The 71,439-nt window shown below is 39.5% G+C and overlaps 4 protein-coding genes and 1 long non-coding RNA gene across 8 annotated transcripts; all 5 read left to right on the forward strand.

Moving 5' to 3' along the window:
- Nucleotides 1-3,503: 3,503 nt before the first annotated feature.
- LOC104445899 (U-box domain-containing protein 33) lies at nt 3,504-8,176 on the forward strand. The gene is made up of 9 exons (XM_039300408.1): nt 3,504-4,032; nt 4,342-4,469; nt 4,810-4,931; nt 5,333-5,437; nt 5,882-6,254; nt 6,404-6,508; nt 6,794-6,820; nt 6,852-7,130; nt 7,247-8,176. Exons 1-9 carry the CDS (start codon nt 3,792-3,794, stop codon nt 7,934-7,936), a joined length of 2,070 nt encoding a protein of 689 aa, XP_039156342.1. The 5' UTR covers nt 3,504-3,791; the 3' UTR covers nt 7,937-8,176.
- Nucleotides 8,177-10,224: 2,048 nt separating this feature from the next.
- LOC120291730 lies at nt 10,225-11,932 on the forward strand. Its single transcript, XR_005549721.1, has 2 exons — nt 10,225-10,794; nt 11,542-11,932. It is a non-coding gene; the product is annotated as an uncharacterized LOC120291730 (long non-coding RNA).
- Nucleotides 11,933-24,654: 12,722 nt separating this feature from the next.
- On the forward strand, nt 24,655-29,055 carry LOC104445903 (U-box domain-containing protein 33). Of its 4 annotated transcripts, none has more exons than XM_039309214.1 (6): nt 24,655-25,525; nt 25,675-25,796; nt 26,188-26,366; nt 26,627-26,872; nt 27,555-27,932; nt 28,149-29,055. In XM_039309214.1, exons 4-6 carry the CDS (start codon nt 26,822-26,824, stop codon nt 28,836-28,838), a joined length of 1,119 nt encoding a protein of 372 aa, XP_039165148.1. In that variant the 5' UTR covers nt 24,655-25,525; nt 25,675-25,796; nt 26,188-26,366; nt 26,627-26,821; the 3' UTR covers nt 28,839-29,055. The 4 variants fall into 4 exon arrangements, with proteins under 4 accessions (XP_039165148.1, XP_039165153.1, XP_039165143.1 ...); XM_039309219.1 differs by having other exon boundaries at nt 26,188-26,307; nt 27,454-27,932; XM_039309209.1 differs by having other exon boundaries at nt 26,188-26,307.
- Nucleotides 29,056-35,867: 6,812 nt separating this feature from the next.
- Nucleotides 35,868-51,091, forward strand: LOC120287564 (U-box domain-containing protein 33-like). Its single transcript, XM_039300409.1, has 8 exons — nt 35,868-36,036; nt 48,027-48,278; nt 48,589-48,634; nt 48,709-48,778; nt 49,046-49,167; nt 49,611-49,715; nt 50,164-50,533; nt 50,666-51,091. Exons 1-8 carry the CDS (start codon nt 35,868-35,870, stop codon nt 50,774-50,776), a joined length of 1,245 nt encoding a protein of 414 aa, XP_039156343.1. The 3' UTR covers nt 50,777-51,091.
- Nucleotides 51,092-51,191: 100 nt separating this feature from the next.
- LOC104445902 (U-box domain-containing protein 33) lies at nt 51,192-52,664 on the forward strand. Its single transcript, XM_018874146.2, has 2 exons — nt 51,192-51,660; nt 51,877-52,664. The coding sequence occupies exons 1-2, from the start codon at nt 51,259-51,261 to the stop codon at nt 52,564-52,566; spliced, it is 1,092 nt and encodes a 363-aa protein (XP_018729691.2). The 5' UTR covers nt 51,192-51,258; the 3' UTR covers nt 52,567-52,664.
- Nucleotides 52,665-71,439: the final 18,775 nt, after the last annotated feature.

A 71,439-nucleotide genomic window follows, 5' to 3' on the forward strand; every position in this document is an offset into this window, starting at 1 on the left:
ATTCCCACATCATTATTCCTATATACCTCTCCGAATTTCCTTGCTTAGGAATGCCAGAGACATACAATACATTTTCGCTTAGTAACGATTGCCTCATGATGTCCGCCAAGGCGAGCAAAGGATAAGTTATACGTATATACGAACCTTTTTTGCCTCTTTTTTATTTTAACAGGACTAGAAATATGTCTTAGGATGACGTTGGTGTCGATTTTTTATGACATAAAATCAGGAAATGGTCTATGCTTCTTAGGGATTGATCTCTGATCTTTTTTCTTTTTTTTTTTTTGGTTTCTTTTAGCCTAAACAAAATTTTAAAATAATTTGGTGGCCCAATAATGGCGGTGCCACGCCTTGCGATATAGAATAGTTCGATGCGGCAAGGTCCCTTTCGTGTAACAGCCCCAACCAAGGAAGGTTCATAGAAATTAAAATCTCAAATGCACATAAAGAAGAGTAAATGCTCTTCATACCAAACGAGTTTGCACTAGGCTCGACAATCTGCCGACACTTTGCTCACTGACAGATGAAGTCAAAGTCGTCGTTCTTTAATTCCAAGTAGAGAAGTCGTCCTAGCATTTGATGCGGTCGTGTTTTTATTAGGAAAAGACCAACCTCGGAAGAGAGGTTCACCAGGAAACTCTAGGATGGAATCCGTTGCTTTTTTTAGCAAGAAATGGAGGTTTCCACAAAGTTATCAGTCAAACATTCTTTGCCGTGGTACATGAAATTATATCTGGCTGCCAATGAAACAACCGATAAAATTAATTTCCACGTGATAGCTAGTGAATTGTGTTTCTGGTATTTATTAGAATCATGTTCATCTATGTCATGCCATAAATACTCGATCAACTATATCTAGATTTATTGATCGGCTTTCATTTTTTGTCCAACTAAAGAGTACAACCATAAATAAGGTGTCTTTCATTGTTTTTAAACTTGTCGATTATCCGCGTAGCCTCGTTACTCATATTCCATTGGATGAACCATCCTCTATATAACGGTTTGGTCTGATCAGCGGTCCTATTCCCTGGAGAACGGAATCACACACGAGATCAAACATGGGTGCCCAAATAGGGAGCTCTGAAGGTATTAGTAATTGTAGAGAGGTCAAATAATATAACACAAAAAGGGCATCTCTTCTAGCTAGATGGAAGTGAATAAATCTTTCTTAATTAGCATCACCAATAATAATATAGTCCTAAGTGAAGCATCAGCCGCAAATCTTTCCATCGTTCGAACTTCCCTCATCTTTCACTTTAAGGATATGTCTGCTAAAAGAAGGATATGTCGAGTGAATCAATCATGATCGCAGAAGGCGTTAAACATGTTGCTTTTTAGTATGGAAATCATGGGAAAGCCTTTATTTCTGTCATGATTAGTTGGATTTACGTTTTTACATAACCAAGTCTTCCGAAACAGGCTGGATCTTTTCATCCAATGCCAACGAGGAAAATCAGCATGAGGTGTCAATAGACGGGTTCCTAACTTTCCTCTTTTTTAGGCAAATAAAATATATACTTCATAGTACCGTCGTCAAAAGTCAAGATAGAAACTTGGGCTCCAAGGTTGTCCTTCGATCCAAATCAAGCTTCGAGGAAGGAGGGAGGGAGGGAGAGAGGGAGGGAGAGAGAGAGAGAGAGAGAGCTCTCTTGCCACACGATATGATGCTTCTGCATTAAGGAAGAAAACAATCCCACTCGCATCACGCATGTGCACTTGACTTATGGACCTCAAGGGATAGAACCTTCCCTGCCAAAGATGGCAGTGAATGGTAGATAAAATGAGGGGAAGTCTCCTATGAAATGGTATTCTGGGGAGAAAACTACCAGAAAATGACCGCGAAATACTATATATGTTGTATATGTGATTCATAGATAAATGATATGATGATCCATGATTTTATTATATATATATTTTTATTTTATTTTTAGCAGCTCACAAAATAGGTAAAGCCATTTAAGATGCAATTATTCAAGATTAGATTTGGGTATAATTTTCCATTATTATTTAAAAATTACAAAATTTTAAGTAATTAGAAAATTTAATCATGATTCTGACTTTTTGTCGACTTCTTTCTTGTTGATTGTTACGCAGATAAGGAAAGCCGTAATCAGCCGCCTTCATTTCCCTGTACCGGGTCCAAGACCCTGCGTCTTGTTGACCGTATGCTTGGCGCCGGCATCGCGGAGATCAGGCCCGGGGGGACCACCCAAGCCTCCGCCAGTTTATCATTACCCTCTTTTTACGTTAGAGGGTTGACTCCGAGAGAAATGACTCGATTTAAGGTCTCCAGCTCGACCTAACTAGCTGCCTTCATTTCCCTGTATCGGGTCCAAGACCCTGCGTTTTGTTGACCGCATGCTTGGCGCCGGCATCGCGGGGATCAGGCCCGGGGGGACCACCCAAGTTGGTTACAAGCCCCCGGCGGTTTATCATTACTCTCTTTTACGTTACGAGAGAAATAGCTCAATTTAAGGTCTCTAGCTCGACCGAAAGCCAAGAAGACGATGCCAACTTCTTGATTTTTAGCAGACGTTTGCTAGGGAAATGGATGATAACATAAGATGGGGCCAATTTCTTTGGCTGGATTCAGGAAATTGAGATTTTTAGCAGCCGTTTGCTAGAGGAATAGATGATAACATAAGATGGGGCCAATTTCTCTGGCTGGATTCAGGAAATTGATACTGAAAGCTGGATGAGACATTGAACAAATAATCAAATGCCACGTGACAGTAATATTTTTCTCTTATCCCGTCAATCGATTTCAATGAGGGCCGTACCTACGTAGAATTTTCTCTTCTGAAATATTTTATAATTGCTATCTTTCCTTCGGGAAATATAAATGAATCTATCCCCCAAGATTAATTAATTGATCGATGATAGGACAGACGGACAGAGACAGAGTTCTCTGGTTAGCTGTGTCTAGAATCTGTGAGTTTGTTTCAAAGGGTAGCAGTTGTCAAGAAGCTCCTGACTCGTTAGAATTCGGGTAAACGAATGTGCTCAAGTTAACCACTAAAAGCTTTGGAAAAGCTAAAAACTTGCGTCATCGTTGATGGACACTCCCTCGGTTGTGAACCCTAAAAGCAGTACAAGGAAGGCACAAGCTCATCCGGAGGAAAATCGACATGAATAATAAAGTATTACAATAAATAAGAAAATCGATATTTGGATTTTCAAAGCATCGAAACTCTTCTTAATGATGACACGCAAAGGCAACTATTTTTGATAAAATGTTTTTGGTCATGTCTGTCAATAATTTTCTTATTAATGATTCATCTAATTCACTAATATCGTGCTTTTTCATGAACACAATGGTTTTCTTTTAATCCAAATAATTACTAAAAAAATCGTATGTAATACGGCACCAAACTTGATGGTTCCCAACGGGAAATTGCTCACTTATTGCCCGTGGAAAGAGATTCTTCGTCGGTTTCTAGGTAGGTTCTGTACGGTCTACGTAAGCTTTAGAACAAGCTATCTCTTTATAACCCAACCATATTCCCCTAAAAAAATCTCAGTTGAGACGCTCTCTCGTTTACTCAGAGAATTCTCATGTCTCGCTTTCTGTTTCTCTCTCTTTCTATCTCTTTATAACCAACCATATTCCCCTAAAAAAATCTCAATGGAGACGCTCTCTGGTTTACTCAGAGAATTCTCATGTCTCGCTTTCTGTTTCTCTCTCTTTTCTGCTCTTACTAGCTATCTATCTCCATTATAGAAACTCCAGAGTCTGTTCAGTTTCATTTTTGATAAGATCGTCTTCACCATCCTACCCAGCACGTCTCAATATGGCTGTGGTTGACCGTATAGTTACACTTCCCGAGTTCAGAGTCCCGGCGGTCATGCCGAGCTTTCACAGGGTTGCACCTGAACTGGTGACGCCGGATTTCGAAGATGTGATTTATGTTGCAGCTGGGAAGGATGTGAAAGAGGGCAAAGCGAAGCTTGTTTGGACGGTGCATCAATCCAGAGGCAACGTCAAGATCTGTATCATTCATGTTCTAGTTCCTTCGAAGACGATCCCCATGGGTAAGTGAACGTTTTTGCTTTTTCTTCTTTGCATCATTGTTCAGTATCTTCTTTTGTTGAACGAGCTTTCGTTAATAGTAAAAATGAGAGCTTACCAAGCTCTCATGGATATAACACGGGGATCTTCCATGATGGACAATCGACATGTGAAAAAATTGATCTCCCTTCGAGGGTTTCGCGAAGTTGGACCATATTGGATATCCTATTGCTTTTACTTGTTCCTTTTATTGTCGGTATTCATTCTTTCGGCAGCGTCGTTTTTGCAACGGATTGAAATTTCTGGGCTGTTAATTTGCCTTTGGTTTGCAGGCGGCCTGGGTGCTGAGATCCCCGCGAACTTGGCGAACGAGATCTTGTTGAGGGAACACAGAGAAAACGAGAGGATAAACATGCATAAGATCTTGGATACCTACCTGCACGTTTGTACAGAAATGGGGGTATATTTAATTTCTTCTTCTTCTTCTTGGATACTTACCTGCACGTTTGTACAGAAATGGGGGTATATTTAATTTCTTCTTCTTCGATTCCTACCTGCACGTTTGCACAGAAATAGGTGTATATTAAATTTCTCATTCTACCTGCACGTTTGTACAGAAAGGGGGTACCTACGTTTTAATTTCTTCTTGCACTTCTTCTTCTTCTTCTTTTGTACAGAAAGTATTAATCATTTTTACCCTTGATAAAGACAGTGCTCGTGAGGCACAAGTTTACATGTCTATATTTATATACTTCTTCATTTAGAGAAGAAAGCAAATTAATTTTTTTAACGGTTAATAGGTACCAGCAGAGAAAAAGTACATAGAATCGGACAGCGTTCAAAAGGGAATTGTGGAGCTCATACGTTTACATGGGATCAGAAAGCTTGTAATGGGTGCAGCAGCAGACGGACGCTGTTTCAAGTACGTACAGGAACAAGAAAACACGCCCACATGGGTCGTGGACTTATTCATTCCAAATCTGTCCTACTCGTAACTAAAAGGACATGTTTGTTTGGATCCATAATTACAGCATTAAACCAGATACTTATTTCTATGTCAATCCTTAGATGTGTTGTGCAAATTCCGGTCTTTGAGGAATACTTGGTGGCACTTCTCAAAACGATGTCTAGACCAAGACCATCATATACATAATGTGCTATGAATCATCTTACATTCCTATTGAGTGACATAAAAAAAAAAACCGGCAACATGTTGTTCTGTGAATCTAAAAGTCTCTTTTGTTGTGTCTACAACCTTTTGTTTGGTGTTATCTGAATTTACATCAAATTAATTCGCTATCTTCTCTGGGTTTGATTTGGCAGGAAGATGACAGAAATCAAGTCCAGGAAAGCCATCTTCGTTCACGATAAAGCTCATATCTCTTGTCAAATTCGGTTTATCTGCAACGGGCACCTCATTCACACTAGGTAGTGACTACTTCACTTGTAAATTTGTCTTCTTTGAAATTATCGTATATACATGTGAGGGTGTTTTGAACATAAGTTCTACAACAAATAATCAGCTGAAAATCTTGTTGCAATAGTTGAATGCCATAGGAGACCTAGAAGTTCAGGTAGGGATGAGGCTGGGACAGACAATTGTATTCATGTTTTCCATTATTTCTTCTTTCTTTGAATAATATGGCCAAACACTTGGGAAATTTTGCGCTGAAGCGCCATGGCAACTACTAGTGTCCTAGATCCGCTAACGTCTAATTCTCTCATAACACAATAAATGAAATTTCCAAATGAAATTGAGTGCAAGTAGGGATGCTTCCGGTGGGGAGTCAGCGGACAATCAATTTATAAAGAGATGCACCAATTTTGGCTTCACCTCAACGTTGTTTCGATTCCTTGTCAATGTCAAAATAGGGAAGCTCGAACAGCTGAAGCCATTGGAGAAGTTCCTACTGATGCAACATCACCAACGAGTCCAGCTCTTGGAGCTGGAAAGTCAGTTTTCTTGAAATCACGATCCGCCACAGTGCAGAGAAGTGGTACGGCGAAGTTGAGCAATCCATTTCAAGACCTTATGAGAAGAACTTTCTCCTTGAACGCTGATCGACATGCAGTGAGGCCAATGGCTTCCCCTTCCCCACATAGCACTCCTTCCGATCAGCCTAATGTGGAGTGCATGCTGGAGAGGCAAGACACTTCCCAAGAACTCGCAACAAGCCCTTCCCATCATCTGCAGTTGATTCGGTCGGTCTATCATACTGGCCACTCATCACTTTCCAACACTCTGGTATGCACAAAACAACACAACCATTGCTGTCTTCATGTTCTCTTACCAGGAGGCCAGGGCTCTAGCTTAAGTTGTCCTATTTTGGAGCTAAGAATATCTCATTCTTAGTCCTTTAAAGGAATATTGCAAAGTTTAGCTAATTGTAACAGGATATGGATGAAAACGGCATGCGAGAAGTGTTTGAGGAAGGAGTGACCACTCATGCTGAAGGAGAAGTAGGTATCACTGAGGGCGGGCGAAAGGATCCCAGGAAGGTATGATGTCGATATAATAGCTGGACCGCTTTTCTATACACCGACCTGGACCCCCCAAATTATTTTAATTTCTGGTATTAAAAATGGAATATTTCGACTGATTTTGCTGAAGTCTGTTTGTTGAGGACCATCTCGAACTCCATGGAAACAATTCATCCTAAATTCTAACAGATAAATAAATTCATGACATGACTAACATGAGGAAGAAAAGATGATTTATTGATTTGTGGCCAAAAAAGAAAAAGAGATGATCTATTGAGTACAGTATTATGGGTAAATTTTCAGTTGTTGGAAGAACTAGAGAAGGTGCAGGATCACCTAAACAAAGTGAGTGGAAGAACTTCGCAGTGCCCTGGAAGAAAAATTGCAGCTCGAACTCAACAACGCACTCCAAAAGGCCGAGGAGATGAGCAGAAGAAAAGGAGATTCCTCGGGCACAATGTACTTCTCTGAGTTCTCCATGACCGAAATCAAGGAAGCTGTGCAGAACTTTAACCCAGCCTTGAATATTGGAGAAGGCAGTTGCGGAACCGTGTATAGAGGTTTCCTTCGACATACACCGGTGGCCATAAAGATCATTAAATCTCATAGCATGCATCGTTCACAAGAATTTCAACAGGAGGTAAGATTCGGTTCATTGATCACTATGGCATCGTGATTACCCAGTAAGAGTACATTAGTCACAGTAATCAAGATTATCAATTGCGCTCATCGAACTCTTGATTGAATGTCTCCCAGGTGGATGTGTTGAGCAAGGTGAGGCATCCCAATCTCATCACGCTCATCGGTGCTTGTCCAGAACCCTGCACTCTTGTTTATGAATATATTCCGAACGGTAGCCTTGAAGACTGGCTCCGCAGCAGCAACAGGGCAAAGCAGTTGCCGTGGCAAGCTCGGGTACGTATCGCCACAGAGCTCTGCTCCGTCCTGGCCTTCCTCCACTCTTGGAAGCCTAGCATCGTCCACGGGGATGTCAAACCGGGGAACATCCTACTGGACGCACACCTCATGAGCAAGCTCAGTGATTTTGGCATCTGCCGACTGCTGTCCAGTGGCGAGCGGTCAAGCAACAATACCACAGTTGTGCACCTGACCAACCCGAAAGGAACATTTGGGTACATGGACCCCGTGTTCCTCGTCGAGGGAAAGCTCACGATAAAGTCCGACGTATATTCTTTTGGGATTATACTGCTTGAGTTATTGACGAGGAGGCCCGCCTTAGGAATAGCAAACGCAGTGAGAAAGGCAGTTAGCGCAGGGACTTTGGAGACAATCTTGGATCCATCGGCTGGAGAGTGGCCCTATATGCTGGCCAAGGAGTTGGTTCATTTGGCTTTGAGGTGCTGCGAGATGAGCAGAAGGAATAGGCCGGATCTCCGCTCAGATGTGTGGACGGTGCTCCAATCCATCAGTGCTTCCTGTCAATAAACCCGGACTTCTGTATACTGAAGAATTTACCGATATACATGTTCAAGTGTGTGCTTTGAACTTCAGGTAAATTGACTTTCTGGGTAATGTGTGGCTGTCGTCGGTGAGTACGGACTGGTTTTTGTAAATATATGCATAGATGTTTTGCTACGTCATGTATTGAGTTGTCATGTTGAAAGTTGTTCCTGCATGTACCCACCATTGTTCTTATGAATAGAGTTTCTTCTGCATTAAGTACATGGAAAGGGAGATCGGACTGGTTAATGACATGCGAAATCAGATCCACATTTATAGCAGCAAGCAAATCCAATGCCTTGTTATGCTGTTCAGTCCCATTAAACTCACTTCACTTCCACAAACAATTCTCAAGAAGAAATTCAATTTTCCGAATCTTTCCTAACGTGCTGGAGTTGCTCTTTCTTATTTCCGCTCGAATTTTTATCTCTATGTTCTCGACTTTAGGTATTATTAGGGCCAGTATTCTTCACCCATTTTCGGCTCCACCATATTTAACCTTAAGAGTGTTGTCTAGTTACATGTTACTATTTTATTGGAGCGGGCAAGTAGATTTGGCCTACCTCACCTTATGTTAAAGACGAAAAGATGATTAAATGCTCTTATCATATTTTGCTTAATGCTCATAAGTAGTCAATTCAAACATGGAAAAAAAAATCATAAACCTATTGCAATTATGTCAATTTAATCATAAATCTTTCAATTGTACCAATGTAATCCTAAACATTTTCACATTTTGTCAATTAAGTCAATCTAACTTATTTTGGTCGAAAATCGTTGATGTGGTCGTCAATTATCTTACATTGCACAATCAGTGCTGATGTAGACATTTGTAAATAATTTTTATAATTTTTTTTTCTTTCATTTTGACCAGCAACCTCACTCAACCACTAGATGAGGACTAGCAAGCCTAAGATTTGCTCCCCTCGTCCAAATCTGGCAAGGGTTGCAATCCTTGCCAACAAGCTCTTGTTGGCCAAAATGACAAGAAAAAAAGTAATTTTTCATTAAAAAAAATTATAAAGTCTATGTTAACACTAGTTGTCATATAGAATGATCAACGTTTATATCAATTTCCAACCAAATTTGATTGGAATGACTCAATTAATGACTAAAATGACATATTAAAAGGTTTATGACCGAATTAACACAAAAGCAATTGGGGGAAAATTACCAAAAAAGTCTTGAAACAATTGCATTGATATAAATTTAGTCTTCAATTTTTTATTTGGACCAATAATCCTAAACGTTATCACATACGTACCAATTTAGTGTTCCAACCAATTTCGGCTAGACATCATTGATGTGGAGAGCCATCTTATGCAATATGGTTGGTGTCAACTTGGACATTTTTTTTAATAATATTGTGGAATATTTTTAGTTCATTTTTTTATTCTATGAGTTTTCTTTCTCTTTCTTTTGTTTTTCCTTCTTTTTGGCCAGAGAGGGTCACCGCCCACCCCTAAGCCCTCACCAAATTTGGGCTACGGCCACATCGCCTAAAGCTAGCAAGGTTGAGAAAGCCCTAGGGGGTCTCCCCAACCAAAATGAAAAAAAAATTAAAAAGTGCAATAAAACATTAAAATTTTATAATAAAAAAAATGTTCACATCAGTTCTGCTTTTACCATGTAAGATGGTTAGTATCGACGTAAGCAATTTCCTACTTAAATTGGTGCCGACGAAATTTAGAATTAACTTGATCTAATTAAAAGGTTTTTAACTAAATTAGTACAAATGTAATAAATTTATATATTATTTGGTACTTTTTTTTTATATAATAGGTTTAAGATTTTTTTGGTGCTTTATCCATTAAAACATAGATCATGATGAAATTCTAGTGTCCATGCAGCCCATGAGTTTCTTCATAAACACATGCAAACAGTAATTCACTTTCCTCTATAAAATAAAAAATAAAAAAAAAAAAAAAAACCACTTTTTAAAAGGTAAGAGTCAATCGGGCGAAGTGTTGAAGATGTCATCTGTTTCTCGTTACTTCATCAATTATATGAGAATTGATGCCGTATAGGTACTTGTGGAGAGTCATAGTTAAAAGCTCATGGAATCAGAAAACCATGATGAAGGATCCAGTATAACTCTATAGGATACAGTGCTTTGCCGATATTTGATATTAGGGGTGAGCACGGGTAGCGGGTAGAACCGGGAACCGGAGAACCGGAACCGGAACCTCGGTCCGGTTCCCGGTTCTTAAAGGACCGGTTCCGGTTCCCGGTGCCATTTTTCCGGGAACCGGCGTGGAACCGGAACCGGAACCGGCCGCGGAACCGGAACCGGAACCGGTCGCGGAACCGGTTTCGGAACCGGTTAGGGTTCCAAAAGGAACCCCCCCGCTCGGCGCTCCAAGCCTCCAGCCTCCTGTCCTCTGTATCTTCCTCAGTCCTCCGATTTCAGCTGGACGCCGCTCGCCCTCAAGGCCACCGCCGCCGGACGCCGCTCGCCCTCAAGGCCACCGCCGTCGGACGCCACTGGTCTGGACTGGACGCCAGTCCCCGACGTCGCTCGACGCCCGCATTCGCGACACTTGAGTCGTCGTTGCCCTGAAGACCCTGACTGACGTCCCTGCTCACTCCTCAGCGCCGGCCACCGTCGCCGAACGCCGCTGGACGCCAGTCCCCGACGTCGCTCGAGCCTCGACGCCCGCATTCGCGAATCGCCAGAAGCTGACCGACCTTGACCGACGTCCCTGCTCGTGACCGGCCGTTGCCCCGAAGACCCTGACCGACGTCCCTGCTCGTGACCCACGCCGCTCGCGCCAGAAGCCCCGACGCCCCTGCTGCTGCAACGAACCAGAAGCCACTGCTTCGCCATTCCCGTTCGGCACCAGGTTCCCTCTCTCTCTCTCTCTCTCTCTCTCTCTCTGTGCAACTGAGCATGCGTTCGTGATTGCGCTTCAGTTCCGGCTCGCGCGCACTGCTTGGTGGGACCGATTGTTTCGTAATCGATTGCAAGTGGGTGTTTATCTGATTGCCGAAACGCTTCGGGTGCTTGCGGAATTTCTGGGTTCTACCTCCGCGGGGCTGGGTTTGCGCTTTGTAATGGAACTTGTTGCATGACTCATTTTGGGCTTTTTTCCTTATTGGAAGCTGAAACTCCGTTTTTGCGTTGTGGGTTCTTCTGGAAAAGAGAAATTGGTTTAGTTGGTGAAGTGTTGACGCTTTCTCTGTGAGAGTCTCGCGCGTCCGGGTTGACTGCTTGGTGGGACCGATTATTTTGTAATTGATTTCAACTGGGGTGTTTATCTGATTACTGAAACGCTTCGGATAGTTGCAGAAATTTCGAGGGTCTGCCTCCGCGGGGCTCGTTCGTGCTTCCCGTTCTGTGTGTAATGGAGCTTGTTGCATGACCCCTTTTGGGCTTTTTTCCTTACTTGAAGCTGAAACTTCGTTTTGGGTTGTGGGTTCTTCGGGAAAAGAGAAATTGGTTTAGTCGGTGAAGTGTTGAAGCTTTCTCTTTCTCTGCAAGAGTCGTGCGCTTCTGGGTTGAGATTAATGATGCTTCCCTTATTGAACTTTGAAATCCGAGTCTCGCATTCCATTGTTGTATTGTTTATCTGATTACCGAAATGCTTCAGGTACTTGCAGAAATTTGAGGGTCTGCCTCTGCCAGGCTGGTTTTGCGCTTCCTTTTCCGCATGTAATGGAACTTGCTGAATGACCCCTTTTGGGCTTTCCTTATTCGAAGCTGAAACTTTTTTTGCTTTGTGGGTTCTTTGGGAAAAGTAAAGTTGGTTTGGTTGGTGGAGTGTTGACGCTTCCCAGTTGAGATTAGTGTTGTTTTCGCTTATTGGACTTTGAAACCCGTGTCTTGCATTCTGTTGTCGTTGTCTTGTTTTTCTGTATCCTTTGTTGCGATTTGGATCTGAATTTCTTCCGATTGTAGTTTTTAAAACACATGCTGGGACAACTGTATGGCCACAAATAAGGGCATATTTGAATAAATATTTTGCATTTGTATTGATAATATGATATAGTCCTAAAGTTGTGTATTGATTTGATTTTTAGCAATTGCTTGCATATTCTATAACTCAATTCACATTATGTTTTGAATTTTCTAATTATATTATATTATTGTTATATTATTATAACGTGACGTTATATTTTTTTTGATAACGTGCGCGTACGTTATAATTTTTTTTGATAATGTGCGTGTACGTTATATATTTTTTTTTGTAACGTGCGCGTACGTTATAATTTTTTTTTTTGGTAATGTGCGCATACGTTATAGTTCAAATCTATAAATAAAAATAAAAACAAAAAAAGGAACGCGGAACTGTTGGAACTCCTGGGAACCGACCCCTGGAACCCGTGTGGGGGTAGGTTCCTGTGTTCTCTGCTTCTAACTGGTAGGTTCGGGTTCCTCATTTTGAGGAACCCGTACTGAGGCAGAGTTAGGGTTCCAGACGGAACCGAACCGGAACCTGGAACCGCTCACCCCTATTTGATATGGCATAAACAGTTTTTTTTTTTTTTTTTTTTTTCAAAAGAAGTAAGTTGGGAAGATTCTTTCTTGCATTGTTTGACTTTTTGTCTCGAATATTCCCAGATGATTATTCGTATATACCTCTCGGAATTTCCTTGCTTAAGAAATCTCTAGACATACAATACATTTTAGCTTATTGATAATTTTCTCATGAAGTCTGCCAAGGCCTGCAAAAGGATAAGGTACCCATATAAACAAACCTTTTCTTCCACTTAATTTAACAGGACTACAACTATACATTTCAATGACGTTTGTCGATTTTCTTTTAATGACATAAAACAAGGAAAAGGTCAATGCTTTTTGGGGGTCGCTATGTTGATTCTAGTTGTTTCTTTTAGCCTAATTAAAAAAAAAGAAAAATGAGATAAAGATCTTTCTGGGGGTCTTCTAATTCCATCCGCCAACAATCGAATTTGGTGAAAATAAAATTTCCCGAATTAATTGTAAGTTCATTTAGTGGCCCAAGCATAGCAGTGCTTGGTTAGGTAATCACTCTCTGAACTCGTCACCTCTTGTAGCCTAAATAGGTAGAGAATGAAATGAAGACTTCTTTGTAACTTTTGAAATTCCATCCATTAACGATTGATTTAGGTGATAATAACATTTCAAGAATTTAGATTTGAAATAATTTGGTGGCCCAAGAATAACGGTGCCACGCCTTTGCTTATAGAAAATAGTTCAACGTAGCTTTCTCCTTTGGATACCTGCGAACAATGCCCCTTCATGATGTAACCCCACCAAGGAAGTTTCATAGAAATTAAAATCCTAATTAGCTGGGTTGGAAATTCTAAGCCCCAAACAGATGAAGAGTAAACGCTATTCGCACCAAACTAATGTCGACTGACCTCGATCATCTGCCGACACATTGCTAAACGACAAGTGAAGTCAGGGTCGTCGTAGTCGGGTTCCGAATTGGAATCTAAAGAGATCGTGATGGGCTCCACTTTGCGAGTAGAGAAGTCGTCGTAGCATTTGGTACGTTCATTTCACGGAAAATGACTTTTAAGAAAATATTTTTCGGATTTTCCGGTATTCGTTCAACGGAAAATGAACTAGTCAAAAAAATATTTTTCATTGAAAAAAACAACCTTTAAAGTAGAAAATGCTTTCCATGACTTTTTCTCTCTTACTTTTTTTATCAATACATTTTCATTTTATTTTTTTGCTTTTTTTTTTTTTTTTTTTTTTTTTTTAAATCGAGTTTTTAATTTATTTTCTTTTCTTTTTTTCTTTTCTTTCTTTCCTTTTCATCTTATTCTTTGGTAGTGGTCGCGTGGCCACGGCGGCGTCCGACGACCGGCCACAAGCCCGGCGGTGAGGAGGAGCTCTCGCCGGCCTAGGTGGAGCTCGCGGCTCGCCAGATCCGACGAGCTGGGCGGGGCTCGAGCCTCGCCCGAGCTTGCCGCGAGCTTCGCGGGCTCTGGCGAGCCACGAGCTCACCGAATCTGGTGGCGGAGCTCGCGAATCACGTGATCCGGTGAGCGGGCGGGCTCGGCCCTCGCTCGAGCTTGCCGGACCGGCGCGGCGGAGCTCGGGCTCCCGATCCAGAGAGCCCGAGCTTCATCGCAGATCCGGCGAGCTCACGGCGAGCTAGAGCCCGACGAAGCTCGTGGTGAGCTTAGGCGAGATTGGCCAAGCCTCAAGTTTGCCGATTTGGCCACGGGGTCTTAGCGGCCGTCGGGCAACCCGGACATCGTCGCAGAAGGAGGCGGCGGCGGCGAAGGAGGAGGAAGAAGGAGGAGGGAGGAAGGAAAAGAAAAATAAAAAATAATAAAATTTCGATTTTTTAAAAATATAAATAATTAAAAATTCATTTTTTTAAAAATATATAAAAATATATAATTAATTTTTTGTTCAATTAAAAATATTAAAATTCAATTTTTGATAATTTTTCCCAAACAATTAAATGAGCTAACGAATGGTGGCAAATATTTTCCACTCAAATTTTAGATTTTGGCCAAACACTGAAAAATAGTATCACTTCCAGAAAATATTTTCCGGAAAATGATATATTTTTCGCGAATCGAACGGACCCAATGCGCTCCTATTTTCATTAGGACAAAACCAACCAGAAAAGAGGGAGAAAAATCCAATTATCTTTCATTCACTAGGAAACTGCAGGATGAAACCTGTCGAATTTCTTAGCTGGAAATGGACTTTTCCGCGGAGTACATTCCTTTCCATGGTACAGGAGATAATACCAAGATTGACAAATTATTAAATCGCAATATTTAAGGAGTTAGGTGCCAATGAAACAATGGACGAATTTAATTTATTATGTGATAGCTTGTGGATCGTGTTTGAACCATTATTTCTAGATCTATCTATCGGCTTTCATTTTTGGTCCAAGAACCATAAATCAGGTGTCTTACTTGCTCCTAAACTTGTCAATTATCAATAAAGCCTTGTTTCATTAGAATACGATTCTACAACGGAAATTTTTTTACCGGAAGTCGTTCTTTGATTTTTAATTTTTTTAATGAAATGAGACATGTCATGTGACAAATCCATATAGGAAATAGCACAAATAAAAAAAAGAATCGATAATTCATTTCAAATGAAATTGAATGTACACAAATTATGTCGAAATTTAATCGACGTGGTAACGACCCAATTTTCTATAAAATTTGAATCTTGAATAAGTATATAAATTAACTCCATTGCAATTTTCCAATAAATAACTAACTTATCCTCAATTGTACAAGTAATTTAAGCATAGCTAATCAAAAAATTATATACAAAAAACCATCTCCACTTTTGCTGCACACTCTGATCCGATCCTTATTAATGATCTTCAAAAGCATTAACCTAATGCCCTTGAACTCCTAACCTGACAAATCTGTAAAATATATTGGGATGACCCTAAACTGAATAAATGAATTCTTTAGGTCTAAGGTGGAAGATCATCCTACCACTTGATCCGGGAGCACCACAACATTATAACAACCGATATTTCATCATGAAACATTTATAGGAAGCCTCCTAGGGGTATTAATGGATTAGGATTGACCCATAATACATAACCTATAGGTGCAACCTCTCACTTAATACTAGAATAGACAATTAAAGCATCTAAGGCTACATTAATCGGGGATACACGTCATAATGAATTTTTTTCTTTTACAAACTTTACCTTCAAAAAGCATAGATTTTTTTGCAATAAGTTTTTTTCTTTCTATTTTTTCTTTCTATCCCAAACCATGTGTCTTTCTTCTAAGACTGAAAGAAAAGCGTTAAATAAAACAGAAAAAATACTTTAAAAAAAAGGATAATCAAATCACACCATCCCAATAATAGGTAAATGCCTTTTTTTTTCTCTTGAAGTTGTTGAAATTATTCATAATAAGATATTGGCTACAACTGAAAAGGTCTTATCAATAAAAATTTCCATTTCTACTTGATCTAGGCATAGATAGCATCACTATAATTCAAGAGATATCTTTCATCTTTTATGTAAATATGACCGATTTCTTAATTTATTGTCGCGACCAATTTTTCGAATGTGAACTACATAGGGTTTTGCTAATGGATTATTAAGCCTAGACTTAACTCGGGCTCTCCCAAGCTCATACCAATTCACGACTTAGGTTCAAGTTCTTAACATGCAATTGATTTTCAATTAGGAATCGCCACTAATTTGTTTATGGTGGATTGATTAGAAACTCAAGTAAAGTAACATGAGATTTACTTTACTCTTGCAAACTGGAGATTTATGAGTTCGGGGACTTGGTTATGCTAGATTTCTTTAACCCCCTTTCGGTACCTTTCTCTTTTATTTTGAAAAATGTTTGGCAAGCAGCTTGAATTAATTCTAAGCTATTTCCCTAACATGTGAGGCAAACATGCGAGTGTGCAAACGACCAATTTAACACCCTAGTTACCTCATAGCAAGGAAAGCATCTACGTTGTTAAATCAGAATTCACATCAACAATCCTAGATATGATTTCTAATTAACACACGATTTAATTTTTTTCGTTTTCACTTAATTAATGACAGTCATACAATGCAATGCAATTTAACCTAATGACATGCAATTTATAGCTAAATGGATCTAACCAATTACTAAGTAACATGCATTTCATGAACCTAATTCACTAAGTAACATGCATTTTATGAACCTAATTCTATATGACATGCACGTGACATTTTCTATTTTCTTAAAAAGCATTCAACCTATCCTAGAGATTGAAATTAATTTATCCTAAGACATTTTTTTGTATTTTTTATAAAATTCGAAATTAGAAAAATGTGAAAATTATCTAGCTAGATTAAGATTCTATCCAATTTATATTAAGAATTAGGTCAAACTAAACCCTAATTTAAACCAAGATATTTATCTTAACTTAGCAATCTTTAACCTAAGGTGCAATCTATCTAAATCAATCTAAACTTAAAATGAAATATGTAATTTTATTCTAATGTGTAATGACGTGCAAAGGATGCCATAATTCTACATGACATATGCATGATGATTTTTATTTTTGTTTTTTTAATTAATTTAAAATGTCAAATAATTAAACATTCAATTAAGCTAATGAAACAAAAATCTAACATCCTAAATTTATGTATTTTTGGTATTTTTTCATTTCGACAATTCAGAATAAATAAAAACCCTTAGTCTAAACATGCAGGTTACCCTAAAGCATGCGATATTCTAATATGAAGCTAAACTAACTCAAACATATTTCAAGATAAATAAATCAATCAAGATGAGACAAGCACCAAGCCATTCAGAATCATCAAAGCTACCATATCCATTATTCAAATTTGGAAACAATATCTACTCAACTTGCTTATTTCGCTAGTAAAATCGATAAATTGATCTTAAGCATTAAAGATCAAAATATCAATTTTATTCCCACGTGATTAATTATTCCATCTAAAACCATATAGATGGAATAAAAAAATTATATGCAGTTGCAAATTAAGAAATAAATCTTAATTGAAAGTTATGTTTATCATCCATGGATATGAACATTAGATATTAATAGACATATATTAGGCAATAAAATACCGAAATCAAGTTTGGATAAAATAATTACCTAGTGTTGCAAGAGTTATTGCCACATTTGAGCTCGACGGAATCGGCTTGATAGATGACCAGGAATAGCTCATGGGTGAGGCTCGGCACAGCAGATGGGTCTCGGGTTGGCACACGACATGGCAAGGATGGCTGCTGTTGCTCAACTCGGTGTAGTCTCAGCAAAGGTAGCAGTAACTCGGTGACAGCAAGAAACGTTACGGCGGTGCAGTGATTATGGAAAACACTGGGCACGGCTCCGCGAGACCTACAAGAATACTAAAAGACGCTGGACTAACAAGGAAATTTATTAGCGACGCCTTCGTGAAGCAAAGAGAAGACGAGATCCGGCACCAGGAAAAGGGCGTCTGGCCATGTCGTGCGCGATGAGAATCGGAGCAGACACGTGGCCCGTAGCACGCTCGGCAAGTAATTCGGCAGTAACCGTTAATGATGGCCTTTCTCTCGAAAATTCAGCAAAAGAGAATCCTCCTTTCCTTGACCGAAACTCGGGGCTTTTGATTTTCACTGCTTGGACTCTCGTTGTTGACTTTTCTTCTCAAGATAGTGTATTGCCCCCGTGAAGAAACCTGGACTTGGGTGTGACGCGTGGATGCCCATGTGCTCCTTCACGGACGTCCTTTGCTTCGTATTTTGTAGTGGGAGTTGGGCTGGAACTCTCGATCAGCAAACGACGTTCGGCAGCTTCATCATCAGAGGGCTAGTGCAGCGTCATTGTACTGGACTTCTTAACGGTGCACTGAGCTCGTTGGGCCCGGATGGCGATGACTTGATGGCAGGTCACGAACAGCAGCGGCTTGGCGTGGGCAGCTCCGTCATCATTGGAGTGGTTGGCTCGTGGCTGAAGGAGGGGCGATGCAGTAGTGTTGTCGATGATGAGGGCACAGCGGTGGCGTCGTGGCACGCCAAGACGAGCGTCTCCGCCAAGGGTTGGCCGAGAGAGCTTCTTCTCTCCCTCTTTTCTCTTTATTGTGGCCGTATGTTTTCAATTGTGTGGCCCCTTTTTTTTTAAATCCTACGCGAAAAACTTTTTTATAGACCAAAGATTAGGGTTTTAATTTCCTTTTCAAATCAACAGCCGCGAAGATTTCTTTTTCCGCACGCAATATCACTTTTTTTTTTTCCACATCTCTTGATTTTATTGCCTAAGGATAAGATTGTAACCCGATTTTCTTAAATTCCAAAAATTCACCATAATATCATTTCAAATATCCATTTAGGTAATTTTTGTCATTAAAAGAAAACGGGTTTGGGCCAATTTACTTGCTTCGCGGGCTTAATCCGGCCTGCCAAATTAAAGCTCATAACCACTAATTCAAACCCACCCGTCACCAGTTTAATAAATAAATGCAAAATATGCAAATTAAAATAAATGCACTTAAATTTATATGCTATGCAATTCATATTTTTTCTTCAAGGATAAAATTACCCCATAATTTTTTATACAATAAATGACTAAACGGGTCGCCAAAATTTATGTGTCAACATTTATCTTCTATTAATAACTGAATAATACTAAAAAAGGACTAGATGCATCATATATGATTCAAGCATTTGTCGGCCAACCCAATACGACATATCAAACATTTGATCTCCTATGAGCATGCGTCATAGTATACATCAAAATCTACATCTTCAACCGCATATTTCAATTGCTCGTCACTTTCCTACTTTAGTAGCAATGATATTAATAGAATAACATGAGTTCAAGACAACAACAAGGTAATTATGTTCAACAATTGAGGGAGCAAATGCACAGCCTTTCCTATCATGATATGCCGATGAAAATCGTTAATAATATTGCATAAGATATTCGTTCAAACGAAAGCAAATGACATATTATTCAAAGATGCATAGATACCATATAATAGCTTACTGATATATACAGGTGAGTTCATATTCGTTACTGACCAGGATCATCTTAATTCATGAGGCATCTTGACTAACGAGGCATCGTCACCACCAACTCATAGGGGATGAAATCATACATTCCCTTTACTACACCTCAATCAATTCATCATGAGTGTCCTCTACATCAGCAATAATAAATATACCACTGTGCATTCACATAATTATGGTCATTTCTTAATAACATACCATGACAACAAGAATCATGTCATATCATGACTACAAGAGCCATGTCGTAATAGGATTTTATGTTATCTCAACCTTATAGAAAACCATCTCATACAGTAGAGCATCTAACTAGCTCCAAAGTTTCATCCACATACTCATAGAAGGGAATTTGCTATGTAGCAAATAGGTCGTGGCAAAGGTATTAATCAAGTGGCATCATTTGCATACATTTCATAACAATATAACAATTGCCACGTACTTCTCAATAATTTGCCATTTTTCATGCAATTAGTGATAGGCAATTAATTACACGTGTTTCAACACATATATCCTCATCCTTTCAATGCCAAGCCATAACCACTAGGATTCGCTCTAGTGGCCACCCTTCCAACATGGAAGGAGGAGGTGAGGGGTTCAAATCCCCATCTTCTTAGGGGGAGATGGGGTGGGGACAAGTAAGTTTCAGGAGTGGGTTTCAACTCCCACGCCCTGCAAGAGGCAGAATTGTTTAATCAGAAGCAATAGAAAGGCAATCGGTAACTTAGGAATGGATGCTCATAAATTGACCACATGAACATCAACAACTAAAATAATTGATCACAAGAGTAACGACAACTCAAAGAATCGATCACGTGATTAATCGGCAACACGTAGCTAGAATTTGGTAACTTAATCAAATTACAAGAATATTATTATCAAATCTAATTTCGACACTTTCACATTTTCACTTAATCAAGCAATATTAATTAAATTAAACACCAAGGGTCACTTATTTGTCATCCAATATATATATATATATATATATATATATATATATATATATTTCATTTACACTATAGACATGCCACATAATTTATAAAATATCCGAAATAGCCTACTTCCAAATTAATTACATAATTAGAACCAATTTTGCATAGTTACACACAATGTCTATATTAAGAAATTATCTCTCAAAATAACGTAACCACCTATCAAAATAAGGTTCCTCCTACTGTGAACAGCCCCTAGAATTTTTAGTTTTTGCAGATTCGTCCCTCAACTTGGTGAAATTACAAATTTTCCCTTAAATCTTCTAAACTCATTTTTTAACCGGTTTGACTTTCCTTAATTAATATTACTTAATAAGCCACTAATTAACACTAAAAATCATAAAATTACCCTATTCACAGCCCCGGCTCACTTCTGCAAATTTCGAAATTACCCCTAACCTTCTAAAAAATTTACCGAGAAACCCATTTTTAAGCCTAGTATTATATTTTATATATATATATATATATATATATATATATATATATGTGTGTGTGTGTGTGTGCGCGTGTGTGTGTGTGTGTGTGTGTACTGTCTCAATTCATCATATTTCATTAGATTCAAGATGTGATTTAGTTCTGAAGGATGAACATGGGGCGGCTGGAGTATTACAAGAGGCACCATAACAAATCTTGGTAAATGGAATTCTGAAGGCATGGCCGGTGCACATATTGTGTTTTCTGGCTTGTGCTTCTTGGCAGCTATCTAGCATTGCGTGTATTGGGATTTAGAAATATTTTGTGATGAACGTACGTGAAAACCTTCTTTGGATTTGCCAAAAAAATTTGGAATTCATTTATTTCTTTTAGGAGTGACTTGCTTTGGGTTCGGTGCATTTCATGTTAAAATCTCGTCTATTCCAATAGGGAACAAAAATGACAATATACAAGATGGGTAGAAGGGGTGATGCAAACAAAGGGACACTTTTTTCATCTATTTTGTAGGGTATCATACAACTTAAGAAATTAGAAGATATGTCTATTATACAATTCGAATGTCAAATAGATCTATAAAAGCATTAATTCAAATAAATTAGACTAAGATTATTTAACACTTTTTTATTCTTTTTTTTTCTTTATCTACTCATTCTTTCTCATCTAAGGTGTAACAAAACCATATATGGGTTTTCTTTCAAACGCCTTTTAGGCATGTATTAAAGATTTCAATTTAGGCACAGATTCACCATAACTTTATATGTCAATCTTGGAACCTATTTGCACTTAATATCAAATTTAAACTAAACTAAAAGACATCAACCAACCAAGTTAAAAGTATTGAGTAGATCAATCTAACTTTGTCCCTAGAGTTTTCACTTACCTTGGACAATTCAAAATTTTAATCACTTCAAAGCCAAATAAACAAGAACAAACATTAACAACTCTCAATCTTTAAGAAAACAACAAAATTAGCTTGATAAGAAGAAAAAGAAGTCCATGAAGTTTTACCTAGAAATACTTGAAAGGTGAGATTTAAAGCTCAAACAGCTCAAATTGAATAAACTTTGGAACTTGATTGAAATTTAGGGGGAGTTTGCACTTGAAGACAAGAAGATGAAATCGCTCTACCAAAGAGAAGAGGAAAAAAAAACATTTCCTTCTTTACTTATTTTATAGAATAGCTTCAACTCATGTTAATTAACCGGGGTTATAAGTGTGATATAAAGTAATTAGAGCTAGATTATTATGCCATTCATCATGTCATGCATGATGTAATTTGATAAGCTAAGTTCAATATCGCCATTTTAGAGCATGTGAGTTATCACTTAAGTGACGAATGACAAGAATTTGAATGGGAAGATATTTGATTGGAAAGAGAGAGAGAGAGTGCATCATTGGCCAAGTTAAATATATGAATGAGAAAACATTATTTGAGTTGTAATCATTTCAAGCACTAACAAGAGAGATAGAAAAGACCTTGACTTGTATTTCTCTTGAGTTAGAATTAATAGATATTAGGTAACTAAGGTTAAAAGCCATGATGACATTGGGGTTAAAAAGAGAATGAGAGAGATGTATATAAATTGAAAGGTTAGGAGAGGCATAATTGGTCCTTCCGCAATGACAAATGAATTTTATAAACACCCAGACAAACAATTTCGAATCATGCGAATCCATCGGCGCGCTGCTCATTGCTAAGCGGATGTGCAGGAAGGGCTCATCTGTCCTTTTCCTACCTCGTTCGTGTCGTCGGGCCAATGGGAAAGGGGGAAGAAATCAAGCGTGACGTCGATGGACGGGTTCCTGGCTTTTGCCTTTCCTGAGGCAGATAAAGAATTTTAGTTCCAGAGTCTCGTCCACAAAAGTCAAGATAAAAGCTTCTAACTTTGGGCTTCAAGGAGAGAGAAAGCTCCATTTCTATTTCCATCGGTATGATGCTTCCCCTGCATTAAGAAGAAAAACTCCCACACGCATGACGCACGTGCACTGGACTGACAGACCACACAGGATAGAACCTCTCCTAAGATCGCCGTAAATAGTAGAAATGTGCAGGGGATTGTACTGCAAAGTATGTAAAACAAAATATGATATAACGTGGTATCGTGGTATGAATTTTGTTTGTTTTGAATTATTATTTCAGTATCTTTTTTTTTTTTTAACATTTTGCAGCTCAACAAAGTATGTAAAACAAAATATGATATAAATATCCATGTGTGGATTTGGGTTAACATCCTCCATAATCATTTAAAATCAAAACATCTCTAATTGTTAATATTTTAATCAGAAAAGTAGGATTTTTTTAATCCCCTAGCTATAAGTCTTCTTGCCTTTTTGTCTCTTGCAGGAAAAGTAAGTAAATCAATCCCACAAGGTTTTTTATTTGGCTGATGGATGGAGACAAAGATGTCCCATTGGCTATGTGCAGACTTGAACGGTACATTGAAAAGTCCATAATGGCAACATCCTAGTAGCAACTTTGAGAAAATATTGGACGCAGCTGGATATCCACCTCAGCAATATACAAGACCATTCTATGAGCGACACATGTTGCTCGCAGCCCACTTCTCCGAAAATTTGAACCCCTCTCTCCCCTCATTTCTTTCTTCGCTCACCATTTCTTTATCCCTTGCTTTTCTTGTTTTTTTTTCCTCATTTCCTTTTGTCCCGTGACTAGTGACTGACCATAAGTGAGGGCTGGCAAGGGTGTCGTGGCCCTCGCCTATGACCAACGAAGGTCAATTTTGTTGGATTCAACAAGGGCTCAACTGTTGTAGCTAAGATGAGGACTGCCCTCATTGGATCCAACAAAAGTGACGATGCCCTTGGATGAGCATGCCCGAACAATGCCGATGACAGTCACGGACGAGTATCGGCATGCTCATGAGTGGTTTGTCCATGGCTGGCCGCTGCAATCAAGCGACACCCATGGCCTTAGAAGGCAAAAAGAAAAGGAAGAAAACAACGGTGAAGAAGAGAGAGAAAATGAGAGACAGGCAGGACATTTGACAACATAGGCGTGAAAGCGAGTGTAGAGAGAGAATGAGGCTCATGAGAGTTTAGAATGTTTCTAACTTGTGGACTTGGGTACAACATGTCACAAGATAAATGGACTAAGATTTTGTTGAGTCGCCTACAATTTAGGTTTTCAATATTTTCTCGCTTTTAAGAAGGGTCTTGCTTGAAGAAATTCAGATAAGAATACGATCAAGATGACGACCAAAAGCTATGGAAAAGTAAGAAATTGCGTTAATAGTAAAGGAGTACTTTTATTTTAAAAAATCATCTTATGTAATTTTTTTTTTAAATTAACGTAAAGAAGGAAGTTAACCATGTTCAAATCTCGGTACTCTTATTGTTGTTGATACATGATGTGACTTTTGAAAAAATGACTCTTTTCTTTTGGGCTCCAGAGCTTTCGATTCTTTTACTTACATATTGGGTCGAGTTATTGGAGATCCATTTTGTGTCCTTTGATCGTCTCCTTGTTGATGATTCATTTTACTTTATAATATCCTACTTTTTATGAATATGATGGTTTGTTTATTGAATCTTGGAAATAAAACCAGTTCTAATTTAATTACTAGAATAACATTTAAACTTAATACAGGAGTGATATTTTTATAGAGATTGATTATTATGCACGAATTCTTACTTTTTCACTTATGCTCGGACACTGTTCAATTATGTTATGTAGGACCTTATTTGAAGGAGCCCACAGAGAAATTGCGCATTTGTTACTCGTCGAAAGACAGTTTCCGTCGCTTTCATGACTACGCTGCACGGACTACGTAAGGATTAGGACAAGCTCTATTTTATAATATAACCCAGCCACAACCCCCCTCATCTGCGGCCTCATCACAGAACCTCATCTCAGAGACAACCCGCTTTACTTCGTTTTCGTTTCTCAGAGAATTCCCGCGTCTCGCTTTCTGTTTCTCTCTCTTCTCTTCTCTCACACGTTAGCTATCTCCCCTCAAGACCCTCCTGAGTTTGTTCCCTTTCGTTCATCCTCATCATCTTACATAACACGCGTCGATATCGCCATGGTTGATCTTATTCCCCAGTTCAGAGTCCCAGCAATCATGCCGAGCGCTCGAGGGGCTCCATCTGAACCGGCAAATCCGGTGTCTGAAGACAAGATTTATGTTATGGTCGAGAAGGACACGAAAGAGAGCAAAGCAAGGCTTGTTGGACGGTGCAGCAATCAAAAGGCAACTTCAAGATATGTATCATTCATATTCTAGTTCCTTCACGGACTATCCCATTGGGCAAGTGAACGTTTTTTCTTCTGTTTTCTTTGCATATTTCCATCCACCGATTTAGCTATCAGTTTTTGCTTCAAGAGTTTTCATTGATTGTAAAAATAAGAACTTGCCAGGCTCGCATGGATATTATACACGGATCTTCCATGATGGACAATAGTTGTGCCATAAATTAAAATTCCCTAGGGTTTCGCCATGTGGGACCAAATTGGATATCCTATTGCTTTTACCTGTTCTATTACTGTCGATCTTCATTCTTTTTTAGGTGCTCTTTCCTGCAACGAATTAGAATAATTGTGCTGTTAATTTGCCTTTGGCTCGCAGGAGTCCTAGGTGCTCGAATCCCCGCAAGCTCAGCGAACGAGATAGTGTTGAGAGAACACAGAGAAAACGAGAGGAAAAACATGCATATACTCTTGGAGAACTACCAGCTCTTTTGTAGACAAATGAGGGTAAATTTACCTCCTCCTCCTAGATGATTACTTGTCCTGGTCGATGACCACATACATATGCGCGGCACAAGTTTACATGACTATATATGTTTCTTTATTTAGAGAGGAGGATGATAGTGAAGCAAACTCATTGATTTATTGGTTAACAGGTACGAACAGAGAAAGAGTATATAGAATCGGACAGCATTGAAGAGGGAATCGTGGAGCTTATTCGTTTGAATGGGATCAAAAGGCTTGTAATGGGTGCGGCAATGGATAAGCGCCATTTCAAGTACGTACAAGAACCACAATACACTCCCACATGGGTTGTGGACCTATTCATTCCACAACACTCCTCTTTATAACTAAAAGGACATGCTTGTTTGGAACCTTATTGCATCATTAAAATCGATCCTTAATCCTTAAAAATGTGTTGTACATTTCTGATCTTTCAGGAAAATTTGGTAGCGCTTCTTGAAAGCAATGTCCTAGTTCGCTCGGAGTCCATCACTATGCATCATGTATTACCAATCAGTCTTATTTTCCTACAGAATGAAAAAAAAGAAGAAGAAAAAAAAAATCCGGTCACGTATCTTTTCGAGAATCGAAAAGTCTCGTGTCATGTCTACAATTTATGTTTGGTATTGTCTGCGTCACACCAAATTAATTTACTGGCTTCTTAGGTTTCAGATTGGTAGGAGGATGACAGAAATCAAGTCCAGGATAGCCATCTTTGTTCGCGATAAAGCGCCCATCTCTTGTCAAATTTGGTTTATCTACGATGGGCAGCTCATTCACACAAGGTTGTCCTCCAGCTCTTTTACTTTGCTCCTTCAAAACAATCCAATGCCCACGTGAGGGTGTAAGTGAAACAAAGTTCCACATAGATCTATCTTGTTGCGATAGTTGACTGCCTTAACAGACCTAGAATTTTAGGTTGGGATGAGGCTGGGACAACTAATTTTATTCATGTTTTGCATTATGCCTTCTTTCTTTGAATGATATGGCTAAATACTTGGGAAATTTTGAACTTTCGGCCGATGGCAAATCAGTTTCCCTAGATCCACTTATGTGACAATTTTGGCTTCGCCATTAAGTTGTTCTCACTCTTTGTCAATACAGGGAAGCTCAGACGGTTCAAGCAGTTGTAGAAGTTCCTAGTAATGTGCCATTGCTGACGACTTCAAGCCCTAGAGCCGGTAAGTCGATTCTCTCCAAGTCGCAACCCTCCACACTGCAGAAGAGTGGTACGGCGAAGTTGAGCAATCCATTGAAGCAATTCTGACAACAACGTTCTTTTCAAACCAATGTGCAGTGATGCCACCTCCTTCTTCTTCCTTAGATAGCTCTCGAGTGCATCCTAATGCGGTAAGTTTTTCCCATCGTCCGCAGTTGTGTCAGTCGGTCTATCATACCAGCCTGTCATCAATTTCCCACACTCAGTTACGTGCACAATAACATAACGAATTGTCATTTTCATGTTCTCTAGCCAGGAAGCCATGTCTCTAGCTTTGCTTGTCCTATTTTATAGCCAAGAATATCTAATTCTTTGTCCTTAAAAAGGAATATTTTAACCTTACATAATTGTAACACGATATGAATGAAAACGATGCACGAGAAGTGCTTGACGAGAAAGTGATGACTTGTGCTGAAGCGGATGTAGATTTCATTGAAGGCAGGCCAAAGGACTCCAGGAAGGTAAAATGTTGATATGGTAACTGGAAAACTTTGCTATATATCGACCCAGACGCTCTGATTTTTGTAAATTGCTCATTTTAGAAATGGAAATTTTCTACTACTTTTACTCAAGTCTGATCGTTGAGGACCTCCCTGGAAAAATCCATCCTAAACTGTAGCACAAAGATACCATGTATGACATAATTTACATGAAGATGAAAGATGATTTATTGACTCGTGGCAAAAAATAAACGATGAACTTTCGAATGTAGCATTATGGGTAAACTTTAAGAGGACATAATTGCAGAGATTATATGCTGAGAAGTTGAAGGAAGAACTTGAGAAGGTGATGGAAGAACTTCGCATTGCCCGGGCCCAGAAATCGCAGCTGAAGGACCAATTCGTGGAGACCGACCAGAGCAGAAAGGAGTTGGAGCTGAAAATCATTGCAAGCGAGGAAATGTTGCGGGCTTTGATACAAGAGCGAGAACTGTTGCGGACCGAACCCAAGAATGCACTCCTAAAGGCCGAGGAGGAGAGCAGAAGAAAAGGAGATTCCTCCGGCACAAAGTACTTCTCCGAGTTCTCCTTTACCGAAATTGCAGAAGCTGCGCAGAACTTCGACCCATCCTTGAAGATCGGGAAAGGTGGCTACGGGACCGTGTACAGAGGTTTGCTTCGACTTACGCCAGTGGCTATAAAGATCATGAATGGTCATAGCACGCGAGGTTCACAAGATTTTCAACAGGAGGTAACAATTCTCGAGTATCTTCTACTTGTTTACAAGTTTTCTCTAAACCAAAATTAAGAGTAATAAAATTATGTAAAGACTTGGTTCATCACGAAGTAAATTTGTTTTCCACAATAATATCACCATGACATCACGAATTCACAGTAAGAGGACATTAATCGGAGTGATTGAGAATATCATTATTGATCATCGAACTCTTGATTGAATATCTCACAGATCAATGTGTTGAGAGAGGTGAGGCATCCTAATCTCATCACGCTCATCGGCGCTTGTCCTGAGCCTTGCACTCTTGTTTACGAATATATACCAAACGGTAGCCTCGACCATTGGCTCCGCGACAGTGACAGGGCGAAGCAGCTGCCATGGCGAGCCCGAATATGCATCGCCACAGAGCTCTGCTCTGCCCTGGCCTTCCTCCACTCTTGGAAGCCTCACAGCATCGTCCATGGGGACGTCAAACCGGGAAACATCCTACTGGACGCGCACTTCAAGAGCAAGCTCAGCGATTTCGGCATGTCCCAATTGCTGTCCGGGGGCAAGCGATCGAGCAACAACACCACCGTCGTGCACCTGACCAAGCCGAAAGGGACGATCGGGTACATAGATCCTAAGTTCCTCGTCACGGGAGAGCTCACAACGAGTTCCGACGTATACTCTTTGGGGATTGTACTACTTGAGTTGTTGACGAGGAGGCCCGCCTCAGGAATAGCAAATGTAGTGCGAAAGGCAATTAAAGCAGGGACTTTGGCGGCCATCTTGGATCCATCGGCTGGAGAGTGGCCCTATACGCTGGCCAAGAAGTTTACTCATTTGGCTTTGAGTTGCTGCGAGATGAGCAGAAGGAACAGGCCAGATCTCAAGTCGGAAGTGGGGACGGTGCTCCAATCGATCCGAGCTTCCTGTTGATAAACCAAGACTTCCGAATACTCGGAAATTGAGCGATATACATGTTGTGGTTGTGTACTTGATCTTTAAGTAAATAGACTTACGGGGTCATCTGTCGATGTCATCCTTGAGTACCGGCTGATTTGTGTGTATTCGCAAATATAGGTGTCTTGCTATGTCATGTATATACGTACCTACCATTGTTCTTATGAATAGATTTTTTTTTCTTGTGCATTAAGTACATGGATGACGCAGAGGAAGATACACTTGGAGAATGATTTCAAAGCATATTTTCTTCTTAATAATGAAGAGCCATTTATATTTGTTGATTCCTAAATTTTGACAATTCGGTCATTCATTTATTGCATAAAATTTACGGATTAATTTTTAACTCTTAAACAAAAATATTAGAATTAAATTACATAACATGTAGTTTTAGGAGTATTTATTTTATTTTTTATTATTGTATTTGCATTGAATTGGTGACGAATGAATTTGAATCAATGATTTTGAATTTTAATTTAACGAGTTAGACTAAACCTACGGAGAGAGGGAATTGGCTCAATCATGTTATTCTCTAATTTTTTAGTAATCGGTAAATTTTTTATATATTCATACAATATATACTCCGAGGGACATGTTTCATTGGAGAAGGGAAGATTTCGGATGAAATATAAAAAATAAAAGAAGTAAAAAAGATGCAAGTGACACGGCTCACAGACGAAGCATGATCCAAGACCGTCCGTGATGCGGCCGTGTCATGTACAAGGGCTGTCCACGAGCAGCCCACGACCGATCCATGATCCTCACACGATCGCATGTGCAATACAAACAAAGGCCCGTGCACACAACCCATGATCGACCCATGAGCAATGTTCTACTGTTCAGTCCTATTAAACTCACTTCACGTCCGCAAACAATTCTCGTGAAAGAAACACAATTCTCCGAATCTTTCCTATCCTTTACGTGCTAGACTTTCTCTCTTGTTTCCACTTAAATTTCTATGTATCTCTATATTCTAGACTTTCGGGAATATGACAGCTAATATTCTTTTTCCACTTCCATCTCCTCCATATTTGACTGTAGAGTCTCGTCAATAGCTACAACCGACCTTCTTCTTTTTTTTCTTTTTTTTCTTTTTTTATCAAAGTGAGCAAGTAGATTTGAACTACCTAATCTTGTGTCAAAAATGAAAACATGATTAAATGCTCTTATCTCATATTACTTGATACCCAGACGAAATTCTACCGTTCATGCAACACAAAAAGGTTTCCAATGCCTAAAACACCAATATTTAAGGGTAAAAGATAATCGGACAAGATAACGAAAATATCATCAGTTTCTTGATACCTCATTAACTAGATCAAAAGTGATGCCGCATAGGCCTGTGTAGGGAGGGAAAGTGAAAAAGCTTATGGAACTGGAAAACTATGGTGAAGGATCTAGCATAATTCCATAGACTATAGTACATAGCCGGTATTAGATTGACATAAGCTGCATGTGTCCGAATAGAAGTATAGCATAATTTTTTCGTTCTTCCAATAGCGTTTCACTTTTGGTCTCGAATATTCCCACATGATTATTCGTATATACCTCTCCAGATTTCCTTGCGCAAGAATCTCGTAGATGTAAAATACATTTTAGCTTAGTAGTACTCACTCTCTCAGGAGGTCTCCCAAGGCCGGTAAAGGATAAGGTCTCATGTACGAACCTCTTCCTCCATTAACAGGGCTACAAATGTATATCGGAATGACGTTGGAGGGGATCGCTCCCTAAGCTCTTGTCGTTTTATTTAGCCTAAACAAATGAAAATGAGATGGAGATTTGTTCGGAGCTTTCCTGATTTCAATTACCAACGATCGGTTTAGGCGAAAATAAAATTCGAGAAATTGGTTTTGAATTCATTCGGTGTCCCAAGAACGGCATTGCCACCCCTTGCGTATAGAAAATAGTTGGACGCGGCTTCTTCTTTGAAGACCTGCGGACAATGTCCCTTTCATCTTATAGCCCTTACCGAGGAAGCTTCATAGCAAGTAAACCTCATTAGCTGGTCTTTACTAAGCTGGATAATCTGCGGACACATTGCTAAATGACAAATGAAGTCAAAGTCATCGTTCTTTGGTTTCCAAGTAGAGAAGTGGTCTTAGCATTTAATTTTTTCGTGTTTTTATTAGGATAAAACCAACCACAAAAGAGAGAAAAATCCAATGATCTTATCTTTTATTCACAAGGAAAACCCTAGGACAAAAGCCGTACTTCTTAGTTGGAAATGGAGGTTTTGACGAAGTTATTAATTGTACATTTCCTGCCATGGTACATGAAAATATTGTCTCTTGAACTCAAAATTCACGACATTAACTACAACGTTTTGAAAGTGAGGTGCCAATGAAACAATCCATGAGTTTAATTTGTACTTGATAACTAGTAAGTCATGTTTGAACAGTTATTTCTAGATCTATCGATTGGCTTTCATTTTTGGCCAACAATCATAAATTCAGTGTTGCACAGGTTTCCGAGCTTATCAATTATCAGTATAGCTTTGTTGCTCATATTCCATTAGACGAAACATCCTTCCTTTAATAATTTTTGGTCCGATTAGTGGTCTTATTCCATAGTGAATGTAATTGAATTGGCTTGAAAGGACGACCAATTGAAATATGGGGCTTGGAAGTTATTATTGATTGTGGGAGGTAAAATACTATTATTGAAAATAGGAGATCTCTTCAAGTTGGATTAAAGGGCAATCCACCATTTCAACCTATAATTTATCCTTCATGGATTTTGCTAGAGCTTTCTTAATTAGTAGCACTGGCAATAGTATAGTCTAAGGGTGGGTGGTTTGAGGATTTGTATAGGTTCTATCTTGAACCTAGAACCTATCTGCTGGAACAGGTTTTTTATATTTTGATATTTAGAACATCTCCCGTATACCTTATAACCTAAAATCTAACTTGTCACAGGTTCTAGGATCGGTTATTGGTTTTATCCATGTTTCTTTTGTATTATTTATTGAATGAATGCATTGAATAATCACTTTTGATGATTACCACTTGTTGTTATAATTTATTGATCATAATTTATATTTTAGACCCACAAAAAATATTAAAATTTTACAAAATAAAAGTCTTAATTATAAAATGGATACTCAGACTAGTGATTTTAAATTTTACACTCTTCATCGAATGTCATCGAATACCGCATGATCACACAAATAAAAATACAAAAACTTATTTTAGGTTTTAAGTTCTATCTACCTAGGGTGCGAAACCTACATGTCGAAATAAGTTCTTAAATTTTTGAAATTTAAAACATACCTTGTATCTTGGAAGCAAATAGGTTCCCACTAGTTTGATTCCTTGGTTCCAAGTTTTACTCTGGAATCGTGTTCATCCCTTATATAGCCTTAAGTGAAGCCTCGCCTTAAATCCTTCCATTGCTTCAAGAAGCTCCTTGGCCTTTTACATTAAGACTATGTTTGCTAATAGGAAGGATATATCGAGAAAATCAATGATGATCACGAAAGAAGGTATTGTCACGAAAGAAGGTATTAAACACAAGCTTTTTGTATGGAAATCATGGGAAATCCGCTGTTTTCTTTTCATGATTGGTTTGATTCGGCGAAAGGGAGATTTTACACGAACAAGTCACGTAGAAACAGGTTGGATCTTTCAACGCATGCCAACGCCGTTTGAATGAAAAGGCCGAGGCGGTGGAATGTTCCCTCGCCGGCTGATCCCCACATGACTCTGTGGACGTACGGAGCGACAAAGACCGTTATCTTGTTCACGGTGGGATCTGCAACTGCGACATGGGCCCACTTCATAGACGGTTTTGATGACAAACAAACGACAAAGGCATTGGAGAAAAAGGAGATAAACACTATAAATGATTTTTGAAATTTTATTCTCAAATTTTTAATTTGCTTAATGTAGAGTGCATTTGATTCAGCGCCTATTGATACTCATAATTGACCCAATTGTCATGTGCTTGTCATGAGAGAGAATATAACATTTTGACAGAAATGAGCTACGGTCATGTGCATAACACATGGGTAATATTTAATATATACTTACCCATCGAAGGACATAGAGGCAAATGCCTAGTGAATGACGATAAGATAAGGAAATGTCAAGTGTCCAATTGTTGAAATACAATGACGGACGGTTAGTAGCTACTTGTATGAACCTTGGTGGCAAAATACCTTAACTTTACCTCACAGTATAGTATTATTTCTGAACTTTTAATTTGTTCAATGTAATTTTTGAACTTTTGACATATATTTAATTTAGTCTCCAAATAATAAGGAAATGTTCAATGTTGTCATTTAAAAGAAGGCTATATTGAATCTATTACATCTTTGGGATAGTCGTGTCAACAGAAAAGGGGAAGAAATTCAGTTTGAAGTCAATAGAGGATTCCCATATTTCCCCTTTTATGGGCTGTTAAGGAAATCTTTTATGATGTTTTGAAAATGACAAAATAAATCAAAAGCTACTAACGTGTTTAATGGCTGAATAATAGACTATGCAGATGATAGAATATGTAAATGATATTATGAAAGTCTATACTTGGAAGAACCAAAAGATAGACTTTATGCTAAAATTGAACTTATTCAGAATGTGTTTAGACCTTAAGACTAAATATGTTCAAAAGTAGAATATGTTTAGACTTATGTCCAGATTATAAAGTCTATTTTAGATAGAAGACACTTAGACTCTATTTCAGGATGAGACACTCAGGCTTTACTTCTAACAGAACACACTCAGACTTTACATACGGTGTGACATCCCGATTTTTCAATCCTATTTTCAATAAATTGAGACAGGCATTTCGTTGGCACGCATAAAATTATTTTCCTTGAGTCGGCCACTCATGTGAAAACTAGTCTATAAGGTGAAGCCGTTAAGAGATTCTAATGCATCAGACTCGAGAATTTGACCAGGAAGCGACCTTTCGACCGAGCTAATTTGCAAGGGTCATTACGACACAAATAAAAATCGATTAGAAATCGGAGATAGGTCGACTCGACAGAGGCATATGATCAGGTGTGGGTGATTCCACCAGATCGCACAATTCTTGTCGATCGGCATTGGACTGACTTTTCCGTCGATCGGGTACCATGTGTCCGTATTTGAAACCTTGAGATTACCCCGACAACCGAAAGTCGCCAATGTGTCAAAGATGTACATTGTGGCTTGAATTAATCAACCACATGTCAAATGCATTAAAATTTTTAAAAGTTGCCCGGTAAATCAGGACGCGCTAGTATCGTGCCCAAGTGAAATTAACCGTGAAATTGAAATCGAATTCTGAAATTGGAAGTCATGGTGTGTCACAAATCTTATTAGGAACATTGGATTTATTTATGGACATTAATTGTACTCATTTAGAAGAGAATTGATTGGAATTGAAGAAGATGTTGTACAAGATTTTATGCCCCGGCAGAAAATAAAATTGGACCTATTGAAGATTGTTGTGGAGGATTGAGATAGTGGAAGATGATGTTATCCTAGGTCATGGTAGTTGTGGGCAAAGGAAGGAGGAGATGACAAATGAAGGGTTGAAATCAAACCCCAAAAATGTGGGATGTCACTTCCCCCTTGTCTCCATCATCTTCTTCATTTTGAACTTGGAGGGAGAGAAGGAGCTGCACCATGCGATAGCCAACCCCGACGCCCCCTTTCGCCCGTTCATGGCAGCCGTCGCTATCACCGGAGCCGTCGCGGTCGTCGCCCGTCCGCGCGAGGAGGCCGCGCGCCGCTCTACCGGTTAGCTCGCCTACTTGCCGCCTTCGTCCGCGCGTTCTAGCTCGTCGTCCGCCGTCCCGCAGCTGCTCGACACCCTGCACGTCGCTGGAGCTGCCACCAGTCACCGCCCGAGCTGTCGCCGTCCTCCTTCACCGTCCTCCTTCGCCGGTTTCACGCCCGAATCGCCACTGAGCCACCTCCATCCAACCTCAACCAACAGCTTGCCAAGTGGGTTTTGCAGCCCGGTTGTGGCCCATTTTGGCCGGCTTCCCGATCCCGAAAGCTCGGCCCCTTAAGGAAAGTCGATCCCCGTTGCATCCCCGTCGTGTGGAACTGCTTAGCTCGTCATTTGAGTGAGTTTTACTTCACTAAATCTTGATTATAGGGTTAATGATGCCTTAAGTGTGTTTAGCTTAGGTTGATTGAGATTATGTGGTTAGATTAGTTTATTTATTTATGGATTAGATTAAGGTGTTTAATTAAGTTAAAGTATGTTTAGTTTAAGGTTAAGTAGGTTTATTTTAATATAAGCCTTGATGTGACTTAAAGGAATTTATTTCTGATTTAAATAAATGTTTCGAAATTATTGGATTATTTAATAATATATTATATTCCGAAAATTATTAAAATATATTATTATAAAAAAAAATTTGAAAAATTATTTCTTACCTCAATTGCTCAGAATTTCGTGCTAATCGCTGCTGTGTATTTAGAATTTAAATTGGATAAGTGGTTAATGCAAATTGAGTGTTAATTGTGAAAAATATGAGAAATGGTCGAGTGGGACCGTAAAGCCATTAAAGTTTGAAAGGGTCTAGTGGGACCGTAAAGCCATTAAAGTTTGAAAGGTTTTAGTGAGACCGTAAAGCCACTAAATATTGAAAGTTGCCGAGTGTAACTGTGATTACCACTAAATTTATATTCGCCTGGAGGACTGTATTTGAGGGTCAAGAATGAATAGTCAAAATGACCGTGTGATGACCTCGATGACATGTAATCGACTGAGTCGATCGAAGTAATTGAATTGCTTGAATTCTATTACCGTATATGCTTGAGTAATGAATTGTGCTAACTTGCATTAAGAAAATAAGACGAGGTAAGTCTTCTGTATTGTATGGTTGAACCACTCTTGGGCGTATTTTCTTTCTAATAGGGGTTTAGGAGGGGTGAACTTGCTGAGACAATATCTCACCTCGTTGTGGGAAAATATTACAGGGCCGTAGATGGTTGAACCTCCGGAGAAGAATGGCATCCTAGTGCAAATTGTCGATCAGGTGCACAGTTTTCCTGACCCTAGGAGCCAATGGATCTACGAGCTGATCAGGACCACCGTATGGATTCAGGAGACCGAGGATGTCAGGGTACCACATGGTTTAAGGCATGGTTCCGTTTTGGGGCTAATGGCTTTAGGATTGGTCCACTTGATAGTTTTGATATTCCACTTGCTGTGGTGGATGCTATTTTGGATGAAGGTATAGCTAACCTTCCTGATGATTGAGTGGACAACACATCGTCTCCAGACCCAGTGCAGTCAGATGTGGAAGATGTGGGATCGACAATTGAGTCCGAATAGTAGTCATAAGACTATTCCTCTTTTTAGTAAATCGATCTCTGTTATGCAGACTAACCCTTTTTGATACACATAATCTCTTACCCATTTTTGGTGCATATAGTCCATGATCTTGTTGGCGTATATAAACTCTGGAATGATTATATATGAAAATATGTTGGGTTATTTTTTAATTAATTTTTCCTGCTGTCATATCCCATAAGTTTTCTTAGTACGTTTCGCATGCGTATAATAATTGAATGGGGTCGGCGACACTACTTAGGAATGTCATATTTACATGACCATGGCGGGTTGTTCACATGTCTTGGGGTTTGGGGCGTGACATACGAAACGAGACATAAGTCAAGAACGTGATAATATTAAGAGCGAAACACAAGTTCAGAACATAGCAAATTTAGAACGAAACATGTTCAGAATGAGACAACTTGACAGAACATAAAACAAGCCCAAAATATATAACAGCTAGTGATTTGGATTGGAGGATTCTACATCAAAATAGATTTGACTGATTCAATCTAATTGATTGACAATTGGATATTAAAGATAAAAACTTTATAAACGAAGAAGCTCAACTTATGGAAACCAAGATTATGTTTATATTGAAATTCTGCTTCTATCACTCAATAGCTACTCAATATTCTTGATACAGATTTGTCCAATGGGTACGGGGACTTGATTACACTAAAATTCTCTAATGTTCTTTTGGTACCATTTCTTTTTTTTTTCCTTTTTAAAAATGCTTTTGTAGGCAGCTTGGATTTATTTTAAGCTAAATTACTATTATGTCAAAAGGTGATCACACGGGTGCTCAACCATTATTAAACATTCAATAAATAAAATAAATTGCATCACACAAAACAAATGATTTTTTTTGGGTTTTCTTTTAAATTATAATTCTTTTTATAAAAAATGCATTTTTAACTACACGACCTAATTTACTAAATATATATGCTCATGCAAGATTTTGATTTTTTTTTTTTTTTAAATTTTTTTAGTGTTTTTCCAAAATAAACAAGTTTCAAATAAACTAATAACACAACAAATAAATGATTAAAATGATCGAAAAAATAACTCGTTGTCTCACAAGTTAAATTAACGATTACTCTAATTCTAAACATCACGACTAATAAGTTCAAAATAATTAAAAATATGATCCGAATTACAGATCAAAATAATAATTACATTAATCTTGGACAAGATTTATAAAAGAGAGGCACATTCCATTATTCTGATTTAAACAATAATAGCAAAATAAATAAAATAAGATAACATAAGATAATGTGAAAAATAAGAATAAAAATAAAAATAAAAATCAACTACCTAAAGGGGGAATCAGCGGGGACAGCAACGCGATGGAGTGAGGGTGGCCGGCGTGAGTGCTCCGGTGAGGGTACCGGTAGAGCTGTGGCGTCCGGCGCGGCGTCGGGGTGCAGGCAGACCGGTGGACGTCGGGCGAACCGTCAAGCGGCGACGGTGACGGCGCGGGCTGCGGCGTCGGATGATCGTCGAGGACAGAGGCGGAGGCTGGCCGTGGGCGTCGGATTGCGAGCGAGTTGCTGGCGCGATCGTCACTGGGTGTGCAAGCAGAGGCTGTTTGGGCGGTGGCGTCAAGCTCTGAGCGGAAGGGACAGGCGGAGGCGAGGCACCAGTGGTAGCGATTGGGGCGACGGGCAGTAGCATAAACAGTGATGCGGGTTGCTGGCGTCGCTCGAAGGAGGAAAGCGGCGCGCGGGCTGCTGCTCGGCAAAGGCGCGGAGACGCGCGGAGGACGGATGGCACTCGGCGATGGAGGGGCGAGACACGGGCGAGCGACGGCAGCAGCAAGGGGCGCGGAGGTTGCTGGTGCTGGGCGTCGGGAAGAAACCAAGGAAGGAAGAAGACAACTCTTTTTTTTTCATTTTTTTTTACTTTTCCCTCTCTCTGCTCACTCCCTTTGCCGCCGTTGGTTTCTTTATTCTCTGCAAATGGTCAGAGAAAAGAAAAGAAATGACTCCACCTTTTGACTTTGTACGGTGGAGAGTGGGGGCTTCTTTTTCCTCTCTTGTTTTTACTCTTTCTGTTGCACGAGTTCTTTCTCACGAATTCTTTGGTCTTCCTTGCACGAATTTTCTTTCGCACGAATTCTTTCGAATTTTTCTGGTCGTCCCACCCCCTTTTGCTCGAAAATTTTTGGTCTCCCTTTATAGTGATTCCGACCACTCTCTTCTATAGCAATTTTCGAGCTTTCTTTTTCTGTTGCCTTAATTCATGTAAATTGAAGCAAAATCTTGCAATCAGTTTAATTTTTCCTTAGATATTTCGATTCCTTCTCTTTTATCAAACTTCTTACTTTTTTATTCATCTGATTTCTTTAATTAAGAATTTACTTCCATATTTACTATGATTTAAGAATTTACTTCCATATTTACTATGATTTAAATATTCACCGGAGCAAAGATGGCTAATCAAAATTTCCATATTCCATTCATAATCAAATCAAATTGATCATTCCCTTATTTTCCTTTTTTTTATGCTGTGCAATTTGTATTTTATTTCTTTCAGGTCGCCAAAATTTAGGTGTCAACAAATATCTAAAAAATATTATAATAAAAATAAGAAGGAATACTTAATATGAAGAGTTACATTGCCAATTTTGCAAATAGTAAGACTCATTAAAACAAATGGTACAAAATGAGACAAGCACCAAGGTGATAGTGTAGAGCCTAAGAAAAGTTCTCATTTTAAGGAAAATGATCAACATCATGCAAGCTAGAAGTCCAGGTGACACTCATGAAAGACGCTAGAGAGGAGTGTACTTTGTAATTAATATGTCCGTATAGATAAAGATCATGCAAGTAAGAAGTCCGAGTACCGACCCAAAAAAACAAAAAAAAGGGAAGAAGTCCAAGTGATGCTCATGAAAGACACTAAAGGGGAGTGTACTTTGTATTTAATACGTCTGTACATATAAAGGTAGGAAAAAGTACCAAAAATATTATAAATCTATTATATTGATACAAATTCAGTCATAAATCTTTCGGTTGAACTAATTTAATTATAAACATCTCTTCCATTGGTATCAATTTAGTCAATCTAGTCAATTTATACTAGAAATCAGTAACGTGGATGACGATGATCTTACATAACATCGTTGGCACTAACATGAACATTTTAAAATAATTTATTATTATTTTGATTTTTTTAGTTTTTTAATTTTTTTCCTTTTTTCTTATTTTTTTTAAACTTTTTTTTGGACCGTGGCTGGTACCGGCCATGGTTGGTGATTGCCCACAGGTGGGGGTCAGCTAGGGTGTTATGGCTCTCGTCGGATCTGATGAGGGCAAGACCCTTGTGGCCTAGGCTTGCCAAGTTTGGTAAGGGCTCAGGCTCGACACTTGCCGGATCTAGCGAGGGTCGCCCTTGCAACCTCTAGATGGCTTAACCCTCACTGAGTCTAGTGAGGGCCACAACACCTCACCAACCCCTACTTGTGGCTGGTCGTTGTTAATGGCTTGTGCCAGCCATAGACCAAAGCAAGGGGAAAAAAAGGAAAGAAAAAAGGAAGTTTTTTTTTAAATGGAAAATTTAATAAAATAATCATTTTAAAGTGTCCATGTCAATGCCAATGATGTCACATGAAATTGTTGGCATCTACATCACCGATTTTTTGCCTAAATTGCCAGATGGATTAAATTGATATTAATGTGGAAGGATTTTGGACCAAATTGATCTAATTGAAATGTTTATGACTGAATTGATACTGATGCAATATGTTTAAGACTTTTTAAATACTTTTCCCTAAAAAAGTACGTAATAAATGAAGGAATTGGATTTTATATTACCTAAGAAGCAAAAGGTATTAGATAGAACAATATCTCTTTGGGTGAGTGAGATGTTAACCCTCGATCGTCCAATAGGAAACATGAGCAACCTATATTTCCACTCTCAGATAAAATAAAAAATAAAAAACTAGAGATAGAGTAAAATATTTCAGACAAAGCTTTCAAGTAATTGGATTTTTGCTTTTGTGCTTCTAAATAAAGAAAAATAATTGAACATTGCTATTTTGTCGCCGACGACTCATTTTCCATGCGACATAGTTAAATACGTTAGGGGAGCTGTCCTTGTTGAGATGGCAATAGGCCATGCCCAAAACACCAAAATTAAAATTAGACTTGGTAAGAGGATTAGATTTGTCGGTATCCCTCCATCTTTGGTCCTTTTGCTTTCCCCCATGTGTGTTAATATCAAGACAAGATAGCGACGGATATCATAGAAAAATCTTCCCCGAATATTATTAATTATTTATACTGTGAATGTTACCTGCGCAGGAGAATGCGTGAATTAATATCTTTATTACATCGCTTACGCGTTTCGACATTAAATAATGAATCTTTCGCTGCCCTTTGTGTGCTAGACTTTCTCTCCCTTCTTTCCACTTGAATTTCTACCTCTATGTTCTTGACTTAGGGAATATTACTTTACAGCTACTATTCGTCAATCCACTTCCATCTCCTTCATATTTAACTCTCGAGTGTCATAGATAGTTACCTAATCTTATTGGAGCGGGCAAGTAGATTTGTTATTGCATAGACAAACTAATTAATGTGAATACCACCTAGTCTTATTTTAAAAATGATAATACAATGAAATGCTCTTATCTTATATTACTACTTAATACCCACAAACGGTTCATTCAAACATAGGTCATGATAAAATTCTAGTACTTATGCGGCCAAAAAGTATCCTCTCAAATACGTGCGAACAGCTATTTACTTTCCTCTAAAAACACCTAATTAAGAGGTAAGATTTCATTTGGGCAACGCGATAAAGGTATCATTTGTTGCTTATTACTTCATTAATTATATAAGAAGAGACGTGGTATAGTCGTGTGTGGAGAGTCAAAGTAAAAAGGCTCTTGAAATTGGAAAACTATGATAACGGATCCAGTAACATGTAGCATGACCTTTGCTTCGACAAGAAGTATATTATTATGTCTCTCTCTCTGTCTTTTTTTTCTTCCAATGGCGTTTGACATTTTGTCTCAAATATTCCCACATCATTATTCGTATATACCTCTCCGAATTTCTTGCCTAGGAATGCCGGAGACATACAATACATTTTAGCTTAGTAACGATTGCCTCATGATGTCCGCCAAGGCGAGCAAAGGATAAGGTACACGTATATAAGAACCTTTTTTTCCCTCTTTTTTATTTTAACGGGACTAGAAATATGTCTTAGGATGACGTTGGTGTCGATTTTTTATGACATAAAATCAGGAAATGGTCTATGCTTCTTAGGGATTGATCTCTGATCTCTTTTTTTTCTTTTTTTTTTTTGTTTCTTTTAGCCTAAACAAAATTTTAAAATAATTTGGTGGCCCAATAATGGCGGTTAGGAGTGAGCATGGTCCAAATTGGGCCGGTCCACCCCCTAAACCTAGGACCAACTCGCACAGTACTAGTCCTCAATTTTTGGGACCGATGACTGGCCCTATTGAGCTTGGGACCGAGGACCAAACTGACCCAATGGGTTCAGTCCGGTTCCAAGGTCAACCCAGGACCAACTAATAATTTTATATTTTATATTTTGTATTGCTTAAAAAAAAAAACGATCGAGAACCAAACTAACCCAATGAGTTCAGTCTGATTTCAAAGTCAATCCAAAACTAACCAATAATTTTTTTATTTCATTTTTTTGTACTCCTTGAAAGGGCAACCAAGGATCGTACCGACCCAATGAGTTCGATGATGAGCAAGGTTAGCTAAAAAAGGCAAGCAGTGAGGGTCAAGTGGGATGAGGGTCGAACAGAATGAGCGTTGAATGTCGAGTGAAGAGCAACAAGCCAAGCGAGCATCGAGCGGTGAGCGGCACGAGTGACCCAAAGCAAGCAAGGTGAGTGTCGAGTGACAAGCGGAGAAGTTATTTTTTTTTTCGATTTTAGCAAATTGAAGACTAAGATGACAAATAAAACAAAAGAGAACGAGTACTAAAGGATGATGCTATAAGGTGCGTTTTTGGACGCCGTGAGGACTCCTTACAAAAACATTTTCCTCTTTCGTAAATTATGACTATTGATGCCGTGGAAAATATAAAAACCTAAGTTATTAAAGAACAATGTAAAATTACTTAAAATCCTCACTAAAAGAGTTGTTTAATGTTATTGACGTCATTGATTTTAATGTTTTCGTTATATAAAAAAATTATATTATATATATACTCAAGTTGGTCCGGGTTGGACCGACCCGGAATTCTTAGGACCGATGACCAACCCTCACAATGTTGGTCCAGAAATTCTAGGATTAAGGACTGACCCAGTCTCTTTAGAAATCGGACTAGGACTGACAGGGTTGGGCTAGTTTAGGGTTGATCCAGGGTCAACCCTAGATTGATGCTCACCCCTAAATTGATGGTGCCACACCTAGCGATATAGAATAGTTCGACGCGGCTTCCTCTCTGAATACTTGTAGACAAGGTCCTTTTCGTGTAACAGGCCCAACCAAGGAAGGTTCATAGAAATTAAAATCCTAAATGCACATAAATAAGAGTAAATGGTCTTCATACCAAACGAGTTTGCACTAGGCTTGACATGTTGAATCTTGTTGAAACGTGATACAAATATAACTCACAAAATATGACTTTCACTATTACAATTTTTTCTCATACCACATACAATACTCGGACAACTCTACACAATTCCTCTCACACTCGCATGCATTCATAGCACAATTCACGCAACACATTCTCAAGACCCCTACACACGCACACCCACTCGTTATCTCTCTACACTTACACCTCACACATGCACTCCACACCACTTCCCACACATGCACACTCAAGGGGCAAGAGCCCCTATTTGTAGGAGGCAAAGTCGGCACATAGGGGTGAGCATCGGTCCAGGGTCAACCCTAGACTGACCTTGGACCGGCCCAACCCTATCGGTCTTGGTCCGATTCTCAAGGAGACCGGGTCGGTCCTTAGTCTTAGAATTCCTAAACTAGCACTGTGTGGGTCAGTTCTCGGTCCTAAAAGTTCTAGGTTGGTCCAATCCGGACCCACCTTGACTATATATATATATATATATATATATATAAATAATATTATTTATAATTTTTTATATAGAAAAACCTTAAATTAAATAGAGTTAACAACATTAAATAGCTCTTTAGTGAGAAGTTCAAGTAATTTTACTTTATTGTTTAATAACTTATATTTTTAATGTCTTTTGCAGTGTTAATAGTCATAATTTATGAATAAGGAAAATTTTTTGTGATGAGTCATCACGGTGTCCAAAAAGGTATAAATAGCTCCTTATGGCATCATTCTCTAGTATTCGTTCTCTTTTGTCTTATTTGTCCTCTTAGTCTTTGATTTGCTAAAATTGAAAGAAACAATTTCTTCGCTTGCCACTTGACACTCACCTCGCTCGCTTTGAGTCATTCATGCCGCTCGCTTTGAGTCATTCGTGCCGCTCGCTGCTCGATGCTCACTTGGCTTGTTGCTCCCCGCTCGACATTCGATACTCTTTCTGTTTGACGCTCACCCCACTTGACTGTCATCGCTTGCCTTTCTTAGCTGATTTTGCTTATCATTGAACTCATTGAGTCAGTACAATCCTTGGTTACCCTTTCAAAGAATACAAAAAATAAAATAAAAAATTATTGGTTGATCTTGGGTTAACTTGGAAATCGGATCGAACCCATTGGGTCAGTCTAATTTTCAATCGATATTTTAAGGAGTACAAAAAGTGAAATAAAAAATTATCGATTAGTCCCAGGTTGACTCTGCAATCAAACTGCACCCATTAGATTAATCCGATTCTTAGTCCCAAGTTCAATAGGGTTGGTTCTCGATCTCAAAAATTGAGGATTAATACTATACGAATTGATTCTAGGGTTAGGAGATGAACCGGCCCAACTCGGACCATACTCACCTTTATCGGCACACTCACCGACTTCCCACACCAAATATCTCTTGTTCCTATTATTTTATTGCAACTTGTTGACCCATTTGTCAACAATTGCGGCTTCTCTTTGGACAGGGAAATTGGCTGTAGATTGCGGCTTGGAATTGTCTGGAGAGAGAAAATTCTGGAGGAGGAGAGAGAGAGATCTGGAAACCTCCAGGAGAGAGAGAGGCGGTGATCTTCTCAGCACGACAATCTCCCAACACGTTGCTCACTGACAGATGAAGTCAAAGTCGTCGTTCTTTAATTCCAAGTAGAGAAGTCGTCCTAGCATTTGACGCGGTCGTGTTTTTATTAGGAAAAGACCAACCTCGGAAGAGAGGTTGACCAGGAAACTCTAGGATGGAATCCGTTGCTTTTTTTTTAGCAAGAAATGGAGGTTTCCACGAAGTTATCAGTTAAACATTCTTTGCCGTGGTACATGAAATTATATCTGGCTTTCAATGAAACAACCGATAAAATTAATTTCTACGTGATAGCTATTGAATTGTGTTTCTGGTATTTTTTAAAATCATGTTCATCTATGTCATGCCATAAATACTCGATCAACTATATCTAGATTTATTGATCAGCTTTCATTTTCTGTCCAACTAAAGAGTACAATCATAAAAAAGGTGTCTTTCATTGTTTTAAAACTAGTCGATTATCAACATAGCCTCGTTACTTCTTACCCAAAAAAAAAAAACATAGCCTCGTTACTCATATTCCATCGGACGAACCATCCTCTATATAATGGTTTTGATCAGATCAGTGGTCCTATTCCATGGAGAACGGAATCACACACGAGATCAAACATGGGTGCCGAAATAGGGAGCTCTGAAGGTACTAGTAATTGTAGAGAGGTCAAATAATATTACACAAAAAGGGCATCTCTTCTAACTAGATGGAAGTGGATAAATCTTTCTTAATTAGCATCACCAATAATAATATAGTCCTAAGGGAAGCATCAGCCACAAATCTTTCCGTCGTTTGAACTTCCCTCATCTTTCACTTTAAGGATATGTCTGCTAAAAGGAAGGATATATCGAGTGAATCAATCATGATCGCAGAAGAAGGCTTTAAACATGTTGCTTTTTAGCATGGAAATAATGGGAAAGCCTTTATTTCTATCGTGATTAGTTGGATTTACGTTTTTACATAACCAAATCTTCTAGAAACAGGCTGGATCTTTTCAGCCAATGCCAACGAGGAAAATCAGCATGAGGTGTCAATAGACGGGTTCGTAACTTTCCTCTTTTTTAGGCAAATAAAAATATATACTTCATAGTACCGTCGCCAAAAGTCAAGATAGAAACTTCAAACTTGGGCTCCAAGGTTGTCCTTCGATCCAAATCGAGCTTCGAGGAAGGAGAGAGAGAGAGAGAGAGAGAGAGAGAGAGAGAGAGAGAGAGAGAGAGAGAGAGAGAGAGCTCCATTGCCACACGATATGATGCTTCTGGATTAAGGAAGAAAACAATCCCACACGCATCACGCACGTGCACTTGACTTATGGACCTCAAGGGATAGAACCTTCCCCGCCAAAGATGGCAGTGAATAGTAGATAAAGTGAAGGGAAGTCTCCTACGAAATGTTACTCTGGGGAGAAAACTATGAGAAAATGACCGCGAAATACTATATATGTTATAGAAAAATGATATGATTATCCATGATTTTCTTATATATATATATTGCAGCTCATAATACGTAAAGCCATTTAAGATAGGGGTGTGCAACCGGATTTGGTATACCCGGAAATCAGACTAGCCCACCCAGAAAACAAAGTCGAGAACTAGTTCCCATTGAAATCGGTCTAGAAACCGGTTCCCAAAATTCAAAACGGTTTAAACCGGTCCGAGAACCGATTCCGATTGATTATCCGTCCAAGAAACGATTCTCGGATTGATTTTGGAACCGGTTTTGTAAGTATAGGTTCAAAACCTTATTTTTTCTCATTATTTCTATTCTTACTCCCACAATCACACGCCGTTTTTCCTCTTGGCTCTCTTAAACATGCACGGCATGTCTCCTTCATCGTTCCTCTTCCTCATTTGCTTCCCTCCCTCATCAGCTCCATCTCGCACTATCCGATGGACGGGCAATGTTTGTCGCCACTAAATTTTTGTGTACTACATGGATTGGCTCGCCTAATTTCTCTTTTGTATGAGGAGTTATGCTTATATAAATGAGTAATTTCATGTAGTAATTGTGGAAATAAGATTAATATTAGACCCATGTTTATTACTAATTCTCTACCTTACGATTTTATTTATTATAATTAGTTCTATGAATCATTAATTTTTCATTTAGTCAAAAAGTTCATGTATTTATTTATTACAAGTGCTTAATGTTTCGATACAAATTATAAGAATTGTGTTATTTTCTCGCGTATTAATATAAAATTCGAAATCATATAAGATATTGGGAGATTGCAAAACAGGTTATAGTAGAAATTGGGGTTGACCCTAGAACCAAACCGGAAAAAACAGGGTAGGTTAGGTATAGGGTCAAATACAAACAGAATTTGGTACATAGTCCAAAAAAGGGGAATCGGTTATAACATGATCGGGTACAGGATCTAGATCTAAACCCTACTCACTTTGAACCAGATTACCCTAATTTAGGATGCAATTATTCAAGGGTAGATTTGGGTATAATTTTCCACTATTATTTAAAATTACAAAATTTTAAATAATTAGAAATTTTAGTCACGATTCTGACTTTTTTGTCGACTTCTTTCTTGTTGATTGTTACGCAGAAACGGAAAGCCAAGAAAACAATGCCAACTTCTTGATTTTTAGCAGACGTTTGCTAGGGGAATAGATGATAGCATAAGATGAGGCCAATTTCTTTGGTTGGATCCAGGAAATTGATACTGAAAGCTGGATGAGACATTGAACAAATATCAAATGCCACGTGACAGTAATATTTTTCTCTTATCCCGTCAATCGATTTCAATGAGGGCCGTACCTACGTAGAATTTTCTTTTCTGCAATATTTTATAATCGCTATCTTTCCTTCGGGAAATATAAATGAATCTATCCCCCAAGATTAATTAATTGATCGATGGATGGATCGACGGACGGAGACAGAGTTCTCTGGTTAGCTGTGTCTAGAATCTGTGAGTTTGTTTCAAAGTGTAGCAGTTGTCAAGAAGCTCCTGACTCGTTAGAATTCGGGTAAACGAATGTGCTCAAGTTAACCACTAAAAGCTTTGGAAAAGCTAAGCACTTGAGTCATCGTTGATGGACACTCCCTCGGTAGTGATCCCTAAAAGCAGTACAAGGAAGGCACAAGCTCATCCGGAGGAAAATCGACATGAATAATAAAGTATTACAATAAATAAGAAAATCGACATTTGAATTTTCAAAGCATCAAAACTCTTCTTAATGATGACACGCAAGGCAACTATTTTTGATAAAATGTTTTGGTCATGTCTGTCAAGAATTTTCTTATTAATGATTCATCTAATTCCCTAATATCGTGCTTTTTCATGAACACAATGGTTTTCTTTTAATCCAAATAATTACTAAAAAAAAATCGTATGTAATACGGCACCAAACTTGATGGTTCCCAACGGGAAATTGCTCACTTATTGCCCGTGGAAAGAGATTCTTCATCGGTTTCTAGGTAGGTTCTGTACGGTCTACGTAAGCTTTAGAACAAGCTATCTCTTTATAACCCAACCATATTCCCCTAAAAAAATCTCAGTTGAGACAATCTCTTGTTTACTCAGAGAATTCTCATGTCTCGCTTTCTGTTTCTCTCTCTTTCTATCTCTTTATAACCCAACCATATTCCCCTAAAAAAATCTCAATGGAGACGCTCTCTGGTTTACTCAGAGAATTCTCATGTCTCGCTTTCTGTTTCTCTCTCTTTTCTGCTCTTACTAGCTATCTATCTCCATTATAGACACTCCAGAGTCTGTTCAGTTTCATTTTTGATAAGATCGTCTTCACCATCCTACCCAGCACGTGTCAATATCGCTGTGGTTGACCGTATAGTTACACTTCCCGAGTTCAGAGTCCCGGCGGTCATGCCGAGCTTTCACAGGGTTGCATCTGAACTGGTGACGCCGGATTTCGAAGATGTGATTTATGTTGCAGCTGGGAAGGATGTGAAAGAGGGCGAAGTGAAGCTTGTTTGGACGGTGCAGCAATCCAGAGGCAACGTCAAGATCTGTATCATTCATGTTCTAGTTCTTTCGAAGACGATCCCCATGGGTAAGTGAACGTTTTTGCTTTTTCTTCTTTGCATCATTGTTCAGTATCTTCTTTTGTTGAACGAGCTTTCGTTAATAGTAAAAATGAGAGCTTACCAAGCTCTCATGGATATAACACGGGGATCTTCCATGATGGACAATCGACGTGTGAAAAAATTGATCTCCCTTCGAGGGTTTCGCGAAGTTGGACCATATTGGATATCCTATTGCTTTTACTTGTTCCTTTTATTGTCGGTATTCATTCTTTCTGCAGCGTCCGTTTTTGCAACGGATTGAGATTTCTGGGCTGTTAATTTGCCTTTGGTTTGCAGGCGGCCTGGGTGCTGAGATCCCCACGAACTTGGCGAACGAGATCTTGTTGAGGGAACACAGAGAAAACGAGAGGATAAACATGCATAAGATCTTGGATACCTACCTGCACGTTTGTACAGAAATGGGGGTATATTTAATTTCTTCTTCTTCTTCTTGGATACTTACCTGCACGTTTGTACAGAAATGGGGGTATATTTAATTTCTTCTTCTTCTTCTTCTTCGATACCTACCTGCAAGTTTGCACAGAAATAGGTGTATATTAAATTTCTCATTCTACCTGCACGTTTGTACAGAAAGGGGGGTATATTTAATTTCTTCTTCTTCTTCTTCTTCTAGTATTAATCATTTTTGACCCTTGATAAAGACAGTGCTCGGGAGGCACAAGTTTACATGTCTATATGTATATACTTCTTCATTTGGAGAAGAAAGCAAATTAATTGATTTAACGGTTAATAGGTACCAGCAGAGAAAAAGTACATAGAATCGGACAGCGTTCAAAAGGGAATTGTGGAGCTCATACGTTTACATGGGATCAGAAAGCTTGTAATGGGTGCAGCAGCAGACAGACGCTATTTCAGGTACGTACAGGAACTAGAAAACACGCCCACATAGGTCTTGGACTTATTCATTCCAAATCTGTCCTACTCGTAACTGAAAGGACATGTTTGTTTGGATCCATAATTACAGCATTAAACCAGATACTTATTTCTATGTCAATCCTTAGATGTGTTGTGCAAATTCGGTCTTTGAGGAATACTTGGTGGCACTTCGCGAACGCTGCAAATTAGATCTTTGAGGAATACTTGGTGGCACTTCGCGAACGCGATGTCTAGACCGTCACTATACATAATGTGCTATGAATCATCTTACATTCCCATTGAGTGAAATAATAAAATAAAAACCGGCAACATGTTATTCTACGAATCGAAAAGTTTCTTTTGTTGTGTCTACAAGCTTTGTTTGGTATCATCTGAATTTACACCAAATTAATTCACCATCTTCTCTGGGTTTGAATTGGCAGGAAGATGACAGAAATCAAGTCCAGGAAAGCCATCTTCGTTCGCGATAAAGCTCATATCTCTTGTCAAATTCGGTTTATCTGCAACAGGCACCTCATTCATACTAGGTAGTCCTCCGACTATTTTACTTGTAAATTTGTCTTCTTTAAATTATCCTATATACATGTGAGGGTATTTTGAACATAAGTTCTTGAACAAATAATTAGCTGAAAATCTTGTTGCAATAGTTGAATGCCATAGGAGACCTAGAAGTTCAGGTAGGGATGAGGCTGGGACAGACAATTGTATTCATGTTTTCCATTATTTCTTCTTTCTTTGAATAATATGGCTAAACACTTGGGAAATTTTGCGCTGAAGCGCCATGGCAACTTCCAGTGTCCTAGATCCGCTAACATCTAATTCTCTCATAACAAAATAAATGAAATTTCCAAATGAAATTGAGTGCAAGTAGGGATGCTTCTGGTGGGGAGTCAGCGGACAATCAATTTATAAAGAGATGCACCAATTTTGGCTTCACCTCAAAGTTGTTTTGATTCCTTGTCAATGTCAAAATAGGGAAGCTCGAACAGTTGAAGCCATTGGAGAAGTTCCTACTGATGCAACATCACCAACGAGTCCAGCCCTTGGAGCTGGAAAGTCAGTTTTCTTGAAATCACAATCCAACACACAGCGAAGTGGTGCGGCAAAGTTGAGCAATCCATTTCAAGACCTTATGAGAAGAGCGTTCTCCTTGAATGCTGATCGACATTCAGCGAGGCCAATAGCTTCTCCTCCGCCAGATAGCACTCCTTCTGATCAGTCCAATTCGGAGTGCATGCTGGAGACGCAAGACACTCCCCCAGAACTCACAACAAGCCTTTCCCATCATCTGCAGTTGATTCGGTCGGTCTATCATACTGGCCATTCATCATTTTCCAACACTCCGGTATGCACAGCTGTTTTCATGTTCCCTAGCCAGGAGGCCATGTCTCTAGCTTAAGTTGTCCTGTTTGGAGCTAGGAATATCTCATTCGTTGTCCTTTAAAGGAATATTGCAAAGTTTAGCTAATTGTAACAGGATTTGGATGAAAACGGCATGCGAGAAGTGCTTGAGGAGGGAGCGATGACTCATGCTGAAGAAGAAGTAGGTATCATTGAGGGCAGGCGAAAGGATCCCAGGAAGGTATAATGTCAATATAATAACTGGACCGCTTTGCTATACATCGACCTGGACCCCTGAATTATTTTAATTTCTGGTATTAAAAATGGAATATTTCGACTGATTTTGCTGAAGTCTGTTTGTTGAGGACCCGAACTCCATGGAAACGACTCATCCTAAAATGTAACAGATAAATAAAATGCATGACATAACAAACATGAGAAAGAAAGATGATCTATTAATTTGTGGCCAAAAAGGGAAAGGAGATGATCTATTGAGTACAGTATTATGGGTAAATTTTCAGTTGGAGGAAGAACTAGAGAAGGTGCAGGATCACCTAAACAAAGTGATATCATGTATGACATAATTTACATGAAGATGAAAGATGATTTATTGACTCTGGCAAAAAAATAAACGATGAAGTTTTGAATGTAGTATTATGGGTAAACTTTAAGAGGACATAATTGCAGAGATTATACGCTGAGAAGTTGAAGGAAGAACATGAGAAGGTGATGGAAGAACTTCGCATTGCCCAGGCCCAGAAATCGCAGCTGAAGGACCAATTCGCGGAGACCGACCAGAGCAGAAAGGAGTTGGAGCTGAAAATCATTGCAAGCGAGGAAATATTGCGGGCTTTGGTACAAAAGCAAGAACTGTTGCGGATCGAACTCGAGAATGCACTCCTAAAGGCCGAGGAGGAGAGCAGAAGAAAAGGAGATTCCTCCGGCACAAAGTTCTTCTCCGAGTTCTCCTTTAACGAAATTAAAGAGGCTGCGCAGAACTTCGACCCATCCTTGAAGATCGGGGAAGGTGGTTGCGGGACCGTGTACAGAGGTTTGCTTCGACTTATGCCAGTGGCTATAAAGATCATGAATTGTCCTGGCATGCGAGGTTCACAAGATTTTCAACAGGAGGTAACAATTCTCGAGTATCCTCTACTTGTTTACAAGTTTTCTCTAAACCAAAATTAAGAATAATTAAATTATGTAAAGACTCGGGTCATCACGAAGTAAATTTGTTTTCCACAATAATATCACCATGACATCACGAATTCACAGTAAGAGGACATTAATCGGAGTGATCGAGAATATCATTGTTGATCGTCAAACTCTCGATTGAATATCTCACAGATCGATGTGTTGAGAGAGGTGAAGCATCCTAATCTCATCACGCTCATCGGCGCTTGTCCTCAGCCTTGCACTCTTGTTTACGAATATATACCAAACGGTAGCCTCGAACATTGGCTCCACGACAGTGACAGGGCGAAGCAGCTGCCATGGCGAGCCCGAATATGCATTGCCACAGAACTCTGCTCTGCCCTGGCCTTCCTCCACACTTGGGAGCCTCACAGCATCGTCCATGGGGACGTCAAACCGGGAAACATCCTACTGGACGCGCAGTTCAAGAGCAAGCTCAGCGATTTCGGGAGCTCCCGATTGCTGTCCAGGGGTGAGCGGTCGAGCAACAACACCGCCGTCGTGCACCTGACCAACCCAAAAGGGACGATCGGGTACATTGACCCTGAGTTCTTCGTCACGCAAGAGCTCACGACGAGGTCCGATGTCTACTCTTTCGGGATTATACTACTCGAGTTATTGACGAGGAGGTCCGCCCGAGGAATAGCAAATGCAGTGCAAGAGGCAATTAGCGCAGGGACTTTGGCGGCCATCTTGGATTCATCGGCTGGAGAGTGGGACTATACGCTGGCCGAGAAGTTGACTCATTTGGCTTTGAGTTGCTGCGAGATGAGCAGAAGGAGTAGGCCGGATCTCAAGTCGGAAGTGGGGACGGTGCTCCAATCGATCCTAGCTTCCTGTTGATAAACCAAGACTTTCGAATACTCGGGAATTGAGCGATATACATGTTGTGGTTGTGTACTTGGTCTCTAAGTAAATAGACTTACGGGGTCACGTGTCAATGTCATCCGTGAGTACCGGCTGATTTGTGTGTATTCGCAAATATAAATGTCTTGCTATGTCATGTATATACGTACCTACGATTGTTCTTATGAATACATTTTTTTTTCTTGTGCATTAAGTACATGGATGACGCAAGGAATATACACCACTTGGAGAATGATTTCAAAGCATATTTTCTTCTGAATAATGAAGTCTCATATTTATATTTGTTGATTCCTAAATTTTGACAATTCGGTCATTCATTTATTACATAAAAATTATGGATTAATTTTTAACCCCTAAATAAAGATATTAGAATTAAATTGCATTACATGTAATTTTAGGAGTATTTATTTTATTTTTTTTATTATTGCATTTGCATTGAATTGGCAACAAATGGATTTGATTTGATGATTTTGAATTTTAATTTGAGGAGTTAGACTAAACCTATGGAGAGAGGGAATTGGCTCAATCATGTTATTCTCTGACGATCAAAAATTAACTTATGAAAAATCACAATTAGATATTTTCGAAAAATATTCATATTATTTTTTTAGTATTAGGTAAAATTTTCATATATCCATGCAATATATACACTAAGATGTGTTTCATTGGAGAATGGAAGATTTTGGATGAAATATAAAAAATAAAAGAAGTAAAAAAGATGCAAGTGACACGGCCCACAGACGAAGCATGATCCGAGACTGTCCGTGATGCGGCCGTGTCACGCACAAGGGCTGTCCATGAGCAGCCCACAACTTATCCATAATCCTTGCACGATCGCATGTGCAATACAAGCAAAGGCCCGTGCATAATCCATGATCGACCCATGAGCAATGTTCTACTGTTCAGTCCTATTAAACTCACTTTACGTCCACAAACAATTCTCATGGAAGAAACACAATTCTCCGAATCTTTTCTATCCTTTACGTGATAGACTTTCTCTCTCTTGTTTCCACTTAAATTTCTCTATATCTCTATATTCTAGACTTTTGGGAATATGACAGCTAATATTCTTTTTCCACTTCCATCTCCTCCATATTTGACCGTAGAGTCTCGTCAATAGCTACAACCTACCTTTTTTTTTTTTTTTAATCAAAGCGGGCAAGTAGATTTATGCTACCTAATCTTGTGTCAAAAATGAAAACATGATTAAATGCTCTTATCTCATATTACTTGATACCCAGACGAAATTATACTGTTCATGCAACACAAAAAGGTTTCCAATGCCTAAAACACCAATATTTAAGGGTAAAAGATAATCGAACAAGATAATGAAAATATCATCAGTTTCTTGATACCTCATTAACTAGATCAAAAGTGATGCCGTATAGGCCTGTGTAGGGAGGGAAAGTGAAGAAGCTTATGGTGAAGGATCTAGCATAATTCCATAGACTATAGTACATAGCCGGTATAAAATTGGCATAAGCTGCATGTGTCCGAATAGAAGTATAGCATAATTTTTTCGTTCTTCCAATAGCGTTTCACTTTTAGTCTCGAATATTCCCACATGATTATTTGTATATACCTCTCCAGATTTCCTTGCGTAGGAATCTCGTAGATGTTAAATACATTTTAGCTTAGTAGTACTCACTCTCTCAGGAGGTCTCCCAAGGCCGGCAAAGGATAAGGTCTCATGTACGAACCTCTTCCTCCATTAACAGGGCTACAAATGTATATCAGAATGACGTTGGAGGGGATCGCTCCCTAAGCTCTTGTCGTTTCATTTACCTAAACAAATGAAAATGAGATGGAGATTTGTTCGGAGCTTTCCTGATTCCAATTACCAACAATCGGTTTAGGCGAAAATAAAATTCGAGAAATTGGTTTTGAATTCATTTGGTGGCCCAAGAACGGCATTGCGACCCCTTGCGTATAGAAAATAGTTGGACGCGGCTTCTTCTTTGAAGACCTGCGGACAATGTCCCTTTCATCTTATAGCCCCTACCGAGGAAGCTTCATAGCAAGTAAACCTCATTAGCTGGTCTTTACTAAGCTGGATAATCTGCCGACGCATTGCTAAATGACAAATGAAGTCAAAGTCATCGTTCTTCGGTTTCCAAGTAGAGAAGTGGTCTTAGCATTTAATTCTGTCGTGTTTTTATTAGGATAAAACCAACCACAAAAGAGAGAAAAATCCAATTGTCGCGACCTTATTTTTTCAGGTGCACCACCTAAAACTAGGTTAATGGATTACTAAGCTTTTTAACTTAGCTCGGACTCTCCCAAGCCCATACCAATTCGCGACTTAAGTCTAAATTTTTAAATATGCAAGAGGTTATTCTCTAGGAGTCGCCACTAATCGGTTTAGGGTAGGTCGATTAGACACCTAAGTAAAATAAAGGGAGATTTATTTTACTCCTACAAACCAGAGACTAAGGGTACGGGAATTTGATTACACTAGGATTTTCTAATGCCCTTTCGGTACCATTTCTTTTAATTTTCAAGATATTTTTGCAGGCAGCTGATTTATTTTAACCTGAATTACTATCATGCAAATGTGATGACCACACGGGTGCTCGTCCATTATTAAAACATTCAAATAAAAATAATAAATAAATTGCATCACACAAAGCAAGCAATCATTTTTGGATTTTCTTAGAAATTAGAATTCTTTTATAAAAATGCATTTTAAAACTAGATGACTTAATCTTATTAATATGCAAATTATAATTAAATGGGCCTATTATGCAAACTAATTATTATGCACCTCATGACCTAACTTCACTAATTAACAAGTTCTGATTAAATAATCCTATTATGCAAACTAGTTAACATGCACCTAGTATTTTTGAATTTTTTTATTGACATTCAGAATTCATGAAAACCTTAATTAATCTATCTAAAAATGATAATTTTCTAATTTATTCTAGGGATTAATTTGACTTAAACCCTATCCTATCTTAGAAAACTATTTTTTTGGAAAAATGAGATAATTAGAATATGCGAACATTATCTAGAACCCTAAAAAAATATTTAGGCTCAACCCTAACTTATTCCTAAAAATGCAATCCTAAAAATGTAATCCTAAGAAAATTCCAATTTACTAAACCTACAATGTGTAATTTACTAAACCTATATGCTCATGCAGAATTTTGATTTTTTTGATTTTTTGATGATTTTTAGTTTTTTTTAAAAGATAAGTAATTATTAAATAAATATTATATCTAAGCTATCAACAAAATAAATGATTAAAATAATCGAAAAAATAACTTTGTTGTCTTACGGGTCAAATTAGCGATTATCTTAACCCTAATTATCATGACAAAGAGATCAAAATAATTAAAAATCTGATCCGAAGTCTTACGGATCAAATTAATAATATAATGATTTAACAATTAAAATTCTACCAAAAAGCACTAAAATTAGTATAATTAAAAAAATAGTCCGATGTCTCTTGGATTAAATTAATAATTATATTAATTCCGGACAAAAATCCTAACGGATAATGCCTACAAAATTTATTGACATCAAATATTACAACTTAAATAGATAAACTAAAATGAGATAAAATAAAACAAAATAAATAAAAAGAAAAAACTAAACCACCTAAAGAAAGAGAGCTTGCTGCAGCGTTGATGGGCGCCGGACGGACGGTGGCCGACGTCGGACTCCGGCGGGGAGCTGGCGGACGGCGATAAAGTGAGGGGCTCGAGCTTGGAGCAACGGGCGGAGGCGAAGCCGGACTGCGGGTCGCCGGGTGGCGACGTCGCGGAGGTGCGAGGCTCGGCTGGCGTCGGGCGTCGTGGACTGGCGGGCGGCGACGGCGTCGAGCTCCGGCGCGGGTGCGTCGAATCGGGCGGCACTCTGGGCGCGATGACAAGCGAGCGGAGGCAACGGCGTTGGGTTGTGCGGCGGAGGACAGCGCGTAGCGCCTCGAGCTGCGGGCGGTGGTGAGCGGAGACACGGCAAGGGCTGGTGCGGGGTTTCGCGGGCTACTGCGCGAATCGTGGTAGCGGCGTCGTTGGTGCGGCGATGGCGCCGAGTCTGGGCTGAGGCGAGCGGCGCGGTGGCGCGCGGATGTCGGTGTCCGGGAGGGTGGCACGAAGTGATTGCTATGGCAGCGATCGACGGATCATAGGGGCGCGGCGTCCAACGAAGTGGCGTGGCGCTCGGACGGAGGCGGTGCGGTGGCGCGGCGAGGTCGGGAGCGGCGAAGCCGGAGCTCCGGCGTCGGGGTCGAGCGAAGCGGAGTCGCGGGTAAAGAGGCACGGCGGCGATGGGAGACGCATGCAGCAGGTGCAAAGGAGGAAGATGAACAGTGACTTTATTTTGCTTCCTTTTTTTTTGGGATATGTTCAGCAGAAGTCCTAAAACTTGTCAAGAAAGTGCAATTGAGTCCTAAAACTTACAAAAAGTGCAATCAAGTCCTAAAACTTGTCAAGTTGGTTCAATTCAGTCCTAAAGTTAACACCGTCAAAAAAGTTAAATGAATTGCTGACGTGGCGCTGATGTGGCGCTGACATAATATTTTAAATGAATTTTTTATTATATTTATGGCTTTTTAAAATTATTTTTATTCAAAATCTTTTAAAATAAGATAAAAAATTAAAAAGGAAAAGCTAAATTTATTTAAAAAAACAAAACTATTAAAAATAAAAACAAAAAAGGCTGCTGGTGGAGCTTTTGCCACCGCCCATCGCCGGAGGGGCCGGCGACGGCCGCCGGACGGGCCGGTGACGGTCGCCGGCCCAAGGCGGGTGGCCGGTCTTCGCCCAGGGCGGGCGATGGTCGCCGACCCCCGCGAGGGCCGGCGAGACCTCGCCGCGACATGCCCGGATCCAGGTGTCCTCGCCCGATGACGCCCGGATCTGGGCACGCCGCGGGCGAGGTCTCGCCGGCCCTCGGGGGCTGGCGACCATCGCCCGCCTTGGGCGAGGCCTCGCCGGCCCTCGCCCGGGGTCGGCAATGCTCGCCCAAATCTGGGCGCCGAGCAACCGAACCTCATGGTCCTTCTCCTCCTCGGCCTCACCATTCTCGTCGTCGTCGGTGGTGGGGGCGGCGTTGTCCTCGTCGGTGGAGCTGGTGGAGCGGGCGACGGCCTCGAGCTCCTCTCGTCCTCCTCGTTGGCCGGCTCGTCGAGCTGCGGCTGCTCGGACCCCTCCGACGGGGCCTCGTCGGACGACGCCCTGCTCGCCCGGATCGGGCGAGCATCGCCGACCCAGGAGCCGATGGTCGCGGCCCCCACGAGGCTGGCCGGCCCTCGCGGGGGCGGCATGCCCAGATCGGGGGCGTCCTCGCCCGACCTAGCGGGGGTGGCCGGCCCTCACCTGGGGTCGACGAGACCTCGCCCGGGCGAGGGCCGGCCACCCCGCCCAGGGCCGGCGACCATCGCCGTCCCCTCCGGCAGCCGTCGCCGGCCCCTCCGGCGATGGGCGGCCGCGGAAGCTCCACCGGCCTTTTTTATTTTTATTTTAATAGTTTTGTTTTTTTAAATAAATTTAGCTTTTCCTTTTTAATTTTTATCTTATATTTAAAGATTTTGAATAAAAATAATTTTAAAAAGCCATATATATAATAAAAAATTCATTTAAAATATTATGTCGGCGCCACGTCGCAATTCGTTAACTTTTTTGACGGTGTTAACTTTAGGACTGAATTGAACCAACTTGACAAGTTTTAGGACTTGATTGCACTTTTTGTAAGTTTTAGGACTCAATTGTACTTTCTTGACAAGTTTTAGGACTTCTGTTGAACATATCCCTTTTTTTTTCTCTCCCTCTTTTGCCTATTCACACGTCTACTCTCTGCACTCATGTCTCTTTCACTCTCTCTTTTTGACTTTTTCCTCTCTCTGCTCACTCCCTTTGCCGCCGTTGGTTTCTTTCTTCTCTGCAAATGGTCAGAAAAAAAAAAGAAAAGAAATGACTCCACCTTTTGACTTTGTACGGTGGAGAAGGGGGGCTCCTTTTTCCTTTTCTTTTTACCGCCTCTGTTGCGCGAGTTCTTTCTCACGATTTTTTGGTCTTCCTTGCACGAATTTTCTCTCGCACGAATTCTTTTGAATTTTTCTGGTCGTCTGAAATTTTTTTCTCAATTCGCTCCCCCCGATTTCTTGCACCCCCCATTTCTCACGAACTGTAGCCCTTTTATAGTGAAAAGCTCTATTGATCTTTAGAAAGTTGTGCTTCCTTGATTGCGGGAATTATAGAATTTCTGCCCCGATTTGCCATCGCAAATTTACATTTCGGTTTTTCACTCACGTTACCAAAAACGCATCCAGGTTCGTTTTGATTTTTGCAAACAGCTCACCTGATGAGTATAATTTTTGATACTTTCCTTTTGATTTATCAATCTGATCATTATGCTCACCGATTTTAGGTTTGGCTTCCATTTTATTAAAATCCTTGTCCTTTGTTCGCCTGATTTTTCAATTATTTCTACATTTATCAAAATTTGAATACTCATCAGAATTTCAAACTTCCATGCATAATCAATCAAATCAATCTTCCCCATTTTTATTTTTTCTTTTCAAAATGCAATTTTATTTTTCCAAAATTAGGTGTCAACAGATGCCCCTCTTTGAAGGTGAGCTCATAGAGGTTACCTTCAAAGACAAATTGAGACTTAATTTTTAATTATGCACATGCACTAAATGACTTTTTGTTGGAAAATGAATTCCTTTTTTTTTTTACTACAATTTATATGATGCATGGAAATGCTAATGCAAATGATAAAGGAACTTACCTGGAACTACTTACCTTCGGGGAGAGTAAAGTAACTCAAGATAGATTGGTGTTACACGTCCGGGACCCGTACCATTCTACGGTCGCCCATAATAGTAACATGACTTCGCAAAGAGACTGCTTTCCCAGGACCCGTACCATTCTACGGTCGCCCAGTATGACAAAGTTTGGTTGTGTCTAGGACCCGTACCATTCTACGGTCGCCTAAACGAGAATCTATTTTTCAGGACCCGCGGTCGCCTGAACTAAGGTTGTCTAGGACCCGTACCATTCTACGATCGCCTAAACGAGGATATGTTTTTTTTTCAAGACCCGTACCATTCTACGGTCGCTTGAACTAAGGTTGTCTAGGACTCGTACCATTCTACGGTCGCCTGAACTAAGGTTGTCTAGGACTCATACCATTTCGGTCGCCTAAACGGGGATCTGTTTTCCAGGACCCGTACTATTCTACGGTCGCCTGAACTGAGGTAATTGCTTTTCCAGGACCCGTACCATTCTACGGTCGCCTGTTAGAGCAATAAATGTTGTCTAGGACCCGTACCATTCTACGGTCACCTAGGCGAGGTTTTGCTTGGCTAGGACCCGAACCATTCTTCGGTCGCCCAACCTTGCGACGAAATCATCCAACCAGGACCCGAACCATTCTTCAGTCGCCTTAATCAGATTGAATCTAGAGGAAAAATCTTTGGGAGACAACTCCATTGAGTGTCGGTGTAAAGGACTTTGGGCTACGAAAGCACGCCAGGTCGATAAAAGAAATCCGGGCTACAGAAGCACGCCGATTCGATAAAATGGACTCTAGGCTACGAAAGCATGCTAGGTCAAGAAAGAGACATCGCGCTACGTGTTGGAGAAATCTTCTTAAAGTGTTTTGAAGTTGACAAAACATTTCTATCAGTCTAGTCTGAAGGCTTGCAGACTCTGCTGTTTAAAGTCTGAAGACCTCCGGACAGCCGGACTCAAGACTCAAAGTCTATCCTCATTGTGATCTCTAATCCGTTGAAGAAAGGTTATCCAGAACTGGATATTTCGTTAAGCATTTAACCTTATCAACTGGAGAAGATCTCGTGGCTGGAGAAGACATAATGGAGTCCTTTGATTGATCGAAGATTGACTCGATAATTGAAGATCCGGTGATTGCCTAAATATTATTGGAAGGTTCTGCTTATGGAAACCGAGATCCGATTGTATGGGCGAACATGATTGATGGGCTATCAACACGTTCATTTAATAGCTTGAACAATCTTCCTAATTGATTCCGTCCAACGGGTAGATTGGAGGAATTCCTTTGGTAAGTGCCAACGGGTATGATGGCATAAAGGAGTATATAAGGAAGACTGTCTTAGTTGTTCAAGGAGTGCGCGATAGAAGAATTCCAAAGTCTGAAGCTCCTATTTGTTTAGACAAATCCTTTGAGCGAATACTTGTATACAAAAGAGAGTCTATATTTGTGAGAAACCTTGAGGAGGTGTGGTAGAACATCTACACTTTGTGGAATCAAGGCAAAGCTGTGCTATAACTTCTCTTTTGATCATAGTGAAATCCAGCCGGTAGGCTGTCGGTCGGAAGAGTGGACGTAGGCTTGGAATAAGCCGAACCACTATAAATCATGTGTTCAATTTTCTCTTCCTTACTCTCTTTACCTTGATCGTATTTCATTTTGTTAATCAAGAGAGAATTTCCTTTCTATCGTTTCCCAAGAATCGCTTTCGTATCTCGATAAATTGTTTGCATGCCTATTCACCCCCCTCTAGGTGTTTATACTAGCTATCTCAATTGGTATCAGAGCCCGTGTACTCACTTTGTTTGAAGTGTTTTACTTCAGAGTTAAAGATCCATGGCTAGTATGCTAGCACCAGGGCTGATGGAAGGGCAAAGCAATACCAGACCACCCTACTTTGATGGAAAGGATTACAACATCTGGAAAAACAAGATGAAAGCTTTCCTACGATCAAAGGATCCTCTCGGAATGGGACGTTGTAGAAAAAGGAATTACTCCTACCTTTGCATCGGTCCGAAAGAGGGAAAGAAACTAATGAGACCAGCGGAATGACTCAGGAAGAGATAGTCAAGAGACAAGCATTTGATGCAAAAGCAATTTACTCTTTATATTGTGCTTTGTCACCAACTGAATATAATAGAATATCTTCTTGTGTTACAGCAAAAGAAGTTTGGGACAGATTGCATATCACCTATGAAGGAACAGGACGAGTGAAGGAAACAAGAATCAATATTCTTCTCGGTCAATACGAAGCCTTCAGAATGAAACCAGGAGAATCTATAACTGATATGTTTAGTCGTTTTACATATATTGTGAATGGTCTTGAAAATCAAGGTCAACCAATTTCTGATCCCATGAAGGTAAACAAGATCTTGCGTGGACTCTCCAAGGATTGGAATCACATAAAGACTTCGATAAGAGAGACGCAAAGAATTATGCCACTATCGTCGACGAGCTGATTGGAACTCTTGAGTCTTATGAAGTGGAACGGATCAATGAAGATGAAGATCCAAAAGGTAAGAAATCCATTGCATTAAAATCAAATGATGATTACGATGATACAGATTCGAAGATGATATGGACGATGAAGAGCTTGCTCTCATGATAAGAAGATTCAGAAAACTGAATAGAAAAGGAAGAAGGTTCAACTTAAAGAAACAAAGCTTTCAAAGACAGCAGAACAAGTCCGTTGATGATGAGGAACCAAATAAAGATGTAGTCGCTTTGAATGTAAGAAAAGGGACACATCGGACCTAAACTGTCCTCTTCGAAGAAGAAGAGAGGAAAAGCTGAAAAATTTTGGAAAGCTCTCAAAGCCGAAACCTTGAGTGATACGAGTGTGAAGAAAGTGATAATGAATATGCCAATCTATGTCGATGGCACAATCGGACTCGGACTGGATCGGACTCGAGACGGTGAATTTGAGGCAAGTAATTTTAAAATTCTGTCAAAGTTTCTAAATACATTGATGAACTGTGTTTTAGTCTTAAGACTTCTCTCAAAAGAATTTCCGAACTGAAAAAGGAAAACTCAGCTCTAAAACAAAAGGAAAATGTTTTAGTAGAAAGAGTTAAAAGTCTAGACTTGACTGTTTCCACTCTTAAAGAAAATGAGGATAATCTTTTAAAAGAAAATGCTCTTTTAAAAACAGACTTATCAAATATTTCAAAGAAATTTTCAATAGGGTCTGAGAAACTTGAAAAAATTCTTTCAGCTCAAAGACCTTACTTCAATAAGTCTAGTCTAGGTATGTCGCGAGAAACAATTCCCTTGATTGATTTTCCTAAAGTAAAAGAAAGAATTAAGAAAAGACCCTCGAAAGAGGCTTACAAAAATCATTTCAAGAAAGTTTTTGTAAAACCTGTTGGAAGAAATGCTCTCAGATGTTCAAAGTGCAACAATCCGGATCATTTTGAAAAAGAGTGTCCTATGGTATGGAAACCTGTTAAAATATGGGCTAATACTGTTTATCTTACTAACACCAAAGGACCCAAGAAAATTTGGGTACCAAAGAAAGCTTGAGACTTTATTTTAAATGCGAGTCTCCGTCAAGAAACAGGTAAAGTGGTATCTTGACAGCGGATGCTCAAGACACATGACAGGAGACTCAAATTGTTTTATAAAGCTTGCTCAAGTAAATGGTGGAAAAGTTTCATTTGGAGGAAACAGCAAAGGAAGTATTGTGGGATTTGGAACCGTGAAAATCGGAAGTCTCACAATAAGTAATATTTCCTTAGTGGAAGGACTCAATTACAATCTTCTCAGCATTAGTCAATTGTGTGATACTGGTTTCAAGATCTTCTTTCAAGAAGGAACATGTTCGGAATCGTAAAGACTCTACTCGATCTTTCATGGGTCGAATACATGGAAATATCTATCTTACGGATGTGAAACCAAATGAATCGCAATGTCTTATCTCAATTCAAGACGAAGCAAGCTTATGGCACAAAAAGCTTGGTCATGTCAACATGAAGCAATTAGCCAAAATCTCATCAAAACAGCTAGTTCGAGGTCTACCCAAATTGCCATATCAAAGGACCGATTCATGCACTCCATGTATTCTGGGAAAGCAGGTAAGAAATTCATTTAAGCCAATAAATCATGTCTCTACTAATCATGTACTACAGTTGCTGCATATGGATCTCTTCGGACCAACCAGAACACAGAGTATTGGGGGTAAGAAATATTGCCTAGTAATTGTTGATGATTACTCCCGTTTTACTTGGGTATATTTCCTTGCAAGTAAGTCCGAACCTTTTCGTATTTTGAAAAATTTGCTAAAAAGGTTCAAAATGAAAAAGGATGTGTTATCTCTAGTATAAGAACAGATCACGGAGGTGAATTTGAAAATCAAGATTTTACAAAATTCTGTGATGAATCTGGCTTTAAGCATGTGTTCTCCTCTCCATATACTCCTCAGCAAAATGGAGTTGTGGAAAGAAAGAATAGATCTCTTCAAGAAATGGCTAAAACTCTTTTAATTGAAAGTAAGATTTCTTCACGATTTTGGGCTGATTTGTTTTGTTTCAACAGCATGCTATATCATCAATAAAGTCTTCTTAAGATCTATTCTACGAAAACCCCTTATGAGTTATTCAAAGATAAGAAGCCTATTGTTTCATACTTTCATGTATTCGGTTGCAAATGTTTTATATTGAAAAATGCAAAAGATCGAGTTGGTAAGTTTGAAGAAAGATCATATGAAGGTATCTTCCTTGGATATTCTACATCAAGCAAAGCCTTGAGTCTATAACAAGAAGAGCCGATCGTGGAGGAATCAATGAATGTCAAATTTCAAGACTCAACGCAAGATGAATCAAGTCAGACTCATCAAGAAGAGTCTGAACCTGCTCCAGACCTTCCAAAGCTTACAACTCAAGAAGCATCTCAAACTCTGGAAAACCAGCATCAGGATGTTCGTGAAGATCCAAACAAAGAGAGAGATCATCAACCAGACAAATCAACAAGTAACTAGAAGCATAAGTCCAGTCATCCCAAAGATCTTATAATCGGTGAAATTAATGAAGGAATTTGCACCAGATCCAAAAGGCGAGAAGAGTTTAGTGCTGTGACTCTTGTTTTTGAAATTGAACCAAAGAGCATAGAAGAAGCTTTATCTGATGAAAGCTGGATTGAAGCTATGCAAGAAGAGCTCAGATAGTTCAACATTAATGATGTCTGGGAATTGACATCCAAACCAAAAGGTAAAAGCATTATTGGAGCTAAATGGGTGTTCGAAACAAGATGAATGAGAAAGGAAAAGTCGTACGAAACAAAGCAAGACTTGTGGCCAAGGGATATACGCAAGAAGAAGGAATAGACTATGATGAGACTTACGCTCCAGTAGCAAGGTTAGAAGCTATTCGACTATTACTTGCGTTTGCTTGTTATAAGAATTTCATGTTATTCCAAATGGACGTCAAAAGCGCCTTCCTAAATGGATTTATCCATGAGGAAGTTTATGTGGAACAACCACCAGGGTTTGAAGACCCAAAGAAACCAGACTCAGTCTTCAAACTGAAAAAGGCTTTGTATGGTTTAAAGCAAGCACCTCGAGCTTGGTACGACAGATTAAGTAAGTTTTTGATTCAAAATGGTTTTGTCAAAGGTAAAGTAGATACGACTTTATTTATCAAAAAGGAGAACAAAAGTTTCTTACTTGTTCAAATATATGTGGATGACATTATTTTCGGATCTTCTAATGAAAATATGTGCAAGAAATTTTCTAAGTCTATGCGGGATGAATTTGAAATGAGTATGATGGGAGAGTTAACATTCTTTCTTGGTCTTCAAGTAAAACAATTAAAGGAAGGAACTTTTATTTATCAAGAAAAATATGTTAATGATCTTGTCAAAAGATTTGGACTGGAAAAGTGCAAAAAGACCGACATACCGATGTCAAGCTCTTTGAAAATAGACAAAGATGAAGAAGGGAAGAAAGTTGATCAAAAGCTATACAGGAGCATCATTAGTTCACTCATTTATCTTACTGCTTCTAGACCTGACATCTTGTTGAGTGTTTGCATCTGTGATAGGTTTCAATCGGATCCTAGAGAATCCCATCTCGGTGCTGCGAAACGCATCATTAAATACGTTGCTTCATCATCAAGCATCGGTCTTTGGTATCCTAAGAAGGGAGACTTTAATCTTAAGGATATGACGCAGATTTGGCCGGTTGCGAGTTGATAGAAAGAGCACTTCGGGAACTTGCCAGTTGCTTGGAAGCGGGGGAGTGTCTTGGTTTTCAAGGAAACAAAGCACTTGTGTCTCTTTCAACAATGAAGCAGAGTATGTAGCCACAGGAAGCTGCTGTTCGCAAATTCTATGGATAAAACAACAGCTAAGAGACTTTGAAATTGAAAACTCATGCACGGAGATTAATTGCGACAACACCAGCGCTATCAACCTCACCAAAAATCCAATTCTCCACTCAAGAGCAAAGCATATAGAGATTCGACATCACTTTATTAGAGACCATGTTCAAAATGGAGATGTTTCAATTCAATTTGTTGACTCAAAGAATCAAGCGGCGGATATATTCACAAAGCCTTTGGAGAAAAATCAATTTGAGTCTATTCGTTCCGGACTCAACATTTTAAAGTATGAGGATATCAAAGTCTAAAGACTTTCGGACTCGGACTTACAAGACTTTATCCGAAAGAGGTCTTGGTACGTCCGTCAGACTGTAAGTCTTTCTCTCTTGAATCTCATATTGAAAAGGTACGATCGTCAGTCTATGTTTAAATTGTTGCTATATTTAATTGACGTAAATATTGCATCGTTTCATCTTCAAAAAGGAAGTTATTTTTGAAATGGCTATTTTTGCGAAAAAAAGACAGTTATTTTAAAAAGGCATATTTTTATTTTCTTTATGACGGTTCGTTTATCCCTTTTTTTAACTGATCGTGCACTGTCAATTCCTCTTCACTTTTCTCTCAAAAACCCTAGAAAGCATCGATCCTCCATTCCCGTTTGTCTTCTTCGTTTAATCCTCAAAAAGTTGTCATCTTTCTCGGGAAAGTCAAGCAAGGAATCTTCCAAAAACGAGAAAGATGTCATCTTCAAGAAAGTCTTCGAGAATTGCAAGCGGGGGACCTCGGCGGATGAGTGAGGGGCCTACGCACTTCGATCTTGCGAAGATGAAGTGACTCCCAGAACAGCAAGCGAGCCCACAACATTCTCAACAGCGTCATTCTCCTCCATCTAGTCCTCAAGGCGTTGATCATCAACAACAGGAAGAAATCATCGAGGATGTAGACCCTGTAAGAGTTCAAAAGCCCGCTTATATTTACCAGTTATATCGTGCCCTAAAAGGAATTCGTACTCCTTTGAACTACATTGATGATTTTCTTAAAGACAAAGGTCATGGGAACAAATATATCTTTCTGAAAAAAATGGAAAGTTTGGGAATTGCTCGAAAAGGGGTGGTGAGGAAACCCTTGCAAATATCCCAAGTGATCCTCGTGATTAGGGGCCGAATCCTGTAGATGGGAATGATGATGATAAATTATACAGTCAATTCCAACCGAAAATGGGTGTTGCGGTTGATAATCAAGGAAAAATGGGTGATTTGTTCAGATCAAAGGAGCAAAAGGATCTGTACTCGAAATTGCTGAAGCGTGGGGTAATAAACCCTAGGAGTGTGGATTTTGATTTTCTGGATCCGTGAATATGAACTTGAGGGAAAAGTTCGGTTATCTTCAACTTGAAAAGTTACGCTCGACTCTACAGAGGCCTATCTTTGAATTAACTTGCATATTTCTATTCAAATCTAAGCTTTTTGGATGCGAATAAATTCTCGTTCAGCGTTAAAGACCAAGATTATGTTGTGGATATGAATATCTTTGGCAGATGTGTTAGAAGTCGAAAGAGGAAGATATCAGCCAATCAAAGTTTCCATTGCTCGGGCCACTCTTGAGCGGTGAAGGACGGGAGGCGATGAAAAGATCACCTACTTAAGGATGGGTGCATTCAACATCTTGCTTCACAAGATTGTGATTAATTGCCTCCGACCAAAATCAACTTCCAAGACCGATGTTTCAAGTTCGGAGGCCAAGCGATGTATGCCATTCTCTTTGGAAAAGGTTTTCTCTCCCTCACACTTTGTGATGTTTCACATGTATAGAGCAATGATGAAGGAGTGAGAGGTCAACTCCCTTACCCAAGCCTTGTTACGAAGTTATTCGAGACATCTGAATATTCAGCCTCCACAAATCTTTTGTGTTCGACCATGCGATCATATGGTGGTAGGACTGAAAATGGTGACCAAAATGCGTCTGAAGGAACTGAGCAAGGAGTTGGAGAAATTCAAGGAGAAGACTCCTGCAAAATCTCATCAAATATCTTCTGCGGCTAAAAGAAAAGGGAAGGAGCCCATGGTTGCTCCATCCAAGAGAAGAAAAGCTCTCCTTGTTGAGGATGAAGATGATGAGGAAGACATCACCATCTCGCATTGGCTTTGAAGAATTTAAGTCGTCTGTTCCACGAGAAAGAATCGGAGCAAATGACGAAAGAAGCGAGAGGAGAAGGAAGAAGAAGAAATAGAAGCTGAAAAAGAAACAGAGGAGGAAAGCCCCGAAGAAGAAAGAAGAGAAGAAGGAGAACCCGAAGAACACTCTTCTCCACCCGTAGGCATGGAAACGGGGAGATCGGGAGAAAGGAGTGAAGTCTTCATGTCCCGATGCAAGTGAAGGAGTCGTCGCTCACCGGCGGACCTAGAGGATGTTTATGCATCTCAATTTCCGGAAGAAGGTCATGAAGTTTCATCGCCAAACCCGCAAGATTATGCTGATCTACCATCATCGCATTTACTCCATCGATCGAGCGAAGCAAGTACTCAAACCGATAATGGAGCAGATTTTCGTAGAATCATGGATATTCTTTTGGAGATGCGAGGTCGATTTATGCCTTGGGATGCGAAGTTCAAAGCTTGAAGAATGAAGGTCAAGCTTCTTCCTGTTCATTGAATGATAAAATGCAAGCTCTCTCTGTTCAGAATCAGGCCAATGCCAAGAGTGAGGAGATTGCACAGCTAAAGGAAGACTTTAAAAGGCTGGAAGGCATTGTTCAGTCTATGGAAGATTTCCAGCTTGTCCGCGTTCCCAAGCAATCTTAACTTCATCTCATCCTTTTTAATGATGACAAAAGGGGAGAGATGCAAGATTTGATCAAAAACCTTTCATTCAACTTTTAATTGTTTGTTGGATTGTTTTATGGTTTGAATCTATTTGACTTTGGTTTATGTCTGGATGAGAACTGAACTAGACTTGGACTTGACTACTTCTATTAACTAATATTGATATCTTATGGATGGCTTCATCATATCTTTGGACTAACCTATTTTACGTGGTTGCGATTCTAGTGTTATTCTGTTAAGCCATTTACCTCTATAAGATATGCATATGTGTTTGAGAAATGTTTTGCGGTCAAAGATATCCAAATCTGCAGGAAAGTTTTGTCACCATCAAAAAGGGGGAGATTGTTGGAGAAATCTTCTTGAAGTGTTTTGAAGTTGACAAATCGTTTCTATCAGTCTAGTCTGAAGGCTTGCAGACTCTGCTATTTAAAGTCTGAAGACCTTAGGACAGCCAGACTCAAGACTCAAAGTATATCCTCATTGACAGTCACTAATCCGTTGAAGAAAGGTTATCTAGAATTGGATTGAGGATTTAATCTTATCAACTGGAGAAGATCTCATGGCTGGAGAAGACATAAACGGAGTCCTTTGATTGATCGAAGATTGATTCGATATTTGAAGATCCGGTGATTGCCTAAATATTATTGGAAGGTTACGCTTATGGAAACCGAGATCCCGATTGTATGGGCGAACAGATTGATGGGCTATCAACACGTTCCTTTAATAGCTTGAACAATCTTCCTAATTGATTCCGTCCAACGGGTAGATTGGAGGAATTCCTTTGGTAAGTGCCAACGGGTATGATGGCATAAAGGAGTATATAAGGAAGACTGTCTTAGTTGTTCGAGGTGTGCGTGATAGAAGAATTCCAAAGTCTGAAGCTCCTATTTGTTTAGACAAATCCTTTGAGCGAATACTTGTATACGAAAGAGAGAGTCTATATTTGTGAGAAATCTTGAGGAGGTGTGGTAGAACATCTACTTTGTGGAATCAAGGCAAAGGCGTGTCTTGTAACCTCTCTCTTGTTCATAGTGGAATCCAGCCAATAGGTGTCGGTGAAGAAGAGTGGACGTAGGCTTGATATAAGCCGAACCACTATAAACCGCGTGTTAAATTTTCTCTTCTCTAAGTCTTACTTTGATTATCGTTTCCTCCAACTGTCTAGTATTGTGCAATTGCTTGAGAAAAATTCTTTATATACCTATTCACCCCCCTCTAGGTACTCATACTAGCAATATCAAACAGATGAAAAGATCACCTACTCAAGGATGGGTGCATTCAACATCTTGCTTCACAAAATTGTGATTAATTGCCTCCGACCAAAATCAACTTCCAAGACTGATGTTTCAAGTTCAGAAGCCAAGCTGATGTATGCCATTCTCTTTGGAAAAAGGTTTTCTCTCCCTCACACTGTGATGTTTCACATGTATAGAGCAATGATGAAGGACAGAGGTCAACTCCCTTACCCAAGCCTTGTTACGAAGTTATTCGGACATCGAATATTCAGCCTCCACAAATCTTTTGTGTTCGACCATGCGATCATATGGTGGTAGGACTGAAAATGGTGACCAAAATGCGTCCGAAGGAACCGAGCAAGGAGTTGGAGAAATTCAAGGAGAAGACTCTGCAAAATCTCATCAAATCTCTTCGCAGCTAAAAGAAAAAGGAAGGAGCCCATGGTTGCTCCATCCAAGAGAAGAAGAGCTCTCCTCGTTGAGGATGAAGATGATGAGGAAGACATCACCATCTCGCATTGGCTTTGAAGAATTTAAGTCGTCATGTTCCACGAAAGAATCGGAACAAATGACGAAAGAAGCGAGAGGAGAAGGAAGAAGAAGAAATAGAAGCTGAAAAAGAAACGAGAGGAGGAAAGACTGAAGAAGAAAGAAAGAAGAAGGAGAACACGAAGATCACTCTTCTCCACCGTAGGCATGGAAACGGGGGAGATCGGGAGAAAGGAGTAAAGTCTTCATGTCCCGATGCAACCGAAGGAGTCGGTCACTCACCAAACAGACCTAGAGGATGTTTATGCATCTCGGTTTCGAGAAGAAGGTCATGAAGTTTCATCGCCAAACCTGCAAGATTATGCTGATCTACCATCGTGCATTTACTCCATCGATCGAGCCAAAGCAAGTACTCAGACTGATAATGGAGCAGATTTTCGCAGAATCATGGATATTCTCTTGGAGATGAGAGGTCAAATTTATGCCTTGGGATGCGAAGTTCAAAGCTTGAAGAATGAAGGTCAAGCTTCTTCCTGTTCATTAAATGATAAATTGCAAGCCCTCTCTGTTCAGAATCAGGCCAATGCCAAGAGTGAGGAGATTGCACATCTAAAGGAAGACTTTAAAAGGCTGGAAGGCATCGTTCAGTCTATGGAAGATTTCCAGCTTGTCCGCGTTCCTAAGCAATCTTAACTTCATCTCATCCTTTTTAATGATGACAAAAAGGGGGAGAGATGCAAGATTTGATCAAAATCTTTTCATTCATTAAACTTTTAAATTGTTTGTTGGATTGTTTTGTGGTTTGAACTCTATTTGACTTTGTTTTGTGTCTGGATGAGAACTGAACTAGACTTGGACTTGACTACTTCTATTAACTAATATTGATATCTTATGGATGGCTTCATCATATACTTTGGACTAACCTATTTTCTGTGGTTGCAGATTCTAGTGTTATTACGTTAACCATTTACCTCTATAAGATATGCATATGTGTTTGAGAAATGTTTTGCGGGTCAAAGATATCCAAATCTGCAGGAAAGTTTTGTCACCATCAAAAATGGGGAGATTGTTGGAGAAATCTTCTTGAAGTGTTTTGAAGTTGACAAATCGTTTCTATTAATCTAGTACGAAGGCTTGCGGACTCTGGGCTGTTTAAAGTCGAAGACCTCGGACAGCCAGACTCAAGACTCAAAGTCTATCATCATTGACAGTCTCTAATCCGTTGAAGAAAGGTTATCCAGAACT

The sequence above is a fragment of the Eucalyptus grandis genome, chromosome 1, assembly GCF_016545825.1.
Source record: "Eucalyptus grandis isolate ANBG69807.140 chromosome 1, ASM1654582v1, whole genome shotgun sequence".
Classification (NCBI taxonomy): Eukaryota; Viridiplantae; Streptophyta; class Magnoliopsida; order Myrtales; family Myrtaceae; genus Eucalyptus; species Eucalyptus grandis.

Excerpts from the sequence above, each read along its gene's own strand:
- LOC104445903 (XM_039309214.1), top strand. The coding sequence starts at position 26,822 with ATGCCACCTCCTTCTTCTTCCTTAGATAGCTCTCGAGTGCATCCTAAT. Across the intron at positions 26,873-27,554 it reads CTCGAGTGCATCCTAATGCG|GCCCAGAAATCGCAGCTGAA; the intron begins GTAAGTTTTTCC and ends CGCATTGCCCGG. Across the intron at positions 27,933-28,148 it reads CACAAGATTTTCAACAGGAG|ATCAATGTGTTGAGAGAGGT; the intron begins GTAACAATTCTC and ends AATATCTCACAG.
- LOC104445899 (XM_039300408.1), top strand. The coding sequence starts at position 3,792 with ATGGCTGTGGTTGACCGTATAGTTACACTTCCCGAGTTCAGAGTCCCG. Across the intron at positions 4,033-4,341 it reads TTCGAAGACGATCCCCATGG|GCGGCCTGGGTGCTGAGATC; the intron begins GTAAGTGAACGT and ends TTTGGTTTGCAG. Across the intron at positions 6,821-6,851 it reads AAGAACTAGAGAAGGTGCAG|CGCAGTGCCCTGGAAGAAAA; the intron begins GATCACCTAAAC and ends GTGGAAGAACTT.
- LOC104445902 (XM_018874146.2), top strand. The coding sequence starts at position 51,259 with ATGGAAGAACTTCGCATTGCCCAGGCCCAGAAATCGCAGCTGAAGGAC. Across the intron at positions 51,661-51,876 it reads CACAAGATTTTCAACAGGAG|ATCGATGTGTTGAGAGAGGT; the intron begins GTAACAATTCTC and ends AATATCTCACAG.
- LOC120287564 (XM_039300409.1), top strand. The coding sequence starts at position 35,868 with ATGGATCTACGAGCTGATCAGGACCACCGTATGGATTCAGGAGACCGA. Across the intron at positions 48,779-49,045 it reads ACGTTTGTACAGAAATGGGG|GTACCAGCAGAGAAAAAGTA; the intron begins GTATATTTAATT and ends AACGGTTAATAG. Across the intron at positions 50,534-50,665 it reads CATCATTTTCCAACACTCCG|GATTTGGATGAAAACGGCAT; the intron begins GTATGCACAGCT and ends TAATTGTAACAG.